Genomic DNA, 69,609 nt, shown 5'->3' with positions numbered 1-69,609 from the left:
AAAAAAAAAAAAAAAAAAAAAAAGTGTGTTGCCTGGCTTTATGTATGCTCACTTCTTGCATATCACAGCCTGGAAACTTCTTATAACACTAAGATGTTGCAATTGGATGGCTTTCACCTTGTTTAGCGATTATTGTTCTTTATTCACTGATGTCTTGTATCTTAAACACTGTTGTTTTATTTTTAAATTATTTTAGGGAGAGGCCAACTATGGTCCCTGGTGCTCAATCTTAGTTGGAAGCTGAAGTTCATAAATTGATAAAGACTTGTTTTGAAATAATTTCAGAGAACTGTCTCACCTTCATATAGCACAGTGTGTCGGGGTGGGAAGAATTTATGTTATGAATCTTCAGATATGAGAAAATAAGACGATAAAGTTTCATGACTAAAACCATTAGGTATGATATGGTGGTAGTGGAAATTAAATAATATAGGAGGTAAGAAACCTAAGAAAGACTACTGGTAGACTTTCCTCTCATATACTATGTATATGGCAGTGAATTAGAAGACAAAGTCCTTTTTTTAAAAATCAAACTTCATCCTAGTGAGGCAACAGACAATATAACCAAAAAATACACAACATGACTTGTGTTACATTATAGTCTTATGCTGTCCCTGTTATAGCACTTGTTACATAATTTTGTAACTGGCAGTGTATTCATCTCTTTCTCCAACCAGTTTGTAAACTTCTGTAGAGTCAGGACCAGGGTATCTTATTTAGTCTTTTATTCCCATTGTCTAGCACAGTACAGAGCATATAGCAGGTGTCAGTGAATGAATAGGTAAATGGACAGTATGAATTTTTTGTATCAAAATTGATGGTCAAGGAAGTTATTTTGGATAAATGAGTCTTTTGGTTACTTTTAGCTAATTGCCCTGACATCTCTCAACTGAATGGCCAGTGCATTCATTCTCAACCCCCACTGAGGGTGGTGTGTTATAATATGTTAAGTCTCCATATATGTTTTCTAAAGTTCTAATAATAATCTTCTAGTGGTGACTTTCTTTTTCCAGTTCTTTTGCCTTCACATTTAAACAAGCGAATTCACTAAATTCAAAGAAGACAGAAGCTAATTATTTGTCTACTTGTGTATTATTCAGTACTTACTTCACAATATGGTCAATACAGCTATGTGGCAAAAAATGCTGAGGCAAAAAAGGACAGCAACTAATTGTGTACCATGTCCATGGCAGCAGGATCATTGTATCTGTCCTTAGGATCCCGAATAATGTTTAGAAATGAATGAATAAATGGATGAATGAACAGTACCTCATGTATCCTTCTCAAGGCTAATTCACCATCAGTAAAATGAGTCTGAAAGGCAAGCTGGAAAAGAAAAGGTAAGCCATTCTCCATAGAAATATCTATATCTGATGAGGATGTTATTATTATGGTTTATAAAGAGAATTCCCATTTCCCAAGAGGTGTCCTCTAAAACTGCCTGTTCAGCAAAGTGGGTATTTTATAACCAAATGGATGGACTTGGGCTATTCTAGAGAATGGGCAAGCAGGTTATTTTTTAAAAATATCTATGGAATAAAATGTTTTAGCTCAGGCCAAGCTATTCAAGTCATGTTCAATACCTTAAATTCCAATCAAGTCTGTAAAAGAGAGTTCGATTTGAAAACCTCTGCCAGAATTAGTTGTATTTTGAAGGTCCTTGTATGCAAACGATAAAATAGGACAAGAACACACAGGAGAAGAGAAGGAGAAAAGCCACATATAAGAGAAAATGTGGTAAGGTTATGTGTAAGTTATTAGGCTTTAATCTTATTTTATAATTAAATGTTTGGTCAAACATTTGATAAGACATCAAATGGAATTATGAAAAGGTAAAATAGCAGACAATAATCCATTAAGGATGCCTAAATCAGACTTGTTAAATTAGTTATTTCCAGCATCTGCTTATCTTGCATATGAAGATTTAAAAAAGCTGGGTGGTGGGCAGATTAGTAGATTCTAATAGTTTACCATGCAGGCTGTGATGATTAGTTTGCAGCTGCTGATAACAGCACAAAAATGTGCATTAAAGCTGTGAAATATTTCATGAAACTGCTACAATATCATTCTCTGACATCAATCTGTAAGTGCAGAAATTCACACTCAATCATATCTGCTAGCAATTTTTTTTCCACTGTAAATCCGTCATAATCTTTCTTTAGCTAGGTTAATCATATCTGCACAGGCTGTGTGCAGTTAAGGTAATTACCCAAAGAATCTTGGCCTTAAAAAACACTGTGATCGCTAATGTTCATACTTTTAAATGAACACTTTATTTTTTGTCTGAATAATCTACTATGAAGTTCCTATTTCATTTCTTTTTGTGAAGACAAGTTTTTCAATACCAAAATTATTATTTTTTGCATTCATTAATTAGAGATGTTTTGTTTAACTAGGAATTCCTTTAACAACTGGATTTAGAAAGGTTCCAATTGCACTTAAATTACATTTCAACTGTTACATTCAACAGATCTACCTTAGATTATTATGGCTGCAAAATTCATAATTAGCAGATGGTAACAGATTTGAAATAATCAGTAAAGTTAAAATTTGAAATGGGGTAGAAGAAGAAGCAGGGTGGCTCCTTCCTTCCTTCCCTCCCTCCCTTTCTTTCTTTTCCTTCTTCCCTTCTTCCCTTCCTCCCTTCCTCTCTTCCTCTCTTCCTTTCTTCTGACAGAATTTTGCCCTTTTGCCCATGCTAGAGTACAGTGGTGATCATAACTCATGGCAGCTTCAAACTATTAGAATAAAGCAATCCCTCTGACTCACCCTCCCCAGTAACTAGGATTAAAGGCACATGCCATCATGCCTAGCTAATTTGTTTATTTTTATTTTTGTAGAGATGGGGATCTCTCTATGTTGCCCAGGCGGATCTGGAACTCCTGGTTTCAAATGATCCCCCCACTTCAGTGTCCCAAAGTCCTGGGATTACAGTCATGAGCCAACATGCCCAGCCCATTTTCTGAAGGGCATTAAAGGAATTCCTGCACTTTGAATTAGGTGAGCACTATTTCAACAATTGTTGGAGCATGGGACCCTTTCAGGTCTGGAACGAGAAGTAAAGGAATGATAAGGAATTCCTTCTTCTTTTCTCTTCCGTATCCAAACTTGGATTAAATGAAAAATATTAGCTGGGCTTGTAGAAACAGATGGACTTATTGGTCTTTATCATATTAATTTATCAGTATAGTAAAACTTCAATCAATTCAATAAACTTTTCAGTCATATCCATGACTTGTTATATTTTGTTTGACTAAACTGACTCTTGGAATCCACGATTCTTGTCTTTAAAGGAGTTTAGAGATAATCTCATCCAAACCTCCCATTTTACAAATTGGGATATTAAATTTCAAAAAGATTAGTAATCTAACCTGTAGTAAAAACCTGAGGGGTCTCATTACTTTTACTTTCAATTCAGTCAAAATTGAAATGGCATTGTTATAGCATAGAGCAACTAGATTTTAGGCATATTAGAGCATATTTGTTTTTATATTTATCAGTCTTATTCTTTTCTGCCACCAGAGAATGTTTATTTCCAACAGCCCATATGTAGCCTATATGGATACCAGTAGCAATTTTCCACATTACATTTAATTATTAGGAATGGGAACCCTAGGTTTTCCTCCTGGTTGGGCTACACCCAACACGTTGAAACAGAATGCCCAGGCTGAGTTCCCAGGCAAAGTTTACTTCTCACCATGGAAACCAATTTTCATGAACCCAGCTTTTAGGACTCAGTTAAGCCCATCAGAATTAGACTGTATTTAAAGTCAATCTAGTTAATAGGTATGGCAGGATTTACCAAATCTACATGATTATAAGACGCACCGGGGCGCTTGTTAGAGATACAGGTTCCCTCCTGAAGATTGTGACTCTTTAGGTGTGTTTTAATATATGACGCAAGGTTGGAAAACACTAGAGTAGGATATGTGAGCTAACTGAAACAAGGCAGACACAGTAGAGTGTATTGATGGCTGTTTCAAAGAAGGAAAAGTTTAAAAGGCAAGCTCTAAACAGAAGCAGATCAGACATAAAGGCAGAGGATCTTGGACTTATTGGACAGAGAGGACTTCAAAATTGAGGTTGTTGAGTGACGTTAGTGACTCTGAGGACAGGCTCACTGCTCTAGACTTTCCTATTTGGTGCTTCGTCTAGAATCTTCTAATCAGTTGAGTTTAATATGTCAAACGCCAAGTCCCTGTGGATCTTAATATGCCCAGTGCCCAGCACCATTGTCACTTGATACATAATGCTGAAATTAAAATAAAACGGATTCCATAAAGATGGTGAGGAAATCTTGTGCAGAGGAATTCTTCCCATTACGAATGATTGAAAAGGGTTTTTGTTGTTGTTGTTATTTTGTTTTTGTTTTCTGGCTGAGATGGTAAATGTACACATATCTCTTTAACAATGATAGGACAACTTCACTTCCTCAGGTGGTTTAGCCTCTGGATCTTGTGGAAAAGAAATGCCTTTTGGTGTGACAGGAGCTCTGTAAAGGTGTTCATGTTCTCAGATGATCCAGAGATTGCCATCAAATTATCATCACCATCACATAGTTTATCCTCTGAGGCCTTTTGTTTCCTGGTGCAAAGGTAAATTGTTTCACCTTCCTGTGCCTCAGTTTCTTCATTGTAATATAGCAAGAATAATTGTACATACCTCAAATAATTCTTGTAAAAAATAAATTATTAATGTAAAGTGCTAAAAATAGTGTCTGGCAACAAGTTCTCAGTAAATTGTTAGCTATTATTATTATTGTCAGTTAAGAATGAGAGTAGCTAAGGTACTAGAGGGAAGAAAGAAAAAAATCATTGGACAATGGGGAAGATTGACAACAATGGTGGCCCAAATTTATATTTTCCCTGTTTCCATGCTCTCTGCAACGTGTCTGGGCAACTCCTCCTATCAAGAGATGAGTCTGTTTTTCCAACTCTTAAATCTGGGCTGGCCATGTGACTCCCTTAGGCCAGTAAAATGCAGTGGAAGGGACAGTGCACCAGTTCCAGGCCTAATCTTCTGCAGGCCTTGAACAATTCCACTTTATCTTTTGAGATTTTGCCTCTGTCTTGAGAAAAAGCCCAGGGTAAACTGCTAGAGAATAAGAGACCGCATGAAGCAGAAATGATACATTTCAGCTGAGGCCATTCTACAGCAGCCAAGACCAGAAAACTTGCCCTTCAGATTCCAGGTGAAATTGATCACCTACAGAATTGTAAGCTAAATAAGTGTTCATTATTTTTAAGTCTCTAAATTTTGGGGTGGCTGTTTAATGCAAACATAGTTACCTGATACAAACCATAATTAAAAATAAGGGACAGGCATTAAGAAATAAATATTTGCTTTGCTCTGAGCCACCTATTATTAGCAGTTAACTAATCCTATAGAACATATTATCATATAATTTAAAATTTGAGGTAGACCTTAAAGATCTCTTGGTGGAAAATACTCAGTTTACAGGTGAAGAGACTAAGACCCAAAGAGGTGAAGTGATTTGTAAAAGATCGTATAGATCATTGTAAACCTTGATTTACAAGGTGGTAGCAGAGTAATAAAAAAGGCAAACCATAGCAAATGAATATCAGTTTTGGAAACGTAGTAAAGAAAAATGCTCAGAAACTCTTCTCATAAGACAGAAGAGAATGACATGTGGAGAGCTTAGGAGAGCAGCTCTGCCTGAGTGGGGATTCTCCCATCATTAACAGTATGCACACGCTTCTCAGCTCTCTTCACCAAATATGCTCCATGTTTAAGACCATAACCAGAAGCTACTGGCTGGAGGGACCACATTTCTTTGAAGTTTCTTAAAAATTCATATAGCCTACCCCATAAAATACTATGCTTATATGAGTACATCCTTTTTCTTCTCCAAAATGTTATGACAAATTGATTCTGCAGAAAGATGGGTCCTATCTGTCCTGTGTGTTCACTTATGCCCTGGCATATGACCTTGAATGCTAATGGAAAAGCACATTGGGTCAAGATGGTGGGGCAAAACAGTCACATGCTATGCACTGAGGACTCAGTAGTTAGGCCTCAAGTTTTCTCTGTGGGTTCCTCATTGTGAGTCATCCCTCGCTCACTCACTTCACAAATGTTTATTGAGTGTCTTCTATGTGCCGTACACCGTTGAGGCACTAGAGACACAGCAGCAAGCAAAACAAAAACTGCTTTCAAAGAATGTATTAGTTTCCAATTGCTGCTATAACAAATTACCACACATTTAAGTGGCTCAAAACAACACAGATTTATTATCTTATAGTTCTGGAGTTCAGAAGTCTAAAATAGTTTCAGGCTTCCCTTTCTTCACCCCATCTAGCCCTTTGCTTGGACCTCGCTTCCTTCCCTTGTCCATCTGGCAAATTCCCAGCATCTGTCACAACAAACTCTTTCTGAAGCCCCTGGGGGATAAGACATTCCCTTGCTGCTTCCAGTTTCTAGAGGCTGCTTATAGTCCTTGGCTTGTGGCACCCTCCTCCCTCTGTTAAATCAGCAGCACAGCATCTTCTCTCTCTAATTTCTGCTTCCGTCTCCACACCTTCTCTCTTTGACTGATCCTCTTGCTTTCCTCTTATAAGGACTCTTGTGATTTATTGAGTACATCCAGATAATCCAGGATAATTTCCTCATCTCAGAATTCTCACTTTAATCACTTATGCAAAGTTTTATTTTATCACATAAGGTAACATAATCGCAGGTTTTGGACATTAGGATGTGGACTGACTTGGGGCCCCATTATTCTACCTACCAAAGGAGGTTATATTTTAGTAAAGCTCATTTTTCTTTTCTTTTTTTTTTTTTTTTTTTTTGAGGTGGAGTCTCTCTCTGTCACCCAGGCTGGAGTACAGTGGTGTGTTCTTGGCTCGCTGCAACCTCGCCCTCCCAGATTCAAGTGTTTGTCCTGCCTCAGCCTCCCCAGTAGCTGAGACTACAGGCACATGCCACTGCACTGGGCTAATTTTTGTATTTTTAGTAGAGACGAGGTTTTGTTATGTTGGCCAGGCTCGTCTTGAGCACCTGACCTCAGGTGATCCACCTGCCTTGGCCTCCCGAAGTGCTGGGAATACAGGCATGAGCCACTGCACCTGGCCATAAAGCTCATCTGTACAGGATGAAGTTGAAGTTCTTGAATATGACTCAAATGAATTTCTGTGATATTCTTTCTTCCTAGCCCTATCTCTAGTAATTCCCTACTACAAATACATAGTTCAGCAATCCTGACCTTCTTCTACTACCCTCCCCACCTCGGAACACCTCTGCTATTCTCACCCTTGTAATTTCCAGCTGTCTGCCAGGCCATACACCCCCATTCCCCTTCTCTACATCTCTACACCCTTTGTCTGGCAAAATACTCAGCTAGGGCATCACTTTGTCTCAGAAATGGGGCCTCTCCCATTTACTCTCAAAAGATCTGTGCCTGCCTCTACCACCAACTTCATCACACTATATAGATCTGTTTAGGTGTTGCCTGTCTTGCTCCATTAGTTGAAAAGCTATTTGAGAGCAGGGAAGGTGTCATTCATTTTTCTAGCCCCATCACTTAGCATAGTACCTGGCACAAAGTAAGGGTTTAAGAAATGTTAAGTGAACATGTGAGTATCAATGAAATTGTTTATCAGTTAATTAGGAGAGGAAGAAGCAGGGGAAAAGAAGGGGAAAGAGTTTTTATCTTGAGTTGTTAAGAAAGTTTAGTAAAGAGTGGATCTCTGCTGGGTGTGGAGAAGGAACAGCAGACAAGGGGAAGAAGTGATGAGATATACATGACTTTCAGGCAGTGAGGATAATGAGCCTGAGGCGCTGAAGCCTCAGGGCCGCATTTCTCAGCAGGGTTGCTTTTGATGTGTGCCTGCTTTGATCCCTGCTGTGTAGCTATGGCCCAGGATGTTCTGGAATGAAGAAAATCTACTTATTATATCCTGTTCTCGGGATCCATGGTGTGTGAGAGAAGAAACACTAGGGGAAAGAAGTGGTTTCCTGGTGGCAAAATAAAATCATTTCCCAAAGGTAAATAGTCTTTCCAACATGGTGGAGCACTGAAGCAGAAGAGAACATGCAGAGAGAGGACATGATACTGTAAGGTAGAGAGACATGGAACGCAACATAAAAGCTGAGATAAGATCAAATAGACAAATGCAGAAGGGCTGCATCCCACGGGAGAGGGGAGCAAACTGTTCTGTTCATGGGAGCAACAGGACACTGGGCCGTAGGTGGAGAGAATTTTTCTGCCCCTTGGACAAAATATGAGAACACAGGAAGTGACACTTCAAATGCCCCTACACCAAGGAAAAGGGCAACACAGGTGGGCAGATCATGACTGGCAGAGAAACACAGAAGTAAGGAGAAACACAGAAACACACTGCTACCCCTCCCTGTATGGGAGGCCAAGGGGAACTTCCAATTGTGTAGTTTAGTTTTAGAAGTATAAATTCTGTCACTAATTCTGTTCAAATTAAATCAACCTTATTAAATGTAACTGGGATATGAATTCAGTTATTCTCAAAAACTCCTTTTAGAAATAGTTTTCATTTTAGAAATGTTAAATGTGTACACTAGTCAGGTCCTGTTGACCATCGCAGACTAACCTAGGGTAAGTGTATTGCTATGTTAATCTGCCCAGGTTGTCAGAAAGAGAGAGGAGAATGTCATGAACTCTCAAAGGAAGGGAACGTGTGGAACATGCTTTGGAGAATTATTGTTTGAAAGAAAATCAAACACTCCGATGCCACACATATTAAGCAGTTTAAAGAACAAACGACTGGGGTGGTCCCTGAGCAAATACTTGATGGGACTTGATTTGAAAAAGAAGCACTTTTTAGAATATGCTATATTTTATGGTTAATTGTCTTAACCCTACATCCCAGTATTCAAAGGGGTATATAAGTGGAAGTCAAAATCACTACAGTTCTCCTACAAAGGTCTAAATTACATGTTTCAAGCCATGGCAAGAACCAAGGCAAGACCCTTGTCTATTTTAATCAACATTAGTATAGTTCCTGCCCATGATGAACACTCAAAAACAGTTGATAAGCTGGGTGTGATGGCTCATGTTTGTAATCCCATCGCTTTGAGAGGCTGAAGCAGCAGGATCACTTGAGGCCAGGAGTGGACAATACAGCAAGACCCCGTCTCTCTGAAAAATAAAACAACAATTAATCAGGTGTGGTGGTGGCACCTGTGGTCCCAGTGACTACAGAGGGTGAGGCAGGAGGGCCACTTAAGCCTAGGAGTTGGAGACTGTAATGAGCTATAACTGTACCACTGCACTGCAGCCTAGGCAACAGTGTGAGACCCTGTCTGTCTTAAAAAAAAAAGATAGAATGAACATAAGGGATGAGAAGCTGAGGCATTGAGTCTGTAAAATTTGTGCTTATGAATGGGGATAATAACTAGGATAAAAGTCATGATTTCCCAAAGATGTGTGAGCCATTGAGGCTAGATTTTTCTGTGGTTTAATCCTAGGAGAAAGTTAATAATATTCATTCCTGCATTTTTATTGCATGTCCATTGTATGCTAAATATTGAGCTGGATAATTTAGCTATATTGTTTCTAATCCTCAGAATAAGGTCCTATCGTGTTATCCTGGTTTTACAAATGGGGAAATAGCTTATGAAAAGTTAAACGACTTTTCCAAAGTTGCATAGGTAGTAACACTACATAGGTAGTAAGTGGCAGAATGGTGACTCAAACCTAGATCTGACTGCTACATATTTTCTACTCATACTATAGTATCACAAACAGTGTCTCTATTTTTAAAAGCTTTATTCCTTGTCATAAAATTAGTACATATTCATGATTATAAATTTGGAAAATATAGAAATATTTAAGAAAAACAAATCAACCGCGATACCTCCAGTTTTGTAAAGATATGGTAATACAACTGATTCTCATGATTTGTAGAAGTTCTATAAAGTCACTGCAAATACTGAATTAGTGAATACTGAACTTTTGCTCCTAGCAGATACACAAGATTAGGCTACTGTAAGCCCAACATTTTTATCAATCAATCAATACATTACCTTATTTTATATTTATTGCTATTATAAAGACACATTATTTTATATATATTGCTGATTCATTACATCGAACTCACAGCCAACAGCACTATAACTCAGACCTGAATGAAGTTTATCTAACATACGCGTTTCCTCTGTAAGTGAGGCACACTGGCCTTGTCCTCAGGGACTCTAGACAGTACCTCAGAACCAGACTTCGTGGCCATTTCAGACAGTGAAATCGGCAACAAAAAGCAGAAAAATGTGGCACTAAACACACCTCAAAAAGGACACTTGTTTACAGTAGAAGAGCTGAAACAAGATGGTAGAATATCACCTTGTTTGACTTTGATGAGAAATGTGTATGTTGGGTGACTCAAATATTACACCATTCTGGGTATGTCTTTGAATAGCCGTGAAAGTGCTGCAAGTACTGATTTGGGGGTTACAAATACATTTTAGCAAGTAGGTGAATTTGCAAACATAGAATTATGAATAATGAGGATTGACTGTTTCCTTCTGAGGAGTCAAAAATCTGATTGATTTTATCAAAATCAAGAAACTATAGAAGAGGACTTTTCAGAAACATTTTCAAAGCTTTCTTTTTTTTTTAAATTATACTTTAGGTTTTAGGGTACATGTGCACAATGTGCAGGTTTGTTACATATGTATCCATGTGCCATGTTGGTGTGCTGCACCCATTAACTCGTCATTTACATTAGGTATATCTCCTAATGCTGTCCCTCCCCCCTCCCCCCACCCCACAGCAGTCCCCGGAGTGTGATGTTCCCCTTCCTGTGTCCATGTGTTCTCATTGTTCAATTCCCACCTATGAGTGAGAACATGCAGTGTTTGGTTTTTTGTCCTTAAAGCTTTCTTATGTACAGACTTTGGCGCCACAGGCCTGACACAGACCTATCTTTCCATTTATGTCATTTAACATCTTTCGAGTAACTTCTAAGTATATGTTAATGTAGGAGCCAAGGGAAAATATCTACCTTGTGAAGGTTCACTGAAAAATCACATGACAAAAGCCAGCTTGGAGAAAAGGCATATAAATCTATTAGCATGCACATGGGGAGAGTCACGGAGTGATGAAATTCAGAAACTCATATACTGTCTGGAGGATACAGAAAAAATAGGGGCTCCGAGCATGGCCCAAAATAGATGATGGTGGTTAAATTAGGTTATATTGGCAAGACACGTTATGGGAGAGAGGAGAAGAGGAGGCCTGGCTAGCAAAGATGGTCTTGTTATATAAATGAAACCTCACAGGTAGTAACCCTCAAAGAGAATGGATGGTAAATGTTTCTTTCAGACCTTTAAAGGGTTCTGACTCTCAGTTAACCTTTCCTAGATCTGGACAACGGAATGCCTGCCTGCATCAGTGCAGATTCTCTACAGATGTAAATCTCCTCCACAAAAGACAGCTTGTTAGAGCTACTTCTGTTTACAGGATTTCTAAACAGCTATCTCAAAATATGTCAAGGAAATATGTGTTGGAGTCAAACAGTTTGATTTACTTCACTAGGTACTGTGATAGGTATTGGAGTTAATAAAAATGAACAAGAAGGTTCTTACTATCCAGAAACTCATGGTTTGATGGAAGAAGCCAGGCATATAAACAAAATATTTTAACAAAATGTGGTAAGTTCAGTAGTGGACACAGATACAGGGTCTTTTGGGAGCACACACAGGAGGAGATCCACTTAGTAGGGTAGGTGGTGCCTCCGCTGAGTACTAAGAAATTAGTCTGATTTAGTCAGGTGAAGGGTGGCAGAGATTGGTGACTATTACTGTGGATACTATGCAATAACATAGTAGATGTTAAAGTCTAATAAATTTGATTCAGAAGTCTTTGGAAACTACAGGTAAGACGATTAATTACCAATTCTTCTAGCCTGTATCTTCCAGAGAGCACAGATTTTATTGTATCTCTTCTAGCCTAACCTGCAATGTTTGCACCATCATAGTATGAGGAATACATGTAACGTGCCTTAAGTGTTTTGTTTGATAGGTAAAGAATCTTGTCTTCTTGTAGCATGTACCAAGGTAACTGTACTTACGTTAGTTTTCCACATAGATGGTAGGCTGACTTCAAGGCAGAGTGCTTTGTTAAAAAGTCTGCAAATAGAAACCGTTGTCTACTACATGACAAAGAGCTAGCAGTTGAATATGTCTAGCTCAGCCTCTGCTTCCTGAGAGAATTATAGGTAGTTTATTTTAATCAATTTTGAGGAAAATTGTATACAGATTCCCTTGAGTATATTTTATGATTTCAAAGGAAATTTATACGAAATCTGAATTGCTCTATTAAACTTTTTTTTTTCTATCTTGTTATACTTAGAAGCAAAGATTAGATGGTGAGAGATAATTCTTTTTTGTTTTTTTTTGTTTTTGTTTTTGCTTTTTAAAACAGTGTCTCACTCTGTTGCCCAGGCTGGAGTGCAGTGGTGCAGTCATGGCTCACTGCAACCTCAAGCTCCCTGGGCTCAGTGCTCCTCCCATTTCAGCCTCCCAAGTAGGTGGGACTTCAGGCCTACACCACTGGGCTAATTTTCATATGTTTTGTAGAGATGGGGTTTCGCCATGTTACACAGGCTGGTCTTGAACTCCTGGGTTCAAGCAATCTGCTTGTCTCGGCCTCCCCAAGTGCTGAGACTACAGGCATTAGCCACCATGCCTGGCCTTACCGTCCATTTTTAATGTAAGGGTAGTCTCATATATTTTTCTTTTCTAGGTGTTTTTTTTTGTTGTTATTTTCAAAAAGTAATATTGTACATGATTGAAATTGAAATAATACCAAGGATATACACATTAAGAAATAAGACCCTTTTATAGCTCCAAAATTCAGCAACCACTATTTATCAATTTCTTATAACTATCTAACAGTAATATTCTATGCAGGTATTAACATATACATCTATAGCTAAATTTTAAAGGATGTCAGAATGAAAAGAGGTGGATAAGTTTTCTAGGAAGACAGTTCCTTCATACTCTATTTTCTCTAAAAGGGTAATGATATGTTCACAACTTTTAAATTTTCTGGGCACAAAAGCAATAAATGGTCTACAGATACTTCTGTTTTAAATTCAAGGAAAAGGGCACTATTATCAATTGAGGGTATACTGTATGCACATTCTGTACTAGGCACTTTATACATGTCATTTGAACTGTCAAACATGTAATGAAGAAAATATTATCCCCATATTATAAATAAAAAGCCTGCATCTCAGAAAGTTTAAGTAACATTTTAAAGGTTTCACACAGCTGGTAAGTAAGAGCCCCAAGAACGCAGTTCTGTGTGATCCCCAAAATCCATGCTCATTCCATATATATTCCAGATGCTGTGCATTATGTGTGATATTTTGATTATAACTATAGACAGTCAATATTAGCTTAGTGGTTAAAAAATTTCTATCAGAGATCTGTACCTGTAAATTCACCCTTTTAAAATTTGTGAATAACATCACTTTGTATTTGACATTATAAAGCTATATTTAGTAGAGCCAAATCCCTTTTAAGAAGAGATTTCCATAAACTAAAAAGAGCTGCATCAGAGGAGGCCTGCAGATGGCACTGCTGCCTGAGAGTCACTTAAAAAAAAATGCATAAAGAATTACTTTAGAAATTATCCAATGCTGATTCCAAAAGTTAAATTTCAACCAATATTTGAGTAATTTATAATTCATGTAATTCCTTCCAGTTTATGGTTGATGTTGAAATTTAATTTTCACTTTAATGAACCAGTAGAGTAATGCTCAGTAGCATGTCTATCCAGTAAAAGGTAGAATATAAGCCTGTGTGGATGGGACACATGAAGATCCATTAAGCTGGAGAAAAGAAAGAGATTCAGATTCTTTGCTTGGGCATAAGGTGCTGCCTGACAAATCAGATGACTGAGGAATCAGAAGACAGATGGAGACTGCTAACGTCTAAAGATGAATGCAGGAATTTCCGAGTTATAAATCAGAAACCTAATGAAAACACATGAATACAAAAGTCTGAGACATTGTATGTAATAAACAAAAATGGCAAGTCTTTTATCACTGTATTTTTAGTGTTATCAGGAATTTTTTTTTTTTTGAGATGGAGTTTTGCTCTTGTTGCCCAGGCTGGAGTACAATGGCGTGATGTTGGCTCACCGCAACCTCCGCCCAGGTTCAAGCGATTCTCCTGCCTCAGCCTCCCGAGTAGCTGACATTACAGGCATGTGCCACCACACCCGGCTAATTTTGAATTTTTAGTAGAGACAGGGTTTCTCCGTGTTGGTCAGGCTGGTCTCGAACTCCCTACCTCAGATGATCCGCCTGCCTCGGCCTCCCAAAGTGCTGGGATTACAGATGTGAGCCACCGTGCCCAGCCTCATGAATATTTAAGAAAAGTTATTTTAAATCTTTAACCCTAGCTAATCATATAAGCTTTAGAAGACAAAAAGGTACTTTTTCCTGAGTAGTTAAGAGATATAAAGTTCTGGAGATAGAATACTCCAAGATTTTCATAGGGTCATATCCGGATAAGATTATAGGTGATTTAAACTTTCATTTCCAAATCATCTATCTATATATATTTTTTAAATATGAAATAATCAATATTAAATTTTAAAATAATCAAAACCATTGTTCTCATTCCTTCTGTCTCTTACACATTAACACAAACCATTTCTTTTTTTTTTTTTTTTTAGTTTTAATGCTAGGGGTCCCTTGTAGTGAATGTGGGGTGTTCTGCACAGATCCTTTCAGAGTTGAGTCATTTATTCCTCCAGCTGTCAGGAATATGGGCTACATTCCTCTTTAGGAACTGTGCCTGGCTAAAGGGAACTACGTTACCGAGGTTACGTCTCTTCCCCAGGATCAGCCCATATCCACTGACTGGTTTATATGAAGGTAAAAGACCCAGCCCCATTTCTTAATTTGGGACAATTCTGAAAAGTCATCACAGCTCCCGGACCCCCCACGGGATCAGCCGAGGCCTTTATTGCAATTGCATCGTGGTTAAATTTTTTCTTTTGCCCCATCCCACCTCCATCACTTTCTTACAAATGTCATTCCCAAGTAAACCTCATAAACACAAATATTTGTCTCAGTATTGTGGGGAACATGATCTAAGACAAAGCTAGGAGTAGTCCTAAGAAGCCGACATCAACTCCCAGCCAAGTTCGCAAATCTACAATCACATATCCCTCAATTGTTTTCTGGATTGCATAGTTTTTGACAAGAAATCTACCTTCATTCTTACTTTTTGTTCCTCTGTATATATTTTGTCTCTGGCTACTTTTAAGATTTTTCTTTTTATCCCTGGTTTTCATCAACTTGATTATATGTGCCTTGGTGTGGTTTTATGTTTTGTTTTTTTTTTTTTGCTTGAGGTTACTTTAGCTTCTGTGAGTTTATGTTTTTCATCACATCTAGAAAAAAATTAGTCATTATTTTTGGCCAATAATTTTGTGTTCTTCCCCTTCGTTCTCAGCCTCCAATTGCACATGTTAATGTTTCATGTTTTTACACAGCTCACTGAGGCTCCTTTCATTTTTTTTCAGTTTTGTTTTCTCTGTATATATTATTTTAGTTTCTACTGATATTTTTGAATTCACCAACCTCTCTTCTGCTGTATCTAATTTTCTGTTAATCTCATTCCATGTACTTTTTTCAATTTGGATATTGCATTTTTCATTTCTTGAATTTTTATTTGGATCTTTTTAATGTCTTCCATTTCTATTACTTTATTTCTGATTTTCTTTTTATCCTAGAGTATTATAATAACTCCTTGGAAGTTTGCCTGTTAATTCCATTACCTCTACCATTTCTGGGTATGTTTTGATTGATTAATTTTTCTCCTGACTCTGTGTCATATTTTTTGTTTCTTTGCATGTCTGGTAATTTTTGATTGGATGATCAACATTGTGATTTTTACATTGCTGAATGCTGGATTTTGCTCTGTTTCTTGAGTCGGAAACTTTGTTCTGGCACACAGTGCTTGAAGACCAATTTGAACATTTTAACGCTTGCTTTTAAATGTTAGAGTAAATCCATAGCAGCTTTTATTCTAAAACTAAATTGGCCCTACTTACTAAAGCACAACCATGTTGAGGATGCCACCCAATGTCCCCTGTATGACAAGCTCTCTCCATTTTGGCTGATGGGTTAACTATTCTTAGCCCTGTGAGACCCAGGAACTGTTTACTGCTTTCCAATCATTCTTTCTTTGGCTTTGTTATATACTACTCAAGTCATTTCCTTTGCCCCATGCTAATTAATACTCAACGAAAACCTCTAGGGAGGACTACTCTGCAGATCTCTGGAGCTCTTTTTCTTTGCAGCTCCCTGAGTCATTCTGAACTCAGTCATCTTTGGTTTCTTAATTGCAGTGAGACCACTGGGCTTTATTTTGGTTCCTCTGCTGGCAACTGCCTTCAGGCAGTTATCTGGGGCAATCACAAGGCTCATCACCTGTTTTCCCTCTTGGGGATCACAGCCCTGCATTACCCGTAGTCCAATGTTTGAAAAAAGTTGTTTCATGTATTTTATCTCATTTCCTAGTTGCGTATGATAGAAGAGACAATTTGGAAGTCCACTAATATACATGAAGGTAGGCTTTGGTAGAAAAATTGTGAGTTTTTATAATGAGCAAAAGTCGAACAATACTTTCACTTATCTTATAAATTCTGTTTCCTCACTACACTTCTGAGAGGTTTTCAGAAGACATAAAAACAACTAACATATATGTTTCTCCCAGTTCTGAGAAAACAAAGCATTCCTAGTAAAAGTTAATTCTGAGTAAATACATAAGTCTGAGTTTCTGTACTTACTGTATTTAGAACTGTTAAATTTATTTTGGTGAAACGATTCTCTTTCAATTTAATTTAATATTAAAACTAGCTATCCTTCATTTCTTTCCCGGAAATTCTTCAAATAACACCACACACACACACACACACACACACACGCATGCACGCACACGCATTCTCTCTCTCTCTCTCTCACTTTCAAAATAAAAGGGTGGTATATCTCTTGGTGGTACAGATTACTAGGATATAAAATTCCATAACCATCTTTAATTTCACCAAAAACGAGGTAAAAAATATTACCACTGATAGGGTAGAAAATATATTGTGAGATACAAGAAAAGAAACTTGATAGCAAAAGAGTTTTAATTAGTAGAGATCTTAAACTCAATGCAAGGCAAGAGGAAAGGACGTAAAAATCGAAAATGGGCTTGCTAAATTCAAGATTTAAATATATTGCCTTTCTTTCACTACAATCACAACTCAGTTAGGTAGATATTTTAATTCACATTGTATAGATGAGAAGATTCAGAGTTTAAGTTTCCCAACGACAGAAAGGTAAGTCAGTGGGAAATTCTATGTACGTTCCATTACTAAATGCCACATGACTGTTTGGATAACGTGAGAAGAGTGGGTCATTATATACCAATTAGAAGATATTAGGGATGGCAGAGGCAGTAATTTCTGGGATCAGAACTATAATTTACAGAATAACCAGACATCATTTGATCTGGTGAAACCTGTGCATTCCCACAATTAGACTTTTTCACACTTTCTCTCTTTAAATATACAACACCTTCCCCATCCCCTCTTTACTTGTAGCAGTTGATTTTGCTTCTTATATCCCGAGAAAGCAACTACCACCAAACCTACCAGTCAACTCATCTATATTTGAACTTAAAGATCTTTATGTTAGAATGGAATCTATCCATGTTCCAGCTTAGGTGAAGCCCTTCTGAAGATATCCATTCCTTCCTTCCTCATCAAATTTTCCCTCTTGACTAGATTAAAAAATTTCATCCAGTAGGCATAATCAGAACCTTTGTCTCATAATGAAAAGATAGTTAATAAGATTCATCAATTGTTCGTAGTTTTGTTTTGGTTCATGTCTGTCCAAAGCAACAGAAAGGACCACATTTTTGCTAAGATCTCTTCTAGTGCTATAATCCTAGGTGATTCTAGTAAAAGCTGATATTTATAGAGTGCTTATTCTATGCAAGACACTGTGCTAACACTTTATATGCATTATCCTACTTAATCCTCGCAATCCTAGAGAGGTACTATCATCATCTTCATTTTATAGATAACAAAACTGGGGCTTAGAGAAGTTAAGTAACTTGTCTGAGTTTACTAGCTAGTTAATAGCATAGTAGGATTCAAACCTGACTGGCAGAGTTTATGTTATTAAAGCATTGTACCATGTATTTTGTAATCTCAATTGCATGTACATTAATGCAAATGAGTTTCCTGCCTTTATTAATTATTTATATATTTGTCAATAATACAAAAGCAAAATTATATTGTTACAAAATCCCAAATAATTTTAATCTCAATTTGCAACATAATCCACATTTTACATATCTATATGTATAAACAATAAAAGTTTTAGTATACAAATGCCTTAGAAAGAATTCAATTTGGTCCAATAATTTTATAGCCAGGATAAAGTCATATTTATAATTTATAATTTTCTGTCCAGGTTTTTAATAAAAATCAGTAATGTTAAATGGAATACTATCATTTTATAGAGAAACAGTATGAAATTACATTGAGAAATGAGAATAGTCATTAAACATTAAAATTTTATTACAACCCAGGGATTATATATTTCTTTACACTTAAGGAATAGATATGAAACAATCTTGGAGTAAAAAATAGAAGGCAACTTGCTTCAAGTTTGTACCAAGACAGTCAAGCAGACCTGAAGAACCTTGTTTTAAGATGAGAGTCATTTATGCTTGGCAGGCATTTTCTTCCCATGAAAAAATAAAGTCAATGTGCCATTATCTTGACACTTATAAAAATGTTTATAAAAAGCATTTAGGCCATTGATTCTCACAGTTGGCTGAATATTGGAATCACCTAGATTAAAAAAAATACTAATCCCTATACAACATCCCCAAAATTCAGATTTAATTAGTATAAGTTAGGCCCTGGGCATATAGGCTGTTTTAAATCTCCTCGGGTGAGTCTAATGTGCACCAGTTTGAAAACCACTAGCTTAGAGACCTGTTCCATCATCATAGAAGTCACTCTTTAGCTGAATGATTCTATATGCCCTGATTTCAGTGGGTAGTGTTATTATTTTAAGCATCTGATAGGTGTACCTCCCTTGATTAAAAAATAAATACCTTATGGAAGAGATTATATGTTTTATTTATCATTGTCTCCGCATATCTGGAACAAGGAAAGGCACATAGCAGTTGCTAAATAAATATCTTTTGAATGAATATATGATTGCCTTATACTTCTTTTATATCCCCATCTTCTAATAGATTATGAGAACTAGAATTCAAAATATATATATTGAACAAATGAATGACTGAAGCAGTTGGGGATAATATTTAAGGCAAAACCAAATCTGATAAAATATACACATATTTTAAAAACACATACATATATATAAATAGATCAAAAGTGGAAAAAGAATATATAAAAGAGTGCAACATTTGGCAGCTGAGAATTATTTCATTGAGTTTTCAAATATTCTTCACATTCTTATACTTAGAAACAAAGAAGTAACCCCAAACAACTAATTCATAAGCTAATATCTCAGAACTTGCACTTTTGCAGATAAATTTTCTTTTAAAAACAGAATTATAGTTTAATCCCTAACACAGCTCAGTTTTCAAAATTCAAGTAAATAAAATTTCAGCACACATCATGATAGCCTTACTGGATAGCTGTGTTAAAAACAAAAAGTATTTGGTATCACCTATTGTTATGTGCTCTCAATTGAGATCTAGTTAGTTTCCTAAGAGTCTCACATTGATAAACAACTATTTTGGCACTTCCTTACATAATATGTTTATTTAGAAATACCTTATTAATGACAGACTTCCTTTTGAGTAGCTACATTCTCAGATATGGCTTCATTTATCAAAGTTCCACAAGTATTACATAATTTTTAATTCAGTTAGTATCTTAGACTACGGAACTTTGGTTTTCTTAAAATCAGCATTGGTTGCTTGATTGTAGGTTTGTCACCAAAAAGTGCTGCTTCACTCTCCGTGGTTGGAAATCTTTTCTGATATATCAAAGGATATTCCTTCTGAAACTTAAAAATGAGGTGAGAAATTATAAGGTATTTAACATTATTTCCCAAGCTGAAGCAGTGCTCAACATTTTATAAGAATTCAGTGTCTTTCTCAAAGAAGTATTATAGAGATTAGTATCCTTTCATTTTATCCTTGCCTTTTCCTCTCTCTTCTCATGTGAATACTATAAGGTCTCTTAGATCTCATTAACATTAACATTTTAGGATTCTTTCTCTTCTGATGTTAATTCTCTCCCTAAATTCCGGATCTTCTTTCCCACTGGTAAAACCTATGAAGGGCATAGGCATCTAGTATTCATATGTCTTTCAGTGTTTCAGACTTAGAATTAGACATGCCAAAATCATGTGGCTACTGGGCTTTCAGAGCTAAAAATTCTAAAACATAGTGATAAGTCACTCAAAGATACGTATCCATACCTTATAATTGCTTTCCCAGGCTAATCCAAGCTATGATTATACAGAATACTAGTGAAAAAGGAGAGTATATATTATTTTTGTTGGTATTATTTTAAAATTCAGGATAAAGAGCAAATTCAGGTAGGTACTGACATGTTTTAGGTTAATGCACATATACAAGTCATCATAATATATAGTCTATATACCTCAAACTGAAAATGTAAAATATTAAAATAAGAAAGTAGATTCTAAATGTTATTAACAACCAGGAACAACACATTAGAAAATATTTACATGATTGAGAACTTGCTCATTCTCTTACCTGTTTTAGTTTTTTTCTTTTCTCCTTTAGAGGTAAACTCCTGTTTTTAATAATATTTTCTAAAAGTTCTGCAATTGCAGCTTGAGAGGTAGAAACTTTTTGCTCATCAAACTCTTGAGCACTAATCTGCTTACAGTATGAGTAAGTTGGCAAAGGAGCAAATAGTCCATCTCCAGGATTTTCAATCTGTAGTGAACAAAATGATGTAAGTCTGTTAATTCTGGTCATGTTCTTATATGATAAAGTATTCTTTTGATGGGATCTAGCACCTATTGATTTACCACCAATCAAACATTCAGCACATTAAAAAAACCATGTATTATGCAGTAGAGGTGTGTAAGTCAGTAGGTTCTAAACCCCAGCTCCATAATCTACTTGGTTTGTAGCATTCAACAATGCATTTAACTTTTCTTGGTCTGTTTCTTCATCATTAAAATGGAAATTACATAAGAAAATATATAGAAAGGGCTCAGCACACAATAAACATTAAATAAAGACAGGTATTATAATTATTGCCATTAACTATGGGTTTTATTCTTTTAACTATAAAATAACAATCTAAGTGTTATCCTAATTCATTTTAAGGCTTTAATGTTCTGACAGTGCAGGTAGTAGATGATCAGCATATTTACTGAAATGAAATATTTTTAGTTTTCATGTTTTTTTTTTTTGAGGCCTAGGGACATAGGCAGAGCTTCTAACGTCTTCTGATAAGACAGAAATTCTAGGAGATAGTTATAATTATAAGCCAGGGCAATATTAGAATGGTATGTATGGAAAAACATAAACGTGTTGGGCAGCCAAAGACAGAATACAGTAGATGTCTGTTACTTTGGCTGCTCAATATTCCTTCTCTCCTTCTTCTAATAGTTCCTTCCCATTTTACCCCCTCTACCTTCACCTTTTGTGAAGAATAAATTCTCCTTTAATTTGTGTAGAACCAATCAGAGTAAGGCCCTATCTCCATCCTACTCACTCTTAACAACCTAAACGATGCATATTTAACCTCAACTAGGCTAAGAGTCTATATCCAGAGCTTTTAAAATTGGAGATGGAGGAATGGCTCTTTTTCCTTCGAATTGCAAATGTAAAGCTCTAACTCATGAACTTCAACTAGCCACATGCCTCATCATGTGAAGGAGCCATTGTCAAACACAGGATCAGCACAGAAACAAGAGATGGAGGGATGGAAAGAGTCATATAGCTATTGGAGTCCCAGATTCTGTCTACACTCCTGACTTTCAGAGGTTGTTTATGGGAGCTGATAAAGTCTCCCTTTTTGATTAAGCTACTTTGAGATGAGTTTGCCACTTGCAAATGACTATTGCAGAGAATTTTAAGACTCACAATACTTACATGTCCCTTTTTTAAGTAGTCAAGATGTTTTTCCACTGCAGTCTGTAAGTAAGAGGGTACTTGAAGAATCTCCTGATGATGATCCATTAAGAAAGAAACTAATCTTCCAGCAAGAAGCTCATCAAGATCCACTTCTTCAGCACAGCATAACACACATCGAGAAAAGGTATGTATCATCTAGAAAAACATTAAAATATGTGAACTTAAAAAGCTAAGGTTGCATACAAACTGGAATATCAGTAATTTCCAGGTAGCATTATGTGAAGTATTGGGATAAAGTGATAAGCAGCCCTCAGTTTAAAAATGAGGACAATGATTTATACAGTTAGAAATGTAAGAATTTGATTATACTTAAATCCTTTTTGAAGTTTTTCCATGGCTGAGCATGGTGGCTCATGCTTGTAATCTAAGCACTTTGGGAGGCTGAGGTGAGAGGCTCACTCAAGGCAAGGAATTCGAAGCCAGCCTAGGCAACATAGTGAAACCCTATACCTACAAAGAAATAAAAAACTAGCCAGGCATGATGGTGCATGCCTGCGGTTCCAGCTACTTGGGAGAGTGAGGCAGAAGGATTTCTTGAGCCCGGGAATTCCAGGGTGCAATGAGCTGTGATCACACCACTGTACTCCAGCCTGGGTAACAGAGTGTGATCTTGTGTAACCAGAAAAAAAAAAAAAAAAAAAAAGTATATCCTTAATGTAATTCCCAAGAATTATAAAAGGCTTTGGTTTTTCTACAATTTTGTCACAATTTTATCAGTAAACACCATAGGTTCTATTAATACCACATATATATGTTGTTTAAGCTTAAAGATTGTCAGAGAACAATAACTAATTACATTAAATGAAACCCACAAAAAAACACAAACCAGGAGAATGTGTAACATATAGAACACTTCTATTCATAAGTGGTTGCAAAGCTGATGCCATTTAGCTTTTGAAATGCTGGAAAATGGTTTTTAAAAATGCTTATTCTGTCATTCTTTAGACAGCAATTTAAAACACACATTTTTCAATTCCATCTTATGGGATCTTCAAATCCTGGGATAAAATTGATTACTCTCACTTATTACTCTCGTTACTCTCACTTATATCTATGTAACCCTCTAACTGTAATACGCACACACACCTCATTCTAAAATACTTAGAAATCAGAATTCTGTTTTAAATATTTCACACATAGTAGATGATCAGAATATTTATAGAATTGATAGATTTTTAGTTTTATTCCTACACATCAGTCAGCGTTTCCTGTCTCCTTCCATGGCTCGACCTCAGCTTTTTGCTCTTTCTCCACATTCTTAGCCTTGTAGAGCTCATCCACTCTCATAGCTTCAAGTACTATGCCTATGTAAATGACCAAAACAATTTGCATTCTCCCCTGATCTTTCTTCACCTGGCTCATATTTCCAACATTCTGTTGGATAAATTTCAATTTCTCTTAGAGGTCCTATGACTTCAAATCCTAAAAGTGCAAAACCAAAATGATCACCTTCCCAGTCATGTCTCTGAAAACATCTTCCTCTATAAACTTCCTATGCTTTTTAATAGTGCTATAATTACTCAAGAATAATTCTTCTTCTTTATATTAGGTCTGTCATTGTTAAAGAACTATCTTTAATAATGAGTGGAAGAAAGCGTAACTCCAGATTCCTTGCTATAAGAACCTCTTGTAAATTGAAGTTGCATTTTGAGGAAGTGGTGACTTAAAAAAAAAGAGAGAGATTAAAGATATTATTTCAAGAGTTCATTTCCAATCAATTATCTGCACATAAATGCCCTTGTCCTCATTTTCACAAGGAGCCTAAGGCTGTTTGGCAATAGTGCTTCCCAACTTCTTGTCCACAATGACCTACTTTTCCATTACTATGTTCTCTGAAACACTGACTTACTGTATTAAGTTCCATTAGTTCTCTGCGTCCACAGTGATAGTCTCCTTAAGCTTTCAACAGTACCTACATTTCCTCTTCCTTATCCACCAAACAATTGACAAGGCAACATAACGTGGTCTGACTGGTCAATCACTCTGAGGTGATTCAGGATGAATGAGCAGGCAAAGTCCTTAGTCAAGATTAACACCAGCATGTGAAAGTATAACAGAGTGTGCACAAAAGATTAATACACCAAAATTTTGCTGCTAAGAAAGGCTAAAGAGCCTTTCCAACCTAAGAATCTAGCACTTTAAGACTAAGACATCACTTGAGTAGTACTTTTACGTAGTTTGGTTTTTTATTTTGGTTTATGAATCAGACTTATTCTTTCCATAAGAAATCAACTTACCAGTGATCTCGTACCCATTGCATCATGAAGTTTGGGCATATCAACATTTTGACTCATTCGGGAAATCATACGCATTAAAAGTTGAAGCTTTCTACGATTTGGTGGGGGAAGTAACAAACAACATAACTGTAAAGCATCGATGGCAACCCTCTCTAAATGAGGTTGCAGCAAACCTAGAATACAAAAATACCCGCCCCCCCAAAATCATCAATGACACTAGTTGCTTTCATACTGCCAGTATATACAACTATATAAAGAAGGTAAAATAATATCTTAGTATTTCATTTCTTTTAACTATTTCTAGAAATTACATTCCTCTAAAGCATGGTAAGATTCTCATTATTTTCTTTACAACTTATTTCTAAGTATTAAAATTCTTCACTTATTACAAATAAAGTGACTCAGAATAAATGAAATTGCAAAAAAGAAAATAAGTGCTTTAGGTAAATAGAATAAATCTTGGTTATGTCACAGACAAAAGTCTTTTATAATAATTCCTCTTGGAGGAAAAAAAATTAAGCAACATCAAGGAAGAAAAGCCAGGTAAGCAAAACACAGAGTTAGTAAACACTAAAAGTTAATATTGCATGCATTGAAAGCAACAGCCTTACTTTGTGTGCCAGTCAACACAGAAGAAGCTGGAAGTAAAGAATTTTCTGAAAGTTCTATTGTACTTTTGCAGAGTCTTTTATTGATTGTGGCACTAGACTCTCCGAGTTCACTTTCCATAGCTGTTTGCACACTTGTGCTGCCTTGTCCAACATTTGGTTTCATGATAATTTCAGCCACTGGTGCATTGATATAACTATTCCTTCTTATACTACTTCTTAAAAGCAAACTCTGAGACCTACAAAGCTGTTTTGACTTGCATTTCCCATTACACAACTCCTCTTGGTCTTGAACAGTCAAAGTAGAGGTTCTCTTAAAACCAGCACTGAATGGCTTTTGAATATTTTCCTCTGAATGAAGATTCAACAGGAATTCCTGTTTGGGCTTAGACTCTAAAAACAGTTTATTATTTTGTCCTTCTATGTTCGGAAAAGATTGATGAAAGACACTGGATGCCTCTTTACTTGAATTCCCTGACACATCTACAATTCCTTCCAAAGAACAGCATCTTGGTTTGCTGTTAGAGGATAGATCATGCATACTACTTAACCCTATTAAATTATGACAACTTCCTCCCATTATGTCATGAGCACTCACTCTTCTGTTTCTTAAATTAACTAGCTGCATTTTCTTAGCACGTCTTTCTTGAAATCCTGGATTGCTTATCTGTAGTCTCTCAGTAGAATCTGATTCTTCTTTGTTTTTTTCTCTATGAAGCAGACTGAGAAGAAGGCACTCAGTTGATTTGAAGGAATTCAAATTGTTTAAGTGAAGGAATTTTGAAGACTGTGGATCATCTTGGATTTTATGTATCCCACTGGATCTATCTGAAACTGTGATGTAGCCACAAACAACTACCAGGAAATGAAACAAAAATTAAGATGCAACTGTTTGACAGTGGACAAAAATAAAACAAAAACAATAGTAAAGTTAAAAAATAAAGCATTACTATAGTATATATTGTTAGTATAGTATACACAGTAGTTGCTTAATTCAGAAGCCACTTAAATAGGACACATGCAACATTCGGTTACAAACGTGCAAGACAGATGAGTGGTTTTCCCACTTGTAATATAACTTTAAAAAATTATTTCAACAGCCTAATTAAATGGATTGAGCCAGAATATGTTTAAAAAATCTGTTCTCAGTCTGTAAGTACTAGAAACCTCATAAATATAAGATAATTGTGGTATAATAAAATACATATATTTGATCTTTGTCCTTGGTACCTGGTATGGAGCTCCTAAAAACCCTTGAAATTTCCTGAGTGATAGAAGTTTTTGGTTACTCATAACAAGGCTATTTCAGCATATCTGAGTTCATGCTAAGGTAACTGAGGGCCGGCCATGGTTCGAATTTTCATCACCTACATACAACCTTGTGGGAGGAGAAAGGGGCTAGAGATTGAGTTCAATTGACAACAGTAGCCAACGACTTGGTCAGTCATGCCTTGGTAATTAAACTTCAATTAAAACTCTAAAACATGCAGGCTGAGGGAGTTTCTAGGTTGGTGAACACATGGATGTGCTGCGATCACGGCATGACTAGAAAGGGTAGAGAAACTCTGTGCCACCAACACCCACATACCTTGTTCTGTGTAACTCTTCCATTTGGCTATTCTTGAGATCTAGCTTTTATAATAAACTAATAGTCATAGGTAAAGTGCTTTTCTGAGTTCTGTGAATCATTGTAGTGAATTATTGAATCTGGTAGGGGGTTGAGGGAAGTCCCAAATTGGTAGTTGGCTGGGCGGAAGTATGAGTAACCTGGGGACCTTATTTCACTGAATTTTAAAGTAATTTGTAGGCTGCCATCTTCATATTTACCTATGGTTTTAGATCTTCTAAATTAGAAGAAATTTGAAAACTAACAAAATGAACTAAAATCAGTAAAATCCATACATACCCAAAATGTTCACAAATAATTCGTAATATTCAAAAGTAAGTAGAGGTTCAGGGAGATCTAGAAAATAATCTGCGATTGTTCTGAATACATCTCGTTCAAATCCAACATAAGTTGGATTATTCATATCATTGCCTCTTGGCCCTAAGAAGTAGAAGGCAAGAGAAAAAGGTAAAGTATATTTTGATTTAAATACAATTTTTAAATATAAAAAGTATAAAATCTGTATTTCATGAAGGAGCTAGGTTTAACAACAAATTCTGCTACAGTTCAAAAATTTAAAGGGTATATCTCATTCTTCCTCATTATCTTTCCACTAGAAGCAGTCAATTGCTAGTATTTTGTTTTATTTTAACATTTGTATACCTGAAAAATCACACATAAAGCAAAATTTTAATATCATTTTAAAAGCATTAGGGAAGCTTAGTTTAATAAGATTTTATTGTAATTCATTTTGTAAGGAAAGAATATTTGGACAATACAAATAATTCCTTCAAATTGTCTTTTTGTAAATTTACATTTTCATGAATATATTTTGTCTGACATGAAGCATAACCTTAATGAATTTAAATATCTTTACATTGTTGTTTCTTAAGCTTGACACAACTATTGAAATAATCATACCTACTCATTTGTGTTTTCCTCAAAAATAAGATTTGATCTCATTTTATAGATAAGAAAACTGAGGCTGAGAGTACCTTGCCCAAGATGAAAAAGACTGTTAGCAAAGTTTGAATTAGAAGTTAGAGCAGTGTAAAATAAGAGCAAGGCCCAGGACTTTTAAAGCTCCAACAACATTTAAAGTGTGGTTCATGGATTATATCACAGAATCATCCAATGTGCCTATTAAAAATACAAACTCCTCTACAGAGACCATAATCCATGAAGGCGGGGCCAGAAATTTACTGACCTAGAAATGTTTGCTTCTGGTTCACTAATTGAGTGTTTTCCAAACACTAACCTGAGAACCTTCACTATAATAATCTTCTGGAGGCATATATATATATATTTTTTTTAAGATTCCTGACCTACAGAATCTCTGGAGAGTCTCTTTAGTGGTATGCTAAATACCTAGATGACTGTGGTATGCATCTAGGTTTTAGAGCCATTATACTATCTTTCAAGTTAAAATGTTTCTCTTCCCAAGTCCAAATAATATTTCTTCTCTGTTTCCAAACTTTTGTATGGACACACAAATATGAGCACACACTGAAAAAGAATTAAAGAAAACAATTCACACACACACTCTTAACAACAGAGCAAAACAGATATTTTTCTAAGGACATAAGAAATAGTATGTGGAATAAAAGATTTGATAATCATTAGAAAGTTCTCTAAGACAGAAAATACATGTTTACAGGAATTAAAAATATTAAAAATATAGAATTTATAGAGAATCTAGGTTTGAGCTCTAGCTCCTTTGCACTAAAAGAAGATACTCCAAGCTTTGGTTTTCTCTGTTGGAAAAATTGGGATGGTATATTGATTACTAATTCCTACATCTCACAGAATTACTCTGGGGGATGGAATAACAAGTAAAGTAAGTCTTAACTCTGCCTCTGGCTAAATACATTGTTGCTAATTTGGAATCCAGTAAGTTATATAATTTGTATCATTTAGGTATTACATAGACTGAAAAGAGAAGGAAGACACAATCCCTAAAGACCACATGTCAGAGAAATCCCTGTCAGTATGCCTATCTGAATTCTTAACCATGAGCAAAGGAATGAAAGAGAAGAATAGCTAACTATACTTGGAAAGTAGAGAGACAAATTCAAGTCTTAAGTTCATAATAAAGATTTTTATCTTAATTTGATAAACAAAATGTTTCTCTAAATGTATTTACTTTATTGCTATTTATTCAATGTCATTTTATCATATTGACACCCAGTGGACAACAAAGGAATATAAAGTTACCCTGAACATTAATAAAACCCTGTTAGCATTTTAGAAAATGCTAATTTTGTATGAACTAGAAAGTTATACTTGTAACTAAAACTACTAAAACATAATTTAGCTTTTGATGATTTAGCTTATATCTTTGTATATTTAAAAAATTAACTTTGAAAGCAATTAGGATTTTGTACTCATACTAGGGTTTTATGTTACAAAAATCAATTATCACTGATCACTATGAAAAAGCTCGATCAATTAAATGCTAAAAAAATTTCTGGATTAGTGACTGATAAAGTTTGGATCTGTCCTCACCCAAATCTCATGCCAAATTGGTAATCCCCAGTGTTGGAGGTGGGGCCTGGTGGGAGATGACTGAATTATGGGGATGTATTTCCCCTTTGGTGCTGTTCTTGTGATACTGAGTGAGTTATCACAAGATCTGGTTGTTTAAAAGCGTGTACCACCTCTGCACACAACCTTCCTCCTGCTCCAGCCATGTAAGACATGCCTGCTTCCCCTCTGCCTTCTGCCATGACTGTAAGTTGTAAGTTTCCTGAGGCCTCCTCAGCCATGTTTCCTAAACAACCTGTGGAACCATGAGCCAATTAAACCTCTTTGCTTTATAAATTACCCAGTCTCAAGTATTTCTTTATAGCAGCACGAGAACAAACTAATACAATGACAGATGATCTTTTTTTCATAACATAAAGTCACATTAATATATCTAGTATTCTATGCTTCTACACTATAGAAATCCCAAGGAGTTCAAGCCGTTTGAACTCTGAGCCTCACTGAGGCACTTAAAAAATCCTTTGAGATCCTCTAGGCTATAACTTTATAATATATATGAACTAAACCATAAATAATATGCTTGAATTAAAAAATCACCACCTTTCTTAACAGAAAAAGTTAAGGGCTCCAAAATGTAATAAATTCTATTAGACTTTCATTTATATATCAAGAGAAATGATATACTTTAATTTTATCAGGACTTTATTAAATTTCCTTGGTTCTTGTTAAATACTATCAATATCACACACACACACACACACACACACACACACACACACACACACACACACACACACACACACACACACACACACACACACACACACACACACACATTTAACTTACAATTTGCTAGGCACTTCATGGCAGATAATACCCAGTGAGGGAGGTCATCTACACAGAAAAAAATTACTAAGTAAACCATACACTTTTTATGATAGTATATTTCAACATATCACGCTTATGTGCAATTATATATATATACACATACACATACATGTTACACTTGTATATGTGTGTATTACCAGGATTAAAAAGTATTATATGTTTAATAAGACAGGATCAAATCAGTATTTTAAAATAGAAAAAGTCTGAAGCAATTACAGAGATTCTGAGTTTGATTCATATTACATATAACAATTAAATACAAAAACAATTAAATACATATAACAATTAAATAATTGAGGATTATTTTGAGGGAGTGTTTAGATATAAATTCCACATTCATTTTTATCTATTACCACTATCTTTTCTTCATCCCTGTTTCTATTCTGCCTATTGCTATGCTATTTGAATATTACTGATTTGGGTGAGACCTATGATTGAAATGAACTGTATCTCATTATTATGCTGCTTTTATAGTGAAGTTTGCTAAAAATCTTTCAAGTGACACTAAATAAAGTATGTTCCATAGAAATATAGCATTTTTTTTTTTTTTTTTTGAGACAGAGTCTCGCTCTGTCGCCCAGGCTGGAGTGCAGTGGCACGATCTCGGCTCACTGCAAGCTCCGCCTCCCAGGTTCACGCCATTCTCCTGCCTCAGCCTCTCCGAGTAGCTGGGACTACAGGCACCCGCCACCGCACCCGGCTAATTTTTTGTATTTTTAGTAGAGACGGGGTTGCACCGTGGTCTCGATCTCCTGACCTCGTGATCCACCCGCCTTGGCATCCCAAAGTGCTGGGATTACAGGCGTGAGCCACCGTGCCCGGCCATAGCATTTGTTTTACACAGGGTTACAAAGAATAGAAATCTTAAATGAGGGAATATATTGTTAACCATATTATTTTAGGTAATGGAAGAAGGGACTGGTCTACAGCCACATGCATATGCCACATAGCAAACTCATCAGTTTTAACATTTACCTTTTGCTCCTACAATTAAAAACTCAAAGTTCTTGCCCATAAAAAGAAAACCAAAGTAATATATGTCAGTTAATTCCACAGCCAGAAACTTATCATAAAGACATTAGCTACAATTTTGAGAGATTTATGAATACCTTTCCCACAATCTTAAGTTTTCTAATACATCTATCTTGCTGGAATTATTTCCCTGATTTTTGTATCTAAATCTGAAATCAATCAACTATATAAATATATAAAACAAAAAAGCCAGTCCCTTTAGAATCCTCATCTTGAAAGTCTGAGCTTATTTTGTTGTGTTATTACAGTTTTGTATATATGTTTGACTTCTGTTGATTTGTACATAACTACTCATGTAAGCCTCATGAAAGTATGGACCATTTCTATCTTACTTATTAATCTTTAGCACAATGTCTGATACGTTGGAGGCCCTCAACAAAAATGTGCTTAATCAAAACTTTTCTTATATTTGTATACCTTTTGGATGCTTAACTTTGTCATTTTTTAAATACCATGCATGAATCTATCTTAGCAGATAAAATATTTCTTATACTAGCATGAATAATACTCACTCAAAAATTATTCCATTGTTATTACTACAGAACTTATGATAGCCCCTCTGATGCTCCATGAAAGTATTCTATTTTCAACATTTGGGTCTCTCTTTACACTACTATAGCTGCAACCTTGTTGGCAAGTTTTTAAAAGTTCCAATTATTTTATTAATACCAACCTGATTTGTTTTGTAGTATAACTACTCCATGTTTACTTGTATTGGCCATGTTGTACATTATATATTGGGGAATTACTTGTTTTGGATTTATGACTTCTTCTAGGGATGGCACACCTAAAATGGTTTGCAGGCTAAATAGAAGAAAGAATATTAACTTTTTTTCTTCATAAATAGGATAGATTATACATATGAATGAATGACTAGTAAACAAAGCCATCAGAATATTTTATTTTTCTTAACCAAATTTCTAAGACTTATATTTAGTATCCCCTTTCAAATATATTTATCTCAATAATCTTAAAAGGATTCCAATATATATCCCAAACTATGGCCACAATGTTGATTCAAAGAAAAGGTGAATCATATCAAAACATTCAGTTTCTACTCTACTAGAGCTATAACAAGAGTATTTATTTAAAAACACATATACAGGTTGCATTCTAAGCTTTGAGAATTAATCTGTTCTGATTCATTTGCATATTTTGATGAAAATGTCAAATTAATAATCAGAACACTTCAGAAACTTCATTAAAGCTTAATTTTATCTTACTAGATCAGAATAACATATCTCCAAACTTCTTCAACATCTTCCTGGCTTAGTTCTTTATTATCAATTGCATTTTCTTGATCTTCATTGATTATTTCATGCTTTATTTTCTCACCATTTTCCTGAAAAAAGGATTATTTTGGTTTAATCTGTTATGCTCAAATTTTTTACATATTGAAAGCAACAATAATTCTATTACTATCAGTCCATTGTGGAGCTATAAAGTGTCTCCCGAAGAAATAATGTAAATGGTACTGGAGTTTTTAATTTTGCAGTTGTCCCTACCACCCTCAAATCAATTTAAACCAAAACACACTTAAATTATATAACTGTTATTTTCAATTATGTCTCACTACCATTTTTATTACTCTTTCTATGGGTTACAAACAATTTTATATATACATTTTTAGAATGTAATGTAGGTTAGGAGGTTTCAGTTCTGGCTTTAAATATTAAAGAATCATTTACTTTTAATGATTCTATTACTGAGTACATCATAATTATATTTAAACTAGTAATTAGTAAAAGGATGTGTTACCGGAGATAAATGTAATCCATGCCTTTTAGGAGCTCTACGAGATAAGTTTCGTAATTTAAAAATACTATCTTTATCTTTGGAAAAGTTCTCTATGTTGTTTTTTCTCAATTCTGGATGCCTTCGTGGTAGAGTTTTAAGTGGCGAAGTTGCAGGAAATCTGGTTTAAAAACAATAAGCAATTAAATAATGTGAGATTAGAAACAAATTTTTAGAGCCTATTTACTTTAAAATTCACATAAAGAGCCTGATTTATTAATACTACCAAGTAATAAAGATTCTAGATGAATAAATTTCCCATTAAACCTTTAAAAAAGAGGCTCCTTTTTTCTTTAGTATATTGTGTATATTTTAACTTTATTTCTGGATAATCCAGGGTTATTGTTAGGGTCAGTTCTGGTAGAGGGGTATTGCTCACACACAAAATGGCTCTAGAATGCTACATTTTCTAAATTTCTTTGATGAGTTACCTAGTTTGTACATTCCCTCTTTTGTTTGTATTTGTCCTAATTTCTGGAACTTAATTTCTGTTGCTTCTTTTGATTGTAATGTTTTGGCCTCCTTTTATTTTAATATAAAATACTTCAAAGATATAATAAAACAATACCCATGTATGTAACTGGCAACCTATGCAAGTGTTGACATTCTGCCAGACTTCTCCTTTAATTTTTTTAAACTTTTAAGTTCAGGGGTACATGTGCAGGTTTCTTATACAGGTAAACTTGTGGAGGTTTGTTGTACAGATTATTTCATCACCCAAGTATTAAATCTAGTACCCATTAGTCATTTTTCCTGAACCTTTCCCTCCTCACACCTTCTACTGTCCAATAGGCCCCAGTGTCTATTGTTCCCCTCTATGTGTCCATGTGTTCTCATCAGTTAGCTCCCACTTGTAAGTGAGAGCATGTGGTATTTAGTTTTCTGTTCCTTAGCTAGTTTGCCTCCACCTCCATCTATGTTCCTGCAAAGTACGTGATCTCATTCTTTTTTATGGCTGCATAGTGTTCCATGGTGTATATATGTACACATTTTCTTTATCCAGTATACCACTGAGGGACATTCAGGTTGATTCTTTGTCTTTGCTATTGTGAATAGTGCTGCAGTGAACATACGTGTGCATGTGTCTTCATGACAGAATGATTTATATTCCTTAGGGTATATACCTAGTAATGGGATTGTTAGGTTAAATGGTAATTCTGGTTTTAGGATTTTAATGAATCACTGAACTGTTGTCCACAACTCATACGGAACCAAAAAAAGAGCCCAAATAGCCAAGGCTATCCTAAGCAAAAAGAACAAAGCTGGAGGCATCAGGCTACCAGACTTCAAACTATACTACAGGCCTGCAGTAACCAAAACAAAATGGTACTGGTATAAAAACCAACAAATAGACTAATGAAACAGAATAGAGAGCCCGGAAATAAGGCCATGCACCTACAACCATCCAATCTTTATCAAAGCTGACAAAAACAAGCAATGGGGGAAATGATTTCCTATTTAACAAATAGTGCTGGGATAACTGGTTAGTTACATGCAGAAGATTGAAATGGGACCCCTTCCTTACACCATATACAAAAATTAACTCAAGATGGATTAAAGAGTTAAGTGTAAAACCCAAAACTATACAAAACCTGGAAGACAACCTAGGCAATATCATTCTGGACATGAGAACGGGCAAAGATTTCATGATGAAGATGCCAAAAGCAATTGCAACAAAAGCAAAAATTGACAAATGGGATGTAGTTAAATGAAAGAGCTACACAGCAAAAGCAAACTATCAATGGAGTCAACAAACAACCTATGGAATGGGAGAAAATTTTTGCAAACTATGAATCTGACAAAGGTCTATTATCCAGCATTTACAAGGAACTTAAACAAATTTAAAAGCAACTCCATTAAAAAAGGGGCAAAGGACATGAACTGACACTTTTCAAAAGAAGACGTATTATGTGGCCAACAAGCATATGAAAAAAGTTCAATATTACTGATTATTGGAGAAATGTAAATCAAAACCATAATGAGATACCATCTCACACCAGTCAGAATGGCTACTATTAAAAAATAAAAAAATAAGAGGTGCTGGCAAGGTTGCAGAGAAAGTGGAATGTTTATATACTGTTGGTGGGAGTGTAATTAACTCCTTTTTTTAAAAAAATGAAATTCTTTGCTCATTCCTATCTCCCTCTTCCTAAGGGAGAGTAAAATATAAACTTACAGTTTCATAAAATAAACCTATAGTTGTATTTCTTTTCCATGCTTTTATACTTTTAATAAATGTATATAAACAATATGTGGTTTGGTGTTTTTTCACTTTATCGTATCTTTTACCATATATCAATTTTTTTTTTCTTCTCCGAGTTTCACTCTCACCCAGGATGGAGTGCAGTAGTGTGATCACGGCTGACTACAGTCTCAACCTCCCGGGCTCGGCCTCCCAAGTAGGTGAGACCACAGGCACATGCCACCATGCCTGGCTAATTAATTTTTCTTTTTTTTTGTAGAGACAGGGTCTCCCTATGTTATCCAGACTGGTCTCGAACTCCTGGGTTCAAGTGATCCTCCTGCCTTGGCCTCCAAAAGTGGTGGGATTACAGGTGTGAGCCACTCTGCCTGGCCCCATACATCAAATTTATTCAAAAAGTTTGTAGTGACCTCAAAAGTTTGAAGACCTCAGAAGGTTGACCTTGGTCTTCAAAGTTCTCTTAAGACTTTTACCAAATGAATTTTAGAATCTGCTTATCAAGTTCCACAAAGAAACTATATTGAAGTTTTGAATGAAAATGCACTGAATTTCTATTTCATTTTGGGAGGAATTGACTTGTATATACATGTACTATGTATTTTCATTCATGAACAGTGTATCTTTCTCCATTTATTCTATTTAATACAATTTAATACTTTTCTCCAATAAGGTCTTACACATTTTTGGTAATGTTTATTGTTACGTACTTTATAGTTTTGTTACCATCGTAAAAGACTAGGAGAGGCCGGGTGCGGTGGCTCATGCCTGTAATCCCAGCACTTTGGAAGGTCAAGGTGGGTGGATCCCTTGAGCTCAGGAGTTTGAGACCAGCCTGGGCAACATAGTGAAACCCCACGTCCACAAAAAATACAAAAATTAGCTGGGTGTGGTGGTGTGCGCCTGTAGTCCCCACTACTTGGGAGGCTGAGGTGGGAGGATAGCTTGAGCCCAGGAGGCAGAAAAGACTAGGGGCAGAGAGACTAGTTGAGGATTTATGCAGAAATCCAGGTAAAACAAAAGCAAAACAAATAAAGAGAAATCCAAGTAAGAATTATAGCCTAACAAAAAGAAGATTCATCTTGGAGAGAGATGTGTACAGATCAGAGAACTACTTAGGCAGCACAATAGACTAAATCATATTTAAAGGAGAAGAAAGGGAAAGAATCAAGGTAACTATAAGGAAGGCAATGCCATTTATTCAGATAGGAAACCTAAGAAGACAAAATTTAGGTTAGAGAGTGATAGTTATATTTCTATATGGTATATTTGAAGCACCTTTCCAGAAGGCAGTTGAAAAAAATGGGCCAAAGGCTCAGGAAAGATATTTCAGGAGAGGCCTGAAAGTCTTAAGAAAAGTAGGTGAAGACATGGCATGAGATTGCCTAGGGAGAAGGTGAAGTAAGGACAAGGGGAGAAACTTGATGATGGGAGAGTTAAAGGATGAGCAGCAGTAAAGGAGCCCACAAAGATAACTGAGGACTAGTTAAGAGAGGAGAGATTTGTAGAGTGCTATACAAAATGGATTATTCATATGATTGTTATTATAGTTTACTTGTATGAAATAAATCATTTTTGGTACATAGGAAACAATAAATTCTTAGACATTTCATTTGAAAAGTACCTAATGTTGTAGAAAGAAAAAAGCATGGACATTACATTCCACAGGCCTAGTTTAATGGCTATATAACAGAGAACCGTAGGTCATAAGAGAAAAAGCAATTACGCTGACCTGTGGGAGTCAGAAAAGCTCCACAGAAGAGGCTATAAAGGAACTGAAATTAAAAGAAATGTGTAAGTTTACTAGCCTGACAACTGTGTACAGTGTCTCAGTGCAAAAACATTTCAGGCAGACAGAACAAAATTTGTTGAAGCATGGTCTCAGTTTCCCCATCTGTTAAAAGGGCTTAATACCTACCCTGCTTGGCTACTATAGCAATTAAATAAGAACACATATGTAAACCATCAAACAGAGTTTCTGTTATATCTTAACTGCTTAATATTCTCTTTAACCTGTGGTATATTTCTTCTGTTATCATTGTTATTTTTTGAGACAGAGTCTTGCTCTGTCGCCCAAGCTGGAGTGCAGTGGCGCAATCTCAGCTCACTGCAACCTCCACCTCCCAGGCTCAAGCAGTTCTCACGCCTCAGTCTCAGGTGTGTGCTACTACACCCAACTCATTTTTTGTATTTTTAGTAGAGATGGGGTTTCACCATGTTAGCCAGGCTGGTCTCAAACTCCTAGCCTCAAGTTGATCCGCCCACCTCAGCCTCCCAAAGTGCTGGGATTACAGGCATGAGCCGCCACACCTGGTCCTGTTATTTGTTATGTAAGATTTGCCATTACCCTATTACATGTATTCTTAAATTAAATTATATGTTTGAAGGGAAGGATCTGTGAACTTATAATCTAGAAACTGTGCAACTAAAGGTCAGTAATATGTCCTTAAAATGTTATAAAGCGTTCAGAATATGCGGAAGTGATAATACCTCACTACTTCCCTCCAATTCCCTACTTAATTTCATATGCTATCTAACACTTAAAAACTTTAAATTTTGTAGCAATTAACTTTCACATTACAATTTTTCTAAATGATTTTAGTTGAACTAACAGCATTAATAGTTTTCCAAAGAAATATAACTTCTTTGAAGAAGCTGCTGTTATAGTAAAAGTATAATATAAGTAGAGGTAAAACTTTACAGTAATTCAGCTTTACAGTTACATATCTGTTCATTACCTGAAGAGCTGGTTGTTATCATCAACATTTTCTGATCCCCACCTCCCTTTGATATCTTCAATTACATGATTCTTAAGAAATTTCCTCAGCAGTTGGATAGTCTGTTGCCTTGTAACTTCAGGACCAAAATTGCTATTATTTCTTAATAGGTCATAAAGCCAATCCACTGCTTCTCCTGCTGTGAAACAATTGCCATATTTTTTAAAGTGTTGTCTGTGTTTTCTTAGAGGCATTCCTGCTCGAAAAGATGTGGTAACTTCATTCCACTGTAAAAGAAGGAAAATATTTTTAAAAAATTGAAGAAAAATCAAATCTCATATTGACTTGAAGTACATTAGGTAAAGACAATTCTTTAATTCACATTTGATTACATCATAAAAAGTCTCAAAGAATCATTCATCTTATTTGTGCTATATAAAATTTTATATCTGGCTGGGCGCAGTGGCTCATGCCTGTAATCCCAGCACTTTGGGAGGCCGAGGTGGGTGGATCACCGGAGGTCGGGAGTTTGAGACCAGCCTGACAAATATGCAGAAACTCCGTCTCTACTAAAAATACAAAATTAGCCGGGCATGGTGGCGCATGCCTATAATCCCAGCTACTCGGGAGGCTGAGGCAGGAGAATCACTTGAACCAGGGAGGCAGAGGTTGCGGTGAACTGAGATTGCACCATTGCACTCCAGCCTTGGCAACAAGAGCAAAACTCAGTCTCAAAAAAAAAAAACATTATATCTTACTGTGCTTTCTTTTTATTAATTCTAGTGCTGTAGTAACATTTTTATGTAATAGCTTTTTTATTAGAAGCACTTCATTGGCTGATCTTATTTAAGATCCTTATTTAAGATCCTGAACTTATTTAAGAAACCTAAAAATAAGGAAGAACTACAATCAATAGAGAAAACATTTATCCCTGTTTTTTTACCTCAATTAATATTAATGTTGGTAGCACTGTGCTTCACATTCATTATTTCACTTTGATTACCCCAATTCTATGAATAGGTACTGTTAATTTCTCATTTTTCACATAAGGAAAACAGAGAGATTAATAAAATGACCAAGGTCACACAGCTAAGTGATGAACCTAGGCATTCAAACCCAGGTGTGATTGGCTCTAGAACCTGTACTCTCAACTACTGTGCTGGCCAAACAAAACTTATGGCAGGCAATAGTTTTACTGGTGAAATATCTTTAACATGAAAAATGGCTTATGTATTTACTATAGCATCTCTTTTGTGAAGATTCCTGTAGTGAACATAGAACAGATGGGATAAATTAAGTAAACTGTAAAGTCCACTGCATGTTTAGTAACCCTGTGACATGTACATTTTGCAAAGATATTGATATTTTCTAAACTGTCCTCAAATCAGCCAAACTTCTATATTTATGACAGCTCTAATGGTGGAGCATGGAGGTGATGGTGGTATAGAATAAACACATCACTTTTTAATAGAAAAATCCTACGTTAGTGGTCAAATCTAATTTGCAACCCATTATGCCACTACTAACTATGTTACTGCTCTTCTAACCTATGTGGCCCCGATACCAAATTTAAGGGCTGAAAACTGGATGATTATATTGTTTTCTTTCCACACTTTCCCACCTTATATATTTATTTACCCAAGAAACTGATATTGAGCTGCTCACTCTGTACTGGCCTGAGGACACAGTAATAAAAATGACAGAAAGGGTCTCTGTACTAAGGGAGAGTACAGAATGGCTTTCCTGAGATGCAGCACAGGGTAGTGGTTTTAAGAACAGGCTCTGGACTTAAGAGTAGTAGGGCAGGTTTCCCAGCTCCAGCTCTACCAATATTGTTTATGACTTTTGGGGCCTATCTTCAATCTCTATGCCTCAATCTCCTTAACCACAAAACAGGGACAAAAGGACCTAACCAGTGAGCTTATTGTAATGATAAAATGATGTAATATATGTGAAGTACTAGTAAGCATTCGGTGCATGTTTTCTTTTTCAGCGTGCTTATACTACTTTCATCTAATGGGTTTCAAATAATGTGGCAGGACTACCTGATTGAGGTTCCTTCCTGTCCTAAATTCTATCCTTCATATTGATAAATATAGCCAATAACTTACCAAGTAGCAGAATCCATGTAAGATCGCCATACCAGGAAGATCTGAATTCTAGCTCTGTCACTTGCTGTTGATGTGACTTTAGAAGGCATTTAACGTCTGTCAGCCTCAGTGTGCACACTGGTAAAGTAGGGCTAATAATACGTGCTCGCCTGAAGGGCATTCCTAAGAGGAAAATGCTTGTTGTTCTGCAGATCACAACACACTTTCAAAACAGCATCCTCCTGGGAAACCCCTTAAGGCTAGCATGTATTAGTAACCTTTACCAAAGTGGAAACAGGCTGGCAGGAGGTAGGGGACTCACCTAAAGTTGACAACCAGCACCACAGTATCCTATAGAACCGAAGACCCAACTGCACAAAACGCGTTAGGAGTGCTGCACGAGCAAATTCAGGGCCCACCAGCAGTGGTTACTGACGGGAACTCGGAAATACCGTTTTGAGACAGGCAGCTGTTATCCTAGTGCTATTCGGCCGCTACATCCTGCGTTAAATTCCATGGGTTCAGTAAACAAAATTGCTACATTCGGGCTTGCCCCCCACCTAAGCCTACAAAGCTTTGGGCCTCATTCCCAATGGTTCCCTCATTCTGAGGCGGGCAGAAAATCAGGCGAGGTGAGCGGCCAAATCGGAATCTTTTAAGGCGCCCCCAGGGGACGCCGGCCACGCCAGGCACAGGAGTCGCTCCTCACAGCGAGTCTGGAGCGGCCTATACGCGCGGCGCTTCCTCTCCGACCCGAGGCCCAGACCCTCAGCACAGAGGGAGCGGTGAGTCCGGCCAGGGTCGCATCCCCATTACTCCTCCTCGCCAGCCTTTTCCCTGAACCCAGGGATCCCGGGACTCATCCCTCCGACCAAGGTAAAAAACTGCGAACGGTGGTGACTGCCGTCAGCCCGCCGACCGGTCCCGTCTTTCCGAGCTGTCTTACCAGCCTGGTGGCCCGATAAGGCCCGGGAGGCACGCCCCGACTCTCCATAGGTCTGTCAGCGCCGGGTGGCGTCCATGGCGGCGAAGGCGACACTCAGGCCCAGCGGCCGGGGCAGTGGCGAGTCTCGGCACAACCGTTGGCCCCGCCGCCGATTTGAATAGCATCGAGGGCTGCGCGGATTGGCCGCGCCGCGGGTCACATGACGCCACAGCCAGCCTCGGGAAGGAGTCGGCGGGGGCCCGGGAGGCTCGGCTGCGTCCTGGGGCTCCGGTGGCTGGCGCGGGCCGGGGTGGGCTGGGCTGGCCTGGGACCGCCTCGGTGGGACAGGCTCGGGTTTCCCTGGCGCTGCTTCTCCCTGCTGCCTTCTGCGGCGAGGCGGAGTCACGGAGTCCTGTTTTCGTGCTCAGAGAGGATGAGCTGTTTAGTTGAGTCCAGCCTGTGGTTTAAGGAAATTTGAAATTTGAAAAGACAAGAAAACACGGTTTTTCTGCCTGGCCCTACAGGATCTTCAGCAGTTAGCTTAGAAGGCAAAGCAGCTTGATGGATATATGTCTCAGTTTCTCTCTCTGCTGTCTCTCCTCTCTCTCAGCAGGGGCCATGATTCTCTGAAGTGCTAAAACGTAGGTTCAGAACCCCTTAATTGTGCAGTAAAATGGATCATTCAGAATCCCCCAATTGGGTAATAAAATGGATTATAGGTAGACTTTCTTAAGTACATACGATGTGGGGCTTGGGAAAGGTTGTATACAACTTGTCAAATTGCTTCCCTTAAACTCTACCACTGTATAAGAATCTTGGTTATGTTTGGATCATGATTATACACTTAAAATTTCACTGGGATCTTAGAAAATAAATCTTCAACAGAAGTCAACTTTCAAATGACAAAAACTACATTCTGAGAGTTGAAGAGACTTACTCAGTCTTAGGTCTCCTTGGCAAAGCACAGACTTGACGCTTTTAATGAATACCCTGTCACCAGTCTGAAACAATTTGATGCTAAGAATCCCTTAGTACAGTAGGAGATTGCTTGAGTGATTTGAAGCTGTGGAAGAATTCACTTGGAAATTAAATAGCAGTTTAAGAGGATAGGATGCAGTAAAAAGAAGAGATAAAGGAAAATGTTCAGGGAGTGGTAGTGTAGGTCTGTGGAGTTTTCCTTAATTTGGGTTATTTAGGCAGAAACACATCTATTTTTTACCAGGACCAGTGGGTAGGAATTTTCAAAACACACTTGGTAAACAGGAACAATCTACTCAATTTTCCACTTATGTTAAGGAAAAGTAAAATGATTGATGTTACAAAATAATGTTAACTGTTTCTTACCTGGCTTTATGTTACATTGTCCCAGGATTTTCCTTTTTCTTTTCTTTTTCCTTTCAGAAGGAAATGGAGATGAGACTGTGGAAGCCAAAATTTATTTTTGCCCAGCTCTCCAAGTTGAAAATCATCTCACATACAGCCTTTGATATAAGTAGCCACAGCTTAATAGTACCTTAATAATCCACTGTGGCTGTGGATTCACTCTGCACCATCCACTTTCACATTTATAGTGTCTTTAGATGATAAAATATTCAAAAGTTAGGTTTTTGTTAAATGTGAGTGGTCTGAGTTTCTTTAAGGTAACTTTGCATACCTTTGCTCTTAACAATTATTCATCGATTGCATAGTTTAAATCTTGGAAGTCATTTTATTTCCTCTCATTACCAATTCTGTGAGAGTCACTTTATCATCCTTTTCCTAATTCTCCTACATTAGAATTTCTCAGAGTGGGTTACAAACTACATGTTTTAGAATTTCCTGCAATACCTGTTAAAATGCGGATTCCTGGGATTCCCCAAATCCTGACTGGGGGCTATGTCTGTATGTGTATGTGTGTGTGTATGTGTACGTGTGTGTGTATGTGTGTGTGTCATGGGAGGGAAAGTACAGGGTAAATGTGTAGGGTTGGAGGAGCCTGGATCTCTGAAGACTGTGCAGCTGAGATGCTGTAATGCCCATGAACTGCCTAGCTGTGGACTTATATATGAAAGAAATATGAGCCTCTGTTAATTTACTCTTCTAGCTGAACCTAACCTAATCTACTCATTGTGATACAATGAGTATCGCAAAAGAAAATGAGCTCTCTTCTTTTGTCTGCCACCATGTGAGATGTGCCTTTCACCTTCTGCCATGATTGTGAGGCATCCCAAGCCACACAGAACTTAATTCAGGTAGCTGGAGAGATGATGGTGGATGGGAGGCAGGACTAGATTGCAGCTCCCACTTGGATGGAAAGAGCAGAATGTGCAGGCTTGCACTGTGAACTTTTGCTCCAGAATAACTGCAGGAATAAATCAGGAAAGCTGAGAGAATTGATAGACCATCTGAAGGAAGTGAATTGCTCCTGCAGGACCCGGGAGACACCCCAAATACTGTGCTGGCTGGTGTTCATGACTGAGAGGCCCACAGACAGTTCACATCACACGACTCTGTGCAGACAACCCCAGTACCAGCCCAGAGCCTGGTAGACTTGCTGGGTGGCTAGATCCAGAGGAGATAACAATCATTACATCTCGGCTCTCAGGAAGCCACATCCCTAGGAAAAGGGGGAAAGCACTACATCAAGGGAATACTCCATGGGACAAAAGAATCTGAACCACAGCCTTGAGCCCTAGGCCTTCCCTACAGCAGAGCCTACCCAAATGAGAAGGAATCAGAAAACCAACTCTGGTAATGTGACAAAACCAGGTTCTTTAACATCCCCCAAAAATCACACTAGCTCACCAGCAATGGATCCAAAACAAGAAGAAATCCCTGATTTACCTGAAAAACAATTCAGAAGGTTCATTATTAAGCTAATCAGGGCAATCCAGAGAAAGGCAAAGCACAATTTAAGGAAATCCAAAAAATGATACAAGAAATGAGGGGAGAAATTTTCAATGAAATAGATAGCATAATTAAAAAACAATAAAAACTTCAGGAAACAATGGATGCACTTATAGAAACGCAAAATGCTCTGGAAAGTCTCAGCAATAGAATTCAAGAAGCAGATGAAAGAGCTTCAGAGCTCAAAGACAAGGTTTTTGAATTAACCCAATCCAACTAAGACAAAAAAAAAAAAGAATAAGAAAGTATGAACAAAGCCTCCAAGAAGTCTGGGATTATGTTAAATAACCAAATCTAAGGATAATTGACATTTCTGAGGAAGAAGAGAAATTTAAAAGTTTGGAAGACGTATTTGGGGAATAATAGAGGGAAACTTCCCTGGCCTTGCTAAAGACCTAGACATCCAAATACAAGAAACTCAGAGAACACCTGGGAAATTCATCACAAAAAGATCATCACCTGGTCACATTATCATCAGATTATCTAAAGTTAAGATGAAAGAAAGAATCTTAAGAGCTGTGAGACAGAAGACCAGCTAACCTGTAAAGAAAAACCTGTCAGATTAACAGCAGATTTCTTAGCAGAAACCCTATAAGCTAGATGGGATTGGGGCCCTATATTTGGCCTCCTCAAACAAAACAATTATCAGCCAAGAATTTTGTATCCAGTGAAACTAAGCTTCATAAATGAAGGAAAGATACAGTCTTTTTCAGACAATCAAATGCTGAGAGAATTTGTCACTACCAAGCCAGCACTATAAGAACTGCTAAAAAGACATCTAAACCTTGAAACAAATCCTGGAAACACATCAAAACAGAACCTGTTTAAAGCATAAATCTCACAGGACCTATAAAACAAAAATGCAATTAAAAAAAAAAACTAAGGTATACAGGCAATGAATAGCATGATGAATGGAATGGAACCTCACATCTCAATACTAACATTGAATGTAAATGGCCTAAATGCTTCACTGAAAAAATACAGAATTGCAGAATGGATAAGCAACCAACTACTTGCTGCCTTCAAGAAACTAACCTAACACATAAGGACTCACATAAACTTAAGGTAAAGGGGTGGAAAAAGTCCTTCCATGCAAATGGACACAAAACATGAGCAGGAGTAGCTATTCTTATATCAGTCAAAATAAACTTTAAAGCAACAGCAGTTAAAAAAGATGAAGAGGGACATTATATAATGATAAAAGGCCTTGTCCAACAGGAAAATATCACAATCCTAAATATATATGCACCTAACACTGGAGCCCCCAAATTTATAAAACAATTACTGCTAGACCTAAGAAATGAGATAGAAAGCAACACAATAATAGTGGGGGACTTCAGTACTCCTCTGACAGCACTAGACAGGTTATCAAGACAGAAAGTCACCAAAGAAACAATGGATTTAAACTATACCCTGGGACAAATGGATTTAAAAGGCATTCCACCCAACGACTGCAGAATATATATTCTATTCATCAGTGTATGGAACTTTCTCCAAGATAGACCATATGATAGGCTACAAAATGAACCTCAATAAATTTAAGAAAATTAAAATTATATAAAGCACTCTCTCAGACCACAGTGGAATAAAACTGGAAATCAACTCCAAAAGGAACCTTCAAAACCATGTAAATACATGGAAATTAAACTGCTCCTGCATTCTTTATTGGGTCAACAATGAAATCAAGATGAAAATTAAAAATTTCTTTGAATCGAGCAATAGTAGTGACACAACCAATCAAAACCTCTGAGATACAGAAAAGGCAGTGCTAAGAGGAAAATTTATATTCCTGAACACCTACATTAAAAAGTCTGAAAGAGCACAAACAGACAATCTAAGGTCACACCTCAAGGAACTACAGACATAAGAACAAACCAAACCCAAACCCAGCAGAGAAAGGAAATAAGCAAGATCAGATCAGAACTAAATGAAATCAAAACAAAAAAATAAAGAAGATAAATGAAATAAAACCTGATTCTTTAAAAAGATAAATAAAATTGATAGACTATTAGCAAGATTAACCAAGAAAAGAAGAGAGAAAATTCAAATAACCTCAAATAGAGGAGATGGATAAATTCCTGGAATGATACAATCCTCCTAGCTTAAATCAGGAAGAATTAGATACCCTGAACAGACCAGTAATAAGCAGTGAGATTGAAATGGTAATTAAAAAAAGTCCAGGACCAGATGGATTCACAGCAGAATTCTACCAGACATTCAAAGAAGAATTGTTACCAATCCTATTGACAGTATTCCACAAGATAGAGGAAGAGGGAATCCTCCCTAAATCATTCTATGAAGCCAGTATCACCCTAATACCAAAACCAGGAAATGACGTAACCAAAAAGAAAACTACAGACCAGTATCCCTGATGAACATAGATGCAAAAATTCTTAACAAAATGCTAGCTAACCAAATCCAATAGCATATCAAAAAGATGATTCTCCATGATCAAGTGGGTTTCATGCCAGAGATACAGGGATGTTTTAACCTACACAAGTCAATAAATGTGATACACCACATAAACAGAATTAAAAACAAAAATCACATGATCATCTCAATGGATGCAGAAAAAGCATTTGACAAAATCCAGCATCGCTTTATGATTAAACTCTCAGCAAAATCGGCATACAAGGGACATACCTCAATATAATAAAAGCCATCTATGACAAACCCATAGCCAACATAATACTGAATGGAGAAAAGTTGAAAACATTCCCTCTGAGAACTGGAACAAGACAAGGATGCCCACTCTCACCACTTCTCTTCAACATAGAATTGGAAGTCCTAGCCAGAGCAATCAGACAAGAGAAAGAAATAAAGGGCATCCAAATAGGCAAAGAGGAAGTCAAACTGCCACTTTTTGCTGATGATATGATTGTTTACCTAGAAAATCATAAAGACTCTTCCAGAAAGCTCCTAGAACTGATAAAATAATTCAGCAAAGTTTCTGGATACAAAATTAATGTTCACAGATAAGTAGCTCTTCTATACACCAATAGTGACCAAGCTGAGAATCAAATGAAGAACTCAACCCCTTTTATGGTAGCTGCGCAAAATAAAAACAAACAATAACAACAAAAAAATTAGAAATATATCTCACCAAGGAGAAGATAGATCTCTACAAGGAAAACTACAAAACATGGCTGAAAGAAAGCATGGATGACACAAGTAAATGAAAACACATCCCATGCTCATGAACGGGTAGAATCAATATTGTAAAAATGACCATACTGTCAAAAGCAATCTACAAATTCAATGAAATTCCCATAAAAATACCACCAGTGTTCTTCACAGAACTAGAAAAAAGAATCCTAAAATTCATACAGAACCAAAGAACATTACACATAGCCAAAGCAAGACTAAGCAGAAAGAATAAATCTGAAGGCATCACATTACCTGCTTTCAAACTATACTGTAAAGCCATAGTCACCAAAACGGCATGGTTCTTGTATAAAAATAGTCACAGAGACCAATGGAGCAGAATAGAGAATGCAGAAATAAGCCCAAATTCTTACAGCCAACTGATTTTTGACAAAGCAGACAAAAACATAAAGTAGGGAAAGAACACCCTGTTCAACAAATGCTGCTGGGATAATTGGCAAGCCACATGTAGGAGAATGAAACTGGATCCTCATCTCTCACCTTATACAAAAATCAACTCAAGATGGATCAAGGACTTAAATTGAAGACGTGAAACTACAAACATTTAAAAAGATAACATTGGAAAACCTTTCTATACATTAGCTTAGGCAAGGATTTCATGACCAAGAACCCAAAAGCAAATTCAATAGAAACAAAGATAAATAGCTGGCACTTAATTAAACTAAAGAGCTTTTGCACAGCAAAAGGAAGTCAGCAGAGTAAATAGACAACCCACAGAGTAGGAGAAAATCTTCACAATTTATACATCTGACAAAGGACTAGTATCCAGAATCTACAATGAACTCAAATTGGCAAGAAAAAAAATAAACAATCTCATCGAAAAATGGGCTAAGGACATGAATAAACAATTCTCGAAACAAGATATACAAATGGCCAAGAAACATGAAAAAATGCTTGACATCACTAATGATCAGGGAAATGCAAATCAAAACCAGAATGTGATACTACCTTACTCCTGCAAGAATGGCCACACACACACACAAAATAAGATGTTGGTGTGGATGCGATGAATAGGGAACACTTCTACACTGCTGATGGGAAGGTAAACTAGTGCAATCACTATGGAAAACAGTGTGGAGATTCCCTAAGAACTAAAAGTAGAACTACCATTTGATTTTGTAATCCCACTACTGGATATCTACTCAGAGGAAAAGAAGTCATTATATGAAAAAGATACTTGCACATGCATGTTTATAGCAGCACAACTTGAAATTGCAAAAATGTGGAACCAACCTAAATGCCCATCAATCAACAAGTAGGTAAAGAAATTGTGGCATACATATATGATGGAATACTACTCAGCCATAAAAAGGAATGAATCAATGGCATTTGCAATAACCTGGATGAAATTGGAGACTTATTCTAAGTGAAGTAACTCAGGAATGGAAAACCAGATATTGTATATTCTCATTCATGAGTGGGAGCTAAGCTATGAGGATGCAAAGGCATAAAAATGACACAATGGACTTTGGAGACTCAGGGGAAAGGGTGGGAAGGGGGTGAGGGATAAAAGACTACAAATAGAATGCAGTGCACACTGCTCGGGTGATGAGTGCACCAAAATCTCACAAATCACCACTAAAGAACTTACTCATGTACAAACACCACCTGTTATCCAATAACCTATGGAGATAAAAAAATTTTAAAAAAAGAAAATGAATCGCATGTACCCTGTATTATATATAGTGAGACAAATTTTTTCCACCTAGACAGAAATTATCTATTCTAGTAGGCTTTCCTCATTCTGCCCATGGAATTCATATATTCCCACTAGAAAATAAGTTCCATGGCCAAGACTTTATCCAGTTTGATTACTGCTCTATCTCCAGCCCCTAAACAGCACATAGTAGGAATTTAATAAATATTTGGTGAATGGATGAATTTTTTCTTATCACAAAAGGGAAAGTTTATATATAGGGAATATAATCTAATTGTCTTTCCTTTCTAGGTAACCTTTAATAAAATATTCTTGAAGTCTGTAAAATTTATTTATCCTTGAAGTTAGCCATTGCACCACGCTATGTCTAGTTATGAGACTTATTTCATGAATTTTGTCTAATATTTTGTCTGGTCTAAATTTTTTTTTAATTTTTTTCTTTTAAATTGCTCCTGCCTCTTGTCGTCCCTGCTTCTGAAACTATTATTAACTATTTGATCTTCTGGATCTATCGTAATTTTCTGATGTCCTTCCTTCTATAAGTTTCCTTTTATTATTTTTTTCTTCAAATTCTGAGAGAATTCTTCCAGCTGAGCTTCTATTTAATTTTCTTTTATGCTCAGTTTTTCATTCATCTCCAGGAAGACTTTTCTATTCTCTCATTATTATTTATTTCTGTATTGCCTACTCTTGATTTAGGCTTGGGAATACGAATTATGAATAAGACTTTTCTTATTCTAGTCTCACTCTTGTCACCCAGGCTGGAGTACAATGGTGCGATGTTGGCTCACTGCAACCTCCACCTCCCCGGTTCAAGTGATTCTCCTGCCTCAGCCTCCCGAGTAGCTGGGATTACAGGTGTCTGCCACCACGCCCAGCTAATTTTTGTGTTTTTATTAGAGACGGGGTTTCACCATGTTGGCCAGGCTGGTCTCGAACTCCTGACTTCAGGTGATCTTTCCACCTCCACTTCCCAGAGTGCTGGGATTACAGGCATGAGCCACCGCGCCCGGCCTTCTGTGAAGATTTTTAAACTTTTACTGTAGATATTTGTTTAGGAACAAAAGGAAAGGTAGCTTCTTGCATGGTTCAGCTTTCAGGTAATTTTTTTCCTTTTGGCATAGTGAGTTGGGCTCCCAGGTTTTTTTTCTTTCGAATTTCTCTCCCCTTTTCTTTTTAAAATCTTCAGAGAAAACATTTTAGAAGAAAATGAGTCTGTGGTCTTGAGTTTTGTCTCATCTCTCATGGCTAGGATGGTTTATTCCTAGAAAGGTCTATGTTGTTAGAAAAGCTCATTATTAACAGGTTGTGCAGTCCCATGTCCTACAAAGAAAAAAAAATAGGAGGAGGAAGGGAGAAATAAAACTACAAATGAACAAAAAAAGGGAGAGCAATCCTGGAAAACCCATAAAAGCCGTACTATTCTCAAGTCCATACATCAGTAGGAAGGTATGAAATGGTATATTATATATATATTACACATATACACACACGTATCTATGTATACACACATATATGTAAGTGTGTGTGTACATATATGTATGTGTGTGTGTATCTATATGTATGTGTGTGTGTATATATAGTATGTGTGTGTGTGTGCAACATATATGTATGTTGCTGTTATCTTCTTCTGAGGTTTAAGTTGTCTAGTTCCAGTTTTCTCAGTTTAATTTTTAGTGATTTCAAATCAGGAAGAATGACAAAAACAGGAAAAGAAAGAAGGAAAAAATGTAATATATTATTTTGAGAACTTGCAGCCAGGAAAAACTTTAGAATTCTGTCCAATTTATAGAAAGTAATAAAAATTAAAAAAACATTAGGCAAGGCCAGAACCTAGTAACAAGTGCACTATAGTTTATTTTGAAACATGATTTTTTCTTTTTCTAATTCCCCAACTTTATTAGAGACAAAATCATAGTAGAAGCAATTTATTGTGAAATAAGTTTTAGTCTTATATTTGGCCTGATTATTTGCATAAAGCACAACAAGAATAAATTATTTGCCACATAGGCTCTTTTTAAATTGGCTTTGATGGAAGTTTGTTCCATAAGGAATCTCATATTAGATTTTTCAAAGCATTGAGCCCAGCCACAGATTTATCTGTGCTTGCGAATACGTGTATGAGTTGGATAAATTGCTCTCCTCTCAAGGTAACAAGATAACCTGTCAGAAAGTGACATTCTTTGCTTACCACAGGTCAGGAACCCTGTACAGGGACTGCGTAGACAACTCATGAGGCCCGTTTTCTCAAGGGGCTTTTATTGACTTTATAAGTCACCTTTGATTATTTAAAGCAGTCTGTTTACACTTGAAAATATGCCATTCCAGTCAAAGCCTTGGTAAAATAACCAGTGTCTCCAATTGGGTCCTGTACTAAAGAAAACAGATTCACTTTAAACAACTACAGAAGACAAGAAGACTTTGTTATACTTACTGAGATGCTTAACATTTCTGTTGTTCTTCCTTCATTCTCGATGCTACAGGCATCTTTTGGGTATTATTTTCCTTCTGTCTGAAGTTCCTTTAATGATTCTTTTAGAACAGATCTGCTGGTAACACATTTTTTAGTTTATTATCCATCTGAGAATATTTTATCTTAATTCCTAAAAGACATTTTCTCTGAATATGGAATTCTGGGTTGAAATTATTTTCTTTCAGCCCTTTATAAATGTTGTTTCACTTCCTTCTGGCCTCAATGAGACAGCTGCAGTCATTAGAATAAATGTTTCCCTATAAGTAATACATCATTTTTCTTTGGCTTTTTTCATGATACTTTCTTTGTCTTTAGTTTTCAGCAGTTGGAATAGGATGGCTCTGGGCATGATGTTTTTGTTGTTGTTGTTATTTTTCTGTTTGGGTTTGCTGAATTTTTTGAATCTGTAGCTTAACATCTTTTCTTCACATTTGGGTCATTTTCAGTCCTTATTTCTTCCAAGTTTTAAAAATTAACATATTCTTTCTTGTCTCTGTGACTAAAATAACACAAATATTAGTTCTTTCAATATTGCACCACAGGTTCCTGAGGTTCTATTTAACTTTCTCAATCATTTTCCCCCTGCTTTTCAGATCATATACCATAGTTCCCCCTTATCCTCAGGGGTTATGTTCCAAGACCCCTCGTGGATATTCGAAAGGCAGATAGTATCAAACCCTGTATAGACTATGTGCACATTTCCTTGTCCTTCTTTACAATTTCACAAATAGAACATTCATTCGTATTGTAGATCTTAGTAATCTCGGCATATGATTTATTTCATTTCTTTATTAAATTGAAAACTTTCACCTTATTAAATCAAGTTTAGCCTAAAGCTGTGTCCTTACATATTCTAAGCTCAGCCTAAAGGGTTCTCTGTACATCATGAACTATAACAAATGGAGATGTAAACAGACCATAGCCTATACTTGTGCCAATCACCGAGTTTTGGCCTATCAAATGTAGCCAGCTATTCAAATCACGTTCAAATAAGGCAAACACTGGGCAGTAACTGATCCAGCTGTTTCTGCACCTCACTTCCGATTTCTGTAGGTGACTTTCCTTTTCTGTTCATAAATCTTCTTCCACCACAGGGCTATGCTGAAGTCTCTGAGCATACCCTGGCTTGGGATGCTTTCCAATTTGTAAAGCATTCATTGCTCAATTAAACTCTTTCAGATTTAATTCGACTGTTTTTCTTTTATCAACCTTTTAAGTGAAGCACCTGATGGCTTCTCTTTTGCATATCCAAATTGCCAGCATTACTACTTGTACCTTGGGGACAATAGTAAGTAAATAAGGGTTACTTGAATACAAGCTCTGCTATACCACAACAGTTGATGTGACAACAAATATGGCCACTAAGAGACTAATGGGCACGTAGAATACACGGTATGGATATGCTTTGATAAAGGATGATTTCATGTCCTGATTGGGACAAAGTGGGATGGTGTGAGATTTCATCATGCTACTCAGAGCCACACATGTTTTAAAAGTTGTCTATTGTTTCTTCTGGAATTTCTATTTAATATTTCAGATTGCAGTTGACCATGGGTAAGCAAAACCTTGCATAAGGGGGGATGATGATAATTTCTGTTGCTGTATCTTCATTAGTTTTTTTTTTTGTCCTCTCTATTCTGCTACTGAGCCCATCTGGTAAGATTTAAAATTTGTTATTGTATCTTTTAGTTCTAAAATATCCATCTGGTTCTTCTTTATATTTTCTATAATCATTCCCCCCTATCTGCAGAGGATTGGTTAAGACCCCTCCGTGGATACCAAAATCTGTACATACTCAAGTTCCACAGTCAGCCCTGTGGGACCCTCAGACACAAAAAGGTGGCCTTTGTATGCTCAAGTTTCACATTCCATGAATATTGTACTTTCAATTCATGTTTGATTGTGGATATGGAACCTGCCAGTACAGAGGGCTGACTGTATTTATTGAAAAATATCCACTGTGTGGACTCATGCAGTTCAATCTTTTGTTGTTCAAATATCGACTATATTTTATTTCAAGATTTTAAGATTTTGTATCTGCACTCTTTCCTGTACTTTCCTGTTTCCTGGGGCTCCCCTCATTAGTCCTCTTACCGTATCTTTATTACTACACTCTGACACGCACTTCTTGTGACTCTCTCCACATCTGGTACAAAGCAACAAGATAATAAGAGTGTGTTAGTACATGTTCTCACCGTTGTAAAGAACTGCCTGAGACTGGGTAATTTATAAAGAAAAGAGGTTTAATTGACTCACAGTTCTGCATGGCTGGGGAGGCCACAGGAAACTTACAATTCTGGTGGAAGGGGAAGCAGACATGTCCTACAGGGTTGCAGGTGAGAGAGAGGCCAAAGGAAGAACTTCCAAACACATATAAAATCATCAGATCTCTTGAGAACTCACTGACTGTCATGAGAACAGCATGTGGGAAACCACCTCTGTGATCCAATCACCTCCCTCCCTTGACCTGTGGCATTACAGGTCCCTCCCTAGACACGTGGGGATTACAATTCAATATGAAACTTGGATGGGGACACAGGGCCAAACCATTTCAAAGAGGGTGGGGAAAAATTACCTTACTTCCTTTAATTACAGTTCCTGTGACTGGAAATGAAAGTTTTCCTCCGAGTTTTCAGCTCTTGTACCTCCCATTGCTACCTCGGCCATGGTCTCTGAGCCACTATTGGATTGCTTGGGGGCAGGGACATGAGAGAATGGAGAACAAGAAAGAAAAATGGAGTTCCTTGAGCAGTGGTTTGTAGTTCTCCTTGAAGAGATCCTTCACATCCCTTGTAAGTTGGATTCCTAGGTATTTTATTGTCTTTGAAGCAATTGTGAATGGGAGTTCACTCCTGATTTGGCTCTCTGTTTGTCTGTGATTGGTGTACAAGAATGCTTGTGATTTTTGTACATTGATTTTGTATCCTGAGACTTTGCTGAAGTTGCTAATCAGCTTAAGGAGATTTTGGGCTGAGACGATGGGGTTTTCTAGATATACAATCATGTCATCTGCAAACAGGGACAATTTGACTTCCTCTTTTCCTAATTGAATACCCTTTATTTCCTTCTCCTGCCTGATTGCTCTGGCCAGAACTTCCAGCACTATGTTGAATAGGAGTGGTGAGAGAGGGCATCCCTCTCTTGTGCCAGTTTTCAAAGGGAATGCTTCCAGTTTTTGTCCATTCAATATGATATTGGCTGTGGGTTTGTCATAGATAGCTCTTATTATTTTGAGATACGTCCCATCAATACCTAAGTTATTGAGAGTTTTTAGCATGAAGTGTTGTTGAATTTTGTCAAAGGCCTTTTCTGCATCTATTGAGATAATCATGTGGTTTTTGTCTTTGGATCTGTTGGAAGTCAGTGTGGCGATTCCTCAGGGATCTAGAACTAGAAATACCATTTGACCCAGCCATCCCATTACTGGGTATATACCCAAAGGATTATAAATCATGCTGCTATAAAGACACATGTACACGTATGTTCATTGTGGCACTATTCACAATAGCAAAGAGTTGGAACCAACCCAAATGTCCAACAATGATAGACTGGATTAAGAAAATGTGGCACATATACACCGTGGAATACTATGCAGCCATAATAAATGATGAGTTCATGTCCTTTGTAGGGACATGGATGAAACTGGAAAACATCATTCTCAGTAAACTATCGCAAGGACAAAAAACCAAACACCGCATGTTCTCACTCATAGGTGGGAAATGAACAATGAGAACTCATGGACACAGGAAGGGGAACATCACACTCCAGGGACTGTTGTGGGGTAGGGAGAGGGGGGAGGGACAGCATTAGGAGATATACGTAATGCTAAATGACGAGTTAATGGGTGCAGCAAAACAACATGGCACATGGATACATATGTAACAAACCTGCACATTGTGCACATGTACCCTAAAACCTAAAGTATAATAATAAAAAAAAAAATGGAGTTCCTGCATTCTCTGAGTGTTGGGAGATTGCTTTTCCATTCCTTAAGCTTCTTAAGCCAGAACTGGAGGAATTCTCCTGGCACTTTATCTGCTTACAATCACATACTATTTCCAGATTTCCTGCTGAATTGAGTCCAGGACAAGAGATGCTAGAGTAAAATAAAAGTTAAAACTCACTGCCCTTTCAGTGGTACTTTGATATCTGATTTTCTTCCCAGTCTCCTTGCCACTTACTTTTCAGAGTTCTCAAACAGCAGCTGGATGCATTCTGTTCAGGTTTTATACCTGTATTAGGTTCAATAGTAAATTACTAATAAATAGTTGTTTGATTATTGAGTGAGAGGATATCATAACATCAAATTAAGAATTTTTAAATGAATTTTTTGACAATAATTTTTTACGAGGGAAAATTGAATTTCTCTCTTGTAAAATTCCTTTTCTAGATATTAAGCTAATTGCTCTTTGTTATCCTGAAAGAAATAATCTTCTTCACATTGCTGTTTAGTTCTCATAGTATTTGCTGCAGGCTCAGTATGTAATTGATTTTTTAAATATTTTTACATTTTTCTACATTCTTATTTGTAGATCTTTGTGTTTGAATAATTCAAAATGTAAAAAAAGCTTCTGTGTTTCTGCAGAAATAATAAAACTGTTACACTATGTAGCAAAAGTAATAACCACAGTACAAAAATACCCTATCAATCAAATCATCCCAACCTTTTTAGTAGTGTTTGTTCTTTAAAAATTTAAATGTAATGTATAACATTTTGTGTGTTACTATACTTGTTTCTTTTTTCCTTAAAATTAATAGGATCATTTTTATACTTGAAAATAAATTTAAAAGTAAAATTATTCACAAGGAAATTCTTGGATAATCAGACACAAGGACTAGAAATCTTTTTTAGTCTTATATTAAGAGAAGTTATTTATAACTGAAAAACTACTATTCAAGGCATATGTTAACTATTAAAAAATAGAGGGGAAAAATAAAGTGTTCATATGTACCAAATAATGATCAAAATGCTAACTTATTTATAGGTTATCTCTTCATAAAACATGGTTATGGTATAGTTATAAGCAAGTGCAATGGGGTTGTATTGCAGTTGGCACTTGAAAGCTCATGAACTTTTAATGTAATTCTATCTTCACTGCACACTGGAGAATTTAGTCTTATTGGGTTTCAGTTATTAGAAGTAATTCTAAATATAGGAAACATGGTATCATGGACACTATAAAATGAACTGCTAGACTCTGAGAATCAGGCTTGGATAGAAATGGGTCTAGCATATTTGCCTTTCTCTGTCACCATAATGAAAATGTATTTAGGTCGGATGTCTACTTCCGAGAAGCCTAAGCTTCTAATAGGCATACATTTCTTAGGGGCCATAACATCAGTCCTCTTTAAGATTCTTTAGGAGTGCCTATCAAGAAATGACAAATTTCTTAAAAGAAATCTAGTTAAAAACTAGATATTTTTGACTCTTTTTTAAGTCATCAATCCTATCTAAGTGCTCTTTCATTACTTCAATAAATATTTGTCGACTGCCTACTATGTTCTGGTAACTTTGTTAGATCTGGGTCTATATTAGTCAGGAAAATACAGTTTCACTTCAAGTTACAGTCTAGCAAGAAATACAAGCCAATAAAATAAGGTTTAATTGTTTCTCTGATAAGAGAGGTATACGATTTGTGGAGGTATACTGGAGGGACATTTAGCTCAAAGAAGGCCTAGGATAATACTCAACACCGAGTATGAATCAAACACGTGAAGAGGTGTTAGAAACACTTTTTGCCTTGTAAGAAACTCTGTGTAAGGGCCTCCCCTGAGACTTGTAGCCTGTAAATCGTGATGCTTTGTGGTCCCACTTCAAGGTTACTTTGTCTTTTCTAAAGAGTGAGTGCCCAGCAAAATTTATGCTTTTTCTCTACGTTAAATAATGCTGAGGTTTTAATTAATACACAATTCTGATCAGATACAAATGAATAAAAATGGTGATCAATCATAAAGAAACGTTAGTGTTCTCATGCATCACTGTCAACTACTAATAAATTATTTTATATGTATATTGTCTCCTAGGCCAATCATATTACAATGCTTCTTGATGGCATCTGTTAACAGCTTACCTTCACTGTTATCTTGTCTGACAGCAGATGCATTTATATATTTGCTTGTCTTACCATTTTATTTCCAGGTTCCTTCCACATTTCTTATTCTTTAGGGATCATTCTGCCCTTGTGAAATATAAATACCATCTCTGTTAAATTCATTACTCATTTTATCCTCACTTTTCCAGACAAATCACCATGGCTTTGAAGTGTAGAATATATTATTTTAATTCCTCTGCTAGCTTCCTTTCAGATAACTTTTGTTTTCTTTTCCTCCTCTTGTCATTGGAAGTTACATTTCTGAGTGCATGCCTTCAAGTTAATTTCTGAATATTCTTCTATAGCGTAAGAAGAGAAAATCTTGTTTGGCTGGCCAATGGTGACGAATGGAGTGTAGACCAGCCTATAGAGTCCAAAGCCTTCAAGAGAGAAAGAGCAAGAATGAAAGGTGGTGGTATAACTAAATATTTTCATAATCATGGACAAAAGGTTTGGGATCATGATAATTTACTTCAGGTTATTTGCAGGTGAACTTCAGACTTCTGTGAGTGACAGCACATGGGGTCCTAGATGCTCTGATGGAGAACCTGGGTGTTACAAAATGTATGAGTAGGTGGGCTTCTATTAAGTGGAGTACTTAAAGAAGAACTACTCAAGTTGCCCAGGTTGTGCTTGAATGGACACAGTCTCAAGAATGCAATGAGTTCAAGTGTTAATATATGCCCTTTGGACTGTAGTTTCCATGAAAGGCCATATTGTGTCTATCAATAAATGCTGTAGAATAAGTGAAGAAACATGACATGAACTGCAATACTTTACTTTTTCACAAAAGGCAACCTTATCTGCCACTTTAGAGAGAGTGAGATTGTACTATCATACAAAAGAAAATAAGGATTGTATCCCTATAGGTTCTTTGTGTGTATTTGTGGTTGAGTGGGGGCAATTTTGGAGAGATAAATACTTTGGATAGCATTTGACTCCTGTATACATGGAATATTTTACAAACATTATAATCTAAGGAGATTTGTCAACTTTAAAATCAAGAGGTCATAAGGAATCATAAAGAGCTAAATTTATGTTGCATTTATTACCATGAAACCATCTATTACTAATAGAAAGCAGTAAGTAAGAATACTCTATAATTCCTACAAAATGGGAGAAAATTTTTGCAACCTACTCATCTGACAAAGGGCTAATATCCAGAATCTACAATGAACTCAAACAAATTTACAAGAAAAAACAACCCCATCAAAAATTGGGCGAAGGAAATGAACAGACACTTCTCAAAAGAAGACATTTATGCAGCCAAAAAACACATGAAAAAATGCTCATCATCACTGGCCATCAGAGAAATGCAAATCAAAACCACAATGAGATACCATCTCACACCAGTTAGAATGGCCATCATTAAAAAGTCAGGAAACAACAGGTGCTGGAGAGGATGTGGAGAAATAGGAACACTTTTACACTGTTGGTGGACTGTAAACTAGTCCCACCATTGTGGAAGTCAGTGTGGCGATTCCTCAGGGATATAGAACTAGAAATACCATTTGACCCAGCCATCCCATTACTGGGTGTATACCCAAAGGATTATAAATCATGCTGCTATAAAGACACATGCACACGTATGTTTATTGCAGCACTATTCACAATAGCAAAGACTTGGAACCAACCCAAATGTCCAACAACGATAGACTGGATTAAGAAAATGTGGCACATATACACCATGGAATACTATGCAGCCGTAAAAAATGATGAGTTCATGTCCTTTGTAGGGACATGGATGAAACTGGAAATCATTCTCAGCAAACTATCACAAGGACAAAAAACCAAACACTGCATGTTCTCACTAATAGGTGGGAATTGAACAATGAGAACTCATGGACACAGGAAGGGGAACATCACACACTGGGGACTGTTGTGGGGTGGGGGGAGGGGGGAGGGAAAGCAGTAGGAGATATACCTAATGCTAAATGATGAGTTAATGGGTGCAGTACACCAACATGGCACATGTATACATATGTAACAAACCTGCACATTGTGCACATGTACCCTAAAACTTAAAGTGTAATAATAATAATAAAAAGAATACTCTATAATTAGTGGTCTAAAACTGAAAATGATGGACTAGCTTTTTCACTGAAAGCAATTTCTATTCTGTTACTCAATTACTCAGTTGCTTAATTTTAAGATTTTATTATGTCTTTAAATCATGATTAATATAGGAAATATGATGCTTTTCTACTTCCTAACCACTGCTTATCCAAGCATCCACAATCTTTTATAATACTATTTTGTACTACCATATTTATTTTAAAATGAAAAAACCCTCAGTTACTGTTAAAAACACCACTTTGCACACAAACTAGAAAACTTAGAAGAAATGAATAAGTCCCTGGAAACATACAACCTCCAAAGATTGAACCAGGAGGAAATTGACAGCCCAAACAGACCGATAACAAGTTCTGAAATTGAATCAGTAATGAAAAGCATACTGACACAAAAAGCCCTGAACCAGACAGATTCACAGCTGAATTCTACCAGATGTATAAAGAAGAGCTGGTGCCAATCTTACTAAAAATATTCCAAAAAATTGAGGAGGAAGAACTCTTTCCTAACTCATTCTATGAGCTCAGCATCATTCTGATACCAAAACCTGGCAAAGACACAACAACTACAACAAAAGAAAACTCGGGGCCAATATATTTGATGAACATAAGTACAGAAATCCTCAACAAAATACTAGCAAATAAAATCCAGCAGCATATCAAAAAGATAATCCACCATGATCAAGTAGGCTTTATTCCTGGGATGCAAAGTTGCTTTAATATACAAAAATCAATAAATGTGATTCACCACATAAACAGAAACAAAAACCACAATCACATGATTATCTCAATAGATGAAGAAAAGGCTTTCTATAAAATTCTACATCCCTTCATGTTAAAAACTCAACAAACTAGGCACTGAAGGAATAGACCTCAAAATAATAAGAACCATCTATGACAAACCCACAGCCAGTATCATATTGAATGGGTAAAAGCTGGAAGCATTTATCTTAGAACTAGAAAAGACAAGGATGCCCATTCTCACCACTCCTGTTCAACATAGTACTGGCAGTCCTAGACAGAACAATCAGGCAGGAGAAAAAAATAAAATTATCCAAATAAGAAGAAAGGAAGTTGAATTATCTTTGTTCATCAATGACATGATTGTATACTTACTAAACCTAAAGACCCTCCAAAAGACTCCTATTCTTGACAAACAACTTTAGTAAGGTTTCAGGAGACACAAATCAGTAGCATTCCTTTACACCAACAATATGCAAGCTGACAGCCAAATCAAGAATGCAATCCCATTCACAATAGCCACAAAAAATAAAAGTACCTAGGAATACAGCTAACTAATGAGGTGAAAGATTTCTACAATGAGAATTATAAAATACCGCCAAAAGAAATCAGAGACCACACAAAAAAATTGGAAAAACATTTCATGCTCATGGATAGGTAGAATAAATATTGTTAAAATGGTCACACTGCCCTAAGCAATTTACAGATTTCATGCTATTTCTAGCAAACTACTAATGATGTTTTACACAGAATTAGAAAGAACTGTTCTGAAATTCATATGGAACCAAAAAATATCCTGAATAGCCAATGCAATCCTAAGCAAAAAGAATAAAGCCAGAGGTACCACACTACCTGACTTCAAGCTACACTACAAGGCTACAGTAACCAAGACAGCATAGTACGTGTACAAAAACAACACAGACCATTGCAACAGGTTAAAGAACCCAGAAATAAAGCCACATACCTACAACCATCTGATTTTCAACAAAGTCACAAAAACAAGTAATGGAGAAAGGACTCTCTATTCAATAAATGGTGCTGTGCTAACTGGCTAGTCATATGCAGATTATAGAAACTGGACCCCTTCCTTCATTATACGCAAAAATCAACTCAAGATAGATGAAAGACTTAACTGTAAATTCAAAAACCATAAAAATCCCTGGAAGAAAACCTAGGAAATATCATTCTGGACATAAACATTGGCAAAAATTTCATGATGAAGATGACAAAAGCAATTGCAACAAAAACAGAAATTGACAAGTGCACCTAATTAAATGAAAGAACTTCTGCATAGCAAAAGAAACTATCAAGAGTGAACAGATAACCTACAGACTGGTACAAAATATTTTCAAACTATGCATTCAACAAAGCTCTAATGTCCAGAATCTATAAGAAACTTAAACAAATCAACAAGCAAAAAATAAGCAACCGCATTACAAAATGGGCAAAGGATGTGAACAGATACTTCCCAAAAGAATACATACACATGGCCAGCAAGCATATGAAAAAATGTTCAACATCACTAATCACTGGAAAAATGCAAATAAAAACCACAATGAGATACCATCTCAGACCAGTCAGATTAAAAAGTAAAAAAAAATAACAGATACTGGCAAGGTTGTGGAGAAAAGGGAATGCTTATTCACTACTGGTGGGAATATAAGCTAGTTCAGCCACTGTGGAATGCAGTTTGGAAATTTCTCAAAGAACTTAACAATTGACCCAGCAATCCCTTATGGGTTATATACCTAAAGGAAAGTAAATCATTCTACTGTAAAGACACAAGCATGCGTATGTTCATTACAGCACTATTTACAGTAGCAAAGACATGGATTCAACCTAAATGTCCAACAATAATGGACTGGATAAAGAAAATGTGGTACATAAAATCATAGAATACTACACATTCATAGAAAAGAATGAGATCATGTCCTTTGCAGAAACATGGGTGGAGCCAGAGACCATTATCCTAAGCAAATTAATGCAGGAACAGAAAACAAAATACTACATGTTCTCTCTTATAAGTAGGAGCTAAACATTGAGTATACAATCTAACAAAGCAACTAAGAAGGGAACAATAGGCACTGGGGCCTACATGAGGGTGGAGAGTGGGAGGAGAGTAAGTATTGAAAAACTACTTGTCGAGTAGTATGCTTAGTAGCTGGGTGATGAAATAATCTGTATACCACACCCCTGCGACACACAATTTACCTATATAACAAACCCACACATGTACCTCCTGAACCTAAAATAGAAGTTGGAAGAAAAAATAAAATAAAATGAATAAATTTCTCATGTCCTCCACTTCCCTTCCCTAAAACAAACCCAGTTAAGAGAAAAAAAAAGATAAATTGTTAAGAAGGTAGTTTAATAAATTGGATTGAGCATGTGGCCATTGTAGTCAGAACTATTTTAGATACCTGTTCTGTTAGGAAGTGAAGCAGGGTCCTTAAATTCTTTAAATTTTCCCTTTCCTTCTAAGTAAAATGGGCCCAAGGTGGTTGGTTTTTCAGACCCACCTCATAAGATTGTGTGAAAGATTAAATTATATAATTCATATAAAACTCTCAGTAAAGTACCAGTCAAGTAGTAAGAGATTAATAGACATTAACTGTTACTGTTAATAATATTATATTTTGCTCATAGCATTATTTATCAATGTTATTATTTTGAAGAGCTGAGAGCTTCCAAGTCTGTACTTTCAGTTCAGATCCCTTTTTTCGGGTCCAGGCCTGCTTCTATCTTTCAAAACAATGCATCTGCTTATCTCTATTTCTGTGACTGTTAGCTTTGCTCATGACTTGGCCTAAACTCTGGAAAAAACAACGCCATTCACTCTGCCTAGTGGAATCATGAATGGGCTCTTTAATATTCCAGGTTCTTTCAGTTATTAGAGCAATTCTGTTTCAATATTTAATCTTTACCCTTATATATTTTATGACTTTGGCCTCAAACTCCATTTAAAGCTCTCTTTTCTCTTCAAAGATTAGTTAGAATTTTCATGTCTTCGGCAGCTGGAGTAGAGTTCCCCCCAGCCCCCTTTATCTTCTAGGTGCTAGATCCTCTCTTAGGTTCAGGTGGAGAGGAAGGAGAGGGAACAGGCAAACTTCTCCTTTCTGAACTGGGAGTAGAAGTGGTTACTCGTTAATTGATGATAAGTCTGTAGCTCACATTGGTCATTTCTGTCATGGAGCACAGGAGGGCCCTGGTCAAGTTTCCTGCTGATTATCTGATATAGGAGATCTAGCTCTGGTTTGGTATGGTCCTCCTTCTCCTCTTACCCTTATTCCACAGCATCTTGCTGCTGGGGTCCCTCTTGGGAGAAGTTCCTGCAAGATAGCTCAAACTCAGCTACCTCTGAGATGTCTGCTTGCCCCAGCTTTAAGTGTATAAGGGCAGTCCCACTGCTTCCCTCTCTTTTACCCTTGTCTTCCTTCTCTTTTCTCAACTCACGGTGACCAAGGGGCAGATGAGTGAGTCTGCTGGTTCCACAAGTATACAACTAGAGAACAAAATGCTCTTCTTTTCTTGCAGAAATCCTACTATTGCATAAGTGATCTTCATGAAGCTTCCTATTTCCTGTGGAGTTGGGAAAGAGAAGCATTCCTTTAGGCTTCTGTTGAGAAGGGAAGAAGAGTCTTCCTGCTTGGACACTGGGCTTCTGAAAATGCCATGTGCTCTCCTATCTCCCAGTTTCCTTTCTTTTACTTTTTTTGTTTGTCTTTTTTCTCTTTTTTTATTCTTTTTTTTCTTACCTCACAGTCTTGTATGTCTTTTGACTATCACAAGAATGAGCATTGGATGTGGTAGAAAAAATTCTTGGATTAGTGCCTCTCATTAGTCCCTAAAAATACATATGTATCTGGCCCCAACTCCTGGTGACTCTCTAAGCTTATGATGCATTTTTTGGTATGTTTTGTATATAGTTTTGAACTTCCACAATGATTTTTAAAACAGGACAGAATCCCATATGAACATTCTGTTATACTCCATTAAATTGTCAATACCAGAGATACGGGAAAATTGTTTTCTCATTCTAACTTTATATACCCAATATCTAACAAAGCAGCTGCAAAATGGTTTCTACTCAATAAATATTTGTTGAATGAATGAGGGAATGAAAAGCCAAATGTAATACGTAGAAAAGTTGATCATAAATTCTTTGGTACACAATAGACAGACAAAACATAATCCAGGAAACGTGCACCCTGAGAAATTGCTATCATCATCTTAATACCTTACAACAACGAAAGTTCTTAAACTGGTCCCCTTAATACCATTGTGTTTATTTTCTGTTTGTTTATACTTTGATGCTTTGGTTTCATCTTCTACTTATTAGTTAAATAATTATGAGAACTCTGGGGATAAATTTAAAACATTACTGTGTTTCTGTAGAGAGTTCTGCTGTAATGCAGTGATTATGAAATGATCTCAAATCTACTCAGAATTATTAAAAGGTACAGTTCAATAAATATTTTTATTTTTGTTCATTCTTCCCCAAATCACATTAAAATGATCCTTTTGCACTTAAGTGATTTTTTCAGTTTTGTATTCATTTTAAATACCAGATTCTTTTTCTAAAATTCAGTTTCTGAAAACTTTATTTTTAAGCAATGTACTCTGAGAGAACTTAAATCTAAATTCAATTGTTCAGATAAATATGAATACAATTTAATAAAAAGTACTGAATGCTGTGTTTCATAATTCCTTAGAAAATTTGGGAACATTACTAGGTTCCCAAGTAGATTGATAATACCTGAGAGATCAGCCATGAGCAGCATTTAGTTACATTAACAAGAATACTTGATATGAGCAAATCCCTACATATTTTTATTAAAAATGCAAACATAAATAATCAGATGATTCTGTTCTAATGCACTTCATTCCAATGCCTAGAACGGAAAAATGACATGAACCTCTTTAAGAAGTCATGTTCAAAAAATTGCTAGTAGTTTACAGAGATTACTAAAGAAACAACTGTCAAACTCAGCCAATTGCTTATCGGGAGTGGGCTTAGAAAGGCAAGTTACCAGGGAAACCTTTTCCTCACTGGAAAAGGATAAATGTGTGCTAGGAGTCCACATATGGCAAGACTGTAATCTTGCTATACTTTAATTTTATCTAGGTTAGCCACAGTGGAGAAAACACTGTATAGACTAGAAGCTAAGAGTGCAGAAGGGCAAAAGCAATTTTTATGACTTTAAGTTGATTATTAGTACTACTAATCATGCTAATGGTAGTGCTTACACTATTAACAAAAATAATTATAAACACTTACAAAGCACTCCATCTTAGTCATTTGGGCTGCTATAACAAAAATACCATAGACTGGGTAGCTTAAACAACAAATATTTATTTCTTACATTTCTGGAAGTTGGGATCAAAGTGTGAACAGATTCAGTGTCTGGTGAGGGCTTGCTTCCTGGTACATAGATGGTGATCTTCTTGCTCTTCTTGCTGTGTTCTCTCTCTTTTTTTTTTTTTTAAGATGGAGTCTCGCTCTGTTGCCCAGGTTGGAGTGCAGTTGTGTGATCTTGGCTCACTGTGACCTCTGCCTCCGGGGTTCAGGTGATTCTCCTGCCTCAGCCTCCTGAGTAGTTGGGACTACAGGTGCTTGCCACCACGCCTGGCTAATTTTTGTATTTTTAGTAGAGATGGGGTTTCATTATATTGGCTAGGCTGGTCTTGAACTCATGACCTCAAGTGATCTGCCTGCCTTGGCCTCCCAAAGTGCTGACATTACAGGCGTGAGCCACTGTGCCTGGCCCTTGCTCTCTTCTCAAGTGTTGGAAAGGGGTTGAGAGAGTTCACTGGGATCCCTTTTAGAAGATAACTAATCCCTTCATGAGGGCTCCACCTCATGCCCTAATCACCACCTAAAGGCCCTTCTTTGTAATACCATAACAATGGAAATTAGGCTATAGTTTATAAATTTTGGGGGGACACATCCATTCGATAGCCTGCTCTATAGTTTAAAAATTGCACTCTTTTGAATTCTGTCTTTTGGGAGATATTATTGCCATCAGTCTCATAATAGAGATGAGAAAACTAAAGTCAAGTGCATTAGCCATGGTCATACAGGGGTTAATCAAGAACCCAGAAGTTGTATTCAATCTCCTTGATTCTAGTGCATACACCTTTTGCATATTACTCATTTTTCTAAAATCGTGTTAACTCCTCTTCTTGCTAGTAAGAAGATGCAGTGGTAGATTTATCATCAATTAAAGGAAGTATAGTTTCAGGCCCCCTCACTTGCATAAGTGCATTCCAACGTCTTGGAGTGGCCCTAATAATGTTCATATATTTATGTAAATTTATACATATATACACAAATTATGTATATATTTATGTATTTATGTAAAGTTATACATGTACACATAAAAATTTACATTTTTTATCTAAATATATGTACACATAAATTTACATAAATATATGCGTGTGTGTGTGTGCATGTGTGTGTGTGTATATATATATCCTTTTTTTTTTTTTTTTTTTCTGGAGAGAGACAGAGTTTTGCTCTGTCACCTAGGCTGGAGTGCAGTGGTGCAATCACAACTCACTGAAACCTTGAACTCCTGTGTTCAAGCAATCCTCTCTCCTGCCCCAGCCTCCTGAGTAGCTAGGACTACAGGAGACTGGGGAAGATTCCAATGAAAGTGGTCCATGCTGAAAAAGAAAATGTTAAGAGTTTTTGAGGCCGGGTGTCACAGATGTTGGACAGCTTGTTGGGAGTAAAAATAGGGACCAACATCTTATTCCCCTAATTCTCATAATTCTTGGAATGATTGTTCTTCAATAAGGCTGAGTGGATTGTGGTACCACTGAAAGTCATGGCTTGGGACACTTAGTTCCTGGAGTCCCATGTTACTGCAGAGGGAGTGGAAACACTAGTCTACAAAGGGGTACTTAGATGATTGGAAAATTAACCTCGTAGAACTAGAAAACAGTTAACATCACAGAACTAGAATTATCTAGAACTGAAGACAAGAGGTCCTTTTTTCCCCCTAATTTGTTGAACTATGTAATCACCTCATCCCCTAACTCCAATCCAAGACACATACATGACCTTAGGGTAGTGATTCTCAGAGTGTGGTCCCCTCTCCACATAGCAGAATCACCTGTAAACTTTTAGAAATACAAATGATCAGGCCCCACCTCAGGCCTGTGAATCAGAAACTCTAGGGAGTCGTGTTGTGGAGCAAACATATTTTACTACATATGGATCCAGAGTATTTTACACAAGCAGGGAGCAGGAAAATCACTGGCCTTCATGAGGGGTGAGAAATAAACAGAAAAGTCAGTAGCTGGCAAGGCAGTGATGCAGACCTTTGTAGATACAGGATGTCATGGTCTGTCTTGGCTTTGCTCTATGAACCTTCTGAATTTTTCCTTGTTTAGAGTTTCTTTTTTCTTTATACTTCTCTATGCATGTGCTGAAAGCGGCCCTCCTTCAGCTCCATAAGAGCTTAAGCTAAGAGAGAGATTAATGTATCTGAAACCCAATTCTAGAAGGAAGATTTGACTGATTCAATTTAAATGAGCTATGGCCAGGTTGACAGGATCATATGGGACATATAGGGCCAGAGGGGCCTCACACTTGTATGTGGTGAGTCATTTCCCAGAAAATGGGCTGTGGACTGAATAGCAGCCTGTGTATATTCACATAGTGAACATCAGAACTCTTACGACTTAAGACCACCAATATTGTGAATTATATTCCTAATTTTTATTAAAGTTCTTGCTCACGGTTTGATAATTTTGATGAATACAGTCCTGGGCTCATTTCCATATGCCTGAATTTACGAAAATAAATTGGGTTTGTCAAGAAAGTTAAATTTCTGCTGGAGTCAGAGGTAGTTGGAAGTTTGAATTTAATGCTGGAGTTTTATTGCCTAAGATATAAATTGTATTTCCTGTAAAGCTCTGAAATAACAGCTCAATAAATAACTACTAATATCACAGTTCAGACATTTTAATTAAGCATGTTCACTTTCTTTACCGCAATATTCAAATAATGTGTAACACAATGAGCTTTTTGGTTGCAAAACTGGAAGCCCTCCAGTAACTTACGCAGCATTTCAAACGAACTTAATTTTAACTCAGACTCTAAGTAACTAAGAATTATTCTTACTAATATCTAAAAATAATCACAGATTTGTTATACTTTTAATCTTCCTTTTATTTATTTATTGTTAGTAAACACAATTATTTACAAGTGTAGGTTTTTATTATTTACTTATAGATAATTATGCTGAATTCTCAATGCTGTATAACAAGAGGAGGCCTCCAATCACAAAGACTTCAGGATACAGTCCAGAAGTTGACAAGATTTTTCTTTCTTTAAAGGGCCTGATAGTAAATATTTTAGGTTTTTTTTTTTTTTTGAGGATATACAGTCTCACATATTCTTACCTCTTCTTTTCATCCTATTCCTCCTCCCCGTGTTTTTCCTTGTTTGATTTTTTTTTCTTCTTTCCTTCTTCTCCATTGTAACCTATTCTTAGCTCGTGGGCCATACACAGTCTTCAGGCTGAATTTAGCCCCTGGGCTATCATTTTCTGATTCATGATTACAGTCCAAAAACGAACTTGAAAGTGACTGAAATGTTCTCTCTTCAAAGCTGTCTTGTGGATTTTCAATCATTCTCTTTTGATAGACTCATAAGATGAGATTATAGTATAGACAGAGGATGAGGCATGCAGAGCCAGGGATGAAAGGCAGAACAAACAATACATGATTTCAGAATTAATAAAGAAGAAGACATTGATAAACATCTATGTCATTCCAGGTGCTAAATATGTACGTTTTTCTTTCTTTTTTTCATATTTATAGTTTATTTCTTTTTTTAATGAAATTTTTATCTTTTATTTCTACAGTTTTATTCATAGTCACCAAAAGCTGGAAACAACCTAAATGGTCAACAAGGATGAATAGATAAACTGTGGTGCATTCATACAATAGAATACTACCCAGTAACAAAAAGTAACAAACTAATGATATGCACAACTGTGGGTTAATTTCAAGAGTATTATGCTGAAAGAAAAGAGCCTTACTCAAAAAGCTTCCTACTATGATTTCATGCTCCTCATCTTTGCCATTTTAACCCAATTATAATTGCGGCATAACACTAAGGCATATTGTAGAATACAACGCTTTCGTGTGTATTTTCTTTTTATATATATATATATATATATATTTTATTATACTTTAGTTCTAGGGTACATGTGCACAACCTGCAGGTTTGTTACATATGTATACATGTGCCATGTTGGTGTGCTGCACCCATTAACTCGTCATTTACATTAGGTATATCTCCTAATGCTATCCTTCCCCCCTCCCCACCCTACAACAGGCCCCTGTGTGTGATGTTCCCCTTCCTGTGTCCAAGTGTTCTCATTGCTCAATTCCCACCTGTGAGTGAGAACATGCGGAGTTTGTTTTTTTGTCCTCGCGATATGTATGTTTTTCATTTAATCTTTCACATCACACAGGTAAATTTTACAATGCCTACTTTACAGATAAGAAAACAGACGTGAATAAGTAGCATTACTAAGTAAAAAATTATGTGTTGTAAGAGTTGAGGCTCAATTTCAAGTTCGTGTGGCACGTAAAGCTCATTTTCTTTGTGATATACTACATGGTGTCCTACCATAGAATACAATGAGGAATAATGAGCACCTCACCACAGATTTGTAAACATTTTAAAACCTGCATTCGAAAGCATCTTATGAAATTACTAAGGTATTAAAAGAATTTCACAGGCATTTATTAATGT

General features: G+C 36.5%; 1 protein-coding gene across 6 annotated transcripts; it reads right to left on the bottom strand.

The window, feature by feature from the left end:
• Positions 1 to 8,941: 8,941 nt before the first annotated feature.
• On the bottom strand, positions 8,942 to 40,929 carry DEPDC1 (DEP domain containing 1). Of its 6 annotated transcripts, none has more exons than XR_009213721.1 (13): positions 40,773 to 40,929; positions 37,758 to 38,023; positions 32,784 to 32,940; positions 32,249 to 32,367; positions 31,699 to 31,829; positions 29,952 to 29,999; positions 26,922 to 27,062; positions 25,019 to 25,870; positions 24,408 to 24,580; positions 22,129 to 22,305; positions 20,773 to 20,958; positions 19,820 to 20,054; positions 8,942 to 9,130 (listed from the first exon to the last, which is right to left on the bottom strand). XR_009213721.1 is itself a non-coding variant. In XM_032155633.2 (13 exons), the coding sequence occupies exons 2-13, from the start codon at positions 39,875 to 39,877 to the stop codon at positions 19,914 to 19,916; spliced, it is 2,421 nt and encodes an 806-aa protein (XP_032011524.1). In that variant the 5' UTR covers positions 39,878 to 40,009; positions 40,773 to 40,929; the 3' UTR covers positions 18,424 to 19,913. The 6 variants fall into 6 exon arrangements, 5 of the variants coding, with proteins under 5 accessions (XP_032011526.1, XP_032011524.1, XP_058295661.1 ...); XM_032155633.2 differs by lacking the exon at positions 8,942 to 9,130 and adding an exon at positions 39,848 to 40,009 and having other exon boundaries at positions 18,424 to 20,054; XM_058439678.1 differs by lacking the exons at positions 8,942 to 9,130; positions 40,773 to 40,929 and adding exons at positions 39,848 to 40,009; positions 40,149 to 40,483 and having other exon boundaries at positions 18,424 to 20,054.
• Positions 40,930 to 69,609: the final 28,680 nt, after the last annotated feature.

Source organism: Hylobates moloch, unplaced genomic scaffold, assembly GCF_009828535.3.
Source record: "Hylobates moloch isolate HMO894 unplaced genomic scaffold, HMol_V3 SCAFFOLD_5, whole genome shotgun sequence".
Taxonomy (NCBI): domain Eukaryota; kingdom Metazoa; phylum Chordata; class Mammalia; order Primates; family Hylobatidae; genus Hylobates; species Hylobates moloch.
Note: the sequence above shows the minus strand (reverse complement) of the source record. Positions and strands in the feature narration are given on the sequence as shown.

Excerpts from the sequence above, each read along its gene's own strand:
- DEPDC1 (XM_058439677.1), bottom strand. The coding sequence starts at position 40,820 with ATGGAGAGTCGGGGCGTGCCTCCCGGGCCTTATCGGGCCACCAGGCTG. Across the intron at positions 31,830-32,248 it reads AGATATGTTATTCTGATCTA|CCTGCAAACCATTTTAGGTG; the intron begins GTAAGATAAAAT and ends TCTTCTATTTAG. Across the intron at positions 20,959-22,128 it reads ACTACTTAAAAAAGGGACAT|ATTGAAAATCCTGGAGATGG; the intron begins GTAAGTATTGTG and ends TGTTCACTACAG.